Genomic DNA, 72,089 nt, shown 5'->3' with positions numbered 1-72,089 from the left:
GTATGTGGTAGTTTGGGGATGCTCACTAAGCTTCGTGCTTACAGTTTCAGTTTTGGTTTCAGGTACTTCAGCTAGTAAAGGGAAGGTTTCAAGCTAATAGCATGGCACACACCACCATTTATTAGCCTGGGAGTTACTCTGATATTGTTATGAGATTGTTATTTGTGTATCATATTTTATGAGTTTGAGACACTTGTTTTTATGGTTTTACTCTATGGAAATGAGATTTATGTTGATAAATGATTTTGAAAACGAAATTTTTTGCTTGTATTTTTGGGATGTTTCAAGTTGGTATCAAAGCCTTGGTTTGAGGGATTCGGGCACACTCCCGAGTGTGTCTGAACTCAAACTAAGGAAGTGGTATAAAGTTTTTAAAAGAGAAGAGTTTTAGAAAAGCAAAAGGAATTTTTAGAATGAAAAGGACTTTGAAAAGAGAAAGGGCGTGGTGCATGCAATCAGCCGAGCTCAAGTGAGTACTCCCAAATTACCCATACAACTTTATGCTATGTTATCATTATCAACTTTATTAGAACAACATGCTAGATTAGGACTAAGGATATAGGAAGGATGCCTTATGTGCCTGTTATATGTGTTTCAGATTTATGAGAACTGCATGCTAGTACAGAATTGTCTGTATGATAGCCAGAGTAGTATATGCTTGATTATGGTACTCAATGCTCGAATGCTGCTTGCTTTGTGCTTTTAGGAGTTCTAGTTGTCTTTTACTAAATACTAAACGAATATGATAAATTATATATTTCAAGGACTAAATAAATTCATAAGGTTAGGTCTAGCTTTATTTCGCAACTCTCATTTGAGTCCAACTGTTGTAGAGTAGGATCTCTCATTCAAAGAATTATCTAGTCTGAGTAATATGTAATAGTATTCGCGAGCTAGTTAGCGAAAGAAAGCATGGACTTCTTATGCAGCTGATGGTGGAGAGTGGGAAGGTGACTACCCTAGGGCAAGCCTAGGATGAGATTAGCAGAGAGCAGTAGCAGTAGAAGGGAATTGGTGGAGTCAAAGCAGTTGTTGAGGAAAGTACGGATATATGTGGAAGGTAGTATGGGCCCGTACTACTGAAAGCAGATGATCCGTACTCGAATCAAGGAAGGTTGAGACAAGACTAGGGAAATTGTAGTAGAGGTGACCCCTCGAGTTATATTAGTATTCTAACATTTGTCATTACGTGTTTTCAGAATGGTGGTTTTGCACCCCAAACCAGCAGTTGGAAGTTCAGGTGCCGGAGAGGGATCAGGTTCAGGCTCTGGAGTTGAGCACTTGGATGAGCAGACTAGAGAGTTCATCTACTCAGAGATCACTTGTAGCATAATTGAGTAGACTCCTTTGATCTTCCGTTCAATCAAGGAGGGTATTTTGGAGCTTATGGATGAGAGGTTAACTGCGTTTCACATTGAGGTGGCAGCCATGATAGGGTCGCGCACGCTTACGTTCAGAGAGTTCAGGGCATCTGGGATTACGAGGGGGATCAAGACCCCATTGCTAGTACCAGATGGTTGGCGGATGTTGCCAATGCATTCCACACCAGCAGATGTCCCAAGGAGGACAAGGTTAGGCTCGCTTCTCGTCTTCTGAAGGGCAGGGCACGCAACTAGTGGGAGGAGGTCGGGAGAGCCATTGGAGATGACATTGTGTTTGATGCTATGATCTGGTGTGATTTTACAACTAGGTTCAGAGCCGAGTTCGCACTCGTTATCGAGGTGCAACCGCTAGCTAGGGAGTTTCAGGAGCTCCAGCAGATGTCAGAGACTGTGGTGGAGATTACCGCCAAGTTTAGGGAGAGGGCCCTCCTTGTTCCACAGTATGCGATAGACGAGGAGATGAAAAAGGTCGATATCATGAGATGCTATAGAGTGACATCCGCCAGTTTGTGAGCCAATCCAGCTGCAAAATGTTGGAAGATATGATAGCAAGGGCTCGAGAGAGGGAGTTGGATTTAGAGATGGAGGAAGAGGAAGCTAGAGGGAGTTCAGATAGGGAGTTTGGGCAAGAAGCCCAAGGTATCAGATCACAGATCTGGGAGCCAGCAAAGCCACCACCATTGTGGCAAGTGCGGCAGGATGCATGAGGGGCGTGCAAGGTAGTGAGTTTGGGCTGCTATAAGTGCATCCGAATTGGTCACATGAGCCAAGATTGTACCGCTACTACCACCACCACACCAGCATCAGATATGATTTGCTTCCAGTGCAATCAGAGGGGACACAAGCGGTCCCAGTGCCCGATTTTAGCAGCGACGGGGAAGGTGGTAGCACCTTCTCCTGCCACATTGAGGATTACAGACGGCCTCCAAGGCCGGGCTGAGGCGCCTAAGGCGCGAAGCAGGGCTTTTCAGTTTACTACAGAGGAGACACGAGCAACTCCTGATGTGGTAACAGGTATGTATTTTCCTCTTACCTCTGTATTTGATATTGTTTATTTCTCATGTTTATGTGTTTGTTTTTAGGGTCATTCTTAGTGAACGACATTTCAGATATGCAACTGTTTGATTCGGGGGCTACCCGATCGTTTGTGTCGCTCGCACTTAGCAAGTGATTTAGCAGAGTCCCAGGGGAGCTGGATTGTCCACTCAACATTGAGATAGATGATAACAGGACCGTCACGGTCATGAGAGTTCATAGAGGATGTACTTTGCGGTTATTTGGTGAATAGTTTTCAGTAGATTTGGTTCCTATTCCAATTCGAGGGAAAAAGATTATAGTAGGTATGGACTGGTTGAGCCTAGCGGGGCAGTGATAGATTATGAGCAGCTACTGGTTAGAGCTCACACTCCCAGTGGGGGAGGGTTACTGATTCAAGGTGAGAGGCCGCAATGTGGACCAATTTTCTGTTCCGCAGCGAGAGCGACACGTCATGTTCAGCAGGGTTGTGCGGGATATGTCGCGTATGTCATGGATACCTGAGATAAGAGTAAGGTGACAGCCGAGGAGGTCCCAGTAGTACGAGAGTATCCGAACGTATTCCTGAAGGATTTGCTTGGAATACCTCTGGAGCGACAGGTTGAGTTCCGGATTGACCTGGTCCCTGGTGCGGCTCCAATAGCCAAGGCACCATATCGACTGGCTCTTCTCGAGATGCAGGAGTTATCTACGCAGCTGCAGGAGCTGCTAGACAAGGGTTTTATTAGACCGAGCATTTCGCCATGCGGAGCCCTGATCCTGTTTGTGAAGAAGAAGGACGGGTTGCACCGTATGTGCATAGATTAACAGGAATTGAATAAGGTAACGATGAAGAACCGTTACCCACTCCCGAGGATAGATGATTTGTTCGACCAGCTTCAAGGAGCATCTTGGTTTTCCAAGATTGATTTACGGTCCAAATATCACCAGATGCGAGTCAGAGATGATGATGTGTAGAATACCGCTTTTAGGACCCACTATGGTCATTATGAGTTCGTGGTGATGCCGTTTGGGCTCACCAACACTACAGCCGCATTCATGGATCTCATGAACCACGTATGCAGACCGATGCTGGATCGGTCTGTGATAGTATTCATTGACGATATCTTGGTTTATTCCAAGACTCAGGAGCAGCACGACGAGTACCTGAGAGAGGTGCTAGAGACCTTGAGGAGGGAAAGACTTTTCGTAAAGTTCTCTAAGTGCAAGTTCTGGTTGCACGAGGTGCAGTTGCTGGGGCACCTAGTCAACGATAAGGGTATATTAGTCGATCCAGCCAAGATAGAGGCCGTGATGCAGTGGGAGGTCCCGGAGTCTCCATTCGAGATTTGGAGCTTCCTGGGTTTGGAAAGGTATTACAGGAGATTCATCTAGGATTTCTCCAAGATAGCAGTTCCGCTGACCCAACTGACCAAGAAGTCGATGGTGTTTTGCTGGGGTCCTAAGCAACAGACAACCTTTGAGATGCTCAGGCAACGACTGTGCGAGGCGTCAATTCTTACCCTACCAGAGGGAGTAGATGACTTTGTAGTCTACTAATACACTTCGATCACAGACTTGGGGGCAGTGCTGATGCAGAGGAGGCATGTGATAGCTTATGCCTCGAGACAGTTGAAGCCTCACGAGGCTAACTAGCAGACACATGACTTAGAGTTGGGGGGAGTAGTGTTCTCCCTCAAGATTTGGTGGCATTACATCTACGGGGTCTGGTGTACTATCTACACGGACCACAAGAGTTTGAGGTACCTCATGGATCAGCCGAGCTTAAACATGAGGCAGCTTCAGTGGTTAGATGTGGTAAAGGACTACGATTGTGAGATCCTTTACCTTCCGGGCAAGGCTAACGTAGTGGTCGACGCCCTTAGCCGCAAGGCGGTAGCGGCCCCAATCCAAGATATATGTCTGAGGATGACAGTGATTACTCCACTGCTGGAACATATTAGAGAGGCGCATGTCGAGGGCTTGAAGGAGGAGCGCCGGAAGTGTGAAAGGATAATAGGCCGAGTATCTTTGTTTGATTACGACATTCGAGGATTGTTGACCCTGCATGGGAGGGTCTGGTGTAACGCCCCGGTTTTTCTCGGTACGTTTGGTTATTTTAATTTAATTATCCTTGTAACTTTGGGTTAATTTATTTAACCAATGTCTGATTTCTTATGTTATTGGACTCTTTTGATCATCTTGTAAACTTCTTTTATTGAAGTCCATGGACTATGGGCCTATTTGCAAATTCCATCTAGTAAATAGTACTTAATGTGTTAATTGAGTCATTTGGAACACACACAAGAAAAACACTCTAAACCCTCCCCCTCTCTCTCTCTCTCTCTAAAATCGTCCTCTATCTCTTTGGGATCAAGAGCAGCCAAGGGGCTGTTGTTTGGAGCTTAAGTCTTGTTCATTTCCATCCTTGATTCATATTGGTATGAACCTCCTTATCATTTCTTACAACTTGATTCATAACCTTGTTCTAGTTTTATGATTTCATCTTCACTTCTTCTCCTCCTTATTTGATTTGTAATTGTATGTTATACATCATCTCAAGATCCTATCTTCACCCCATATATGGTGGATGATGGATCTAGGGGATTACATGTGGCAAAAGATCATGGAAACCCTAAAAGGGAGAATGGTGATTTTATGTGCTTTATGTTCATTTTCATGTTGATTGTTATTACAATCGTGTGGCAAAATGAAATCCTAATGATAACTAACCCTTTTTAGTACCACCATGATCATGGGGACTAAATTGGGATGATGAACACATCTTAAAATGTGTTTCAAAGGGAGAAGGATAGATAAGCCAAAAAGGAATCACGGGTGGCTACGATTCTGTTTTCCATCAGATCTGTAGTCATTTTGTAAAACTCATATCTTGAGCTCTAGAACTTAAACAGACCCCAAACCAGTTCCAAAAGTTCAAAAATTGAGTTGGCTAACTTTCTTAAGCAGGTCAACCTCACTGATAAGGACTTTATCTATGGGAAAGAATGGCATCTTTGCTGTTAGGTCTGATCCGGGTCTGTTCTAATATGTCATTTTGTTTTCATCATTTCTAAGGCATGGAAAAGGATCCATAGTGATTCCAAGTTTCTATATGTTCCTTATATTATGAATTTAATATATGGAGAATATGGGGTGTTATTTCCAATTATAAATTGGTTAGAATGGATCCACACTCCAGATCAGTGGGCAGTCACCAGCTTTTGCTTGTGCTGTGATTGTCCACAATGTTAATTTTATATCTAGAGTTTGGGAGATGCTTTTCATTCAATTCCAAATCTAAGACTTTAGTTTGTATGTCCTTTACTTCTCTTAATTTTGGTTTGGACGAATTCTACTCAAAAGTTAGGTAGAATTGGCCAACATCACTTGACTATATTGTTGGAGACAAAAGTGATACACCATTTTGTAAAATTCATATTTAATTCATCTTTTGGAGTTAGAATTAGTTCTTTATAGTTGTGGAATCCTGAGCAATCATAGTTTCCTATAAAATTTAGTTAAAGCTATGTTTCTGTTTTAGATTTTGGAGTAAATCCGTTTTAAACAGCAGGTTTGTTTTAGAGACCTTGCTGTGATTACTCTTTTCTCAACTCATAGCTTCATTACTTCTCCTTTCTAATCTTTAGTCCTTCTTAGGTGAGGTTTTGAAGTTTGCTCAAGCTTGGTAGCATTATTTGATTGTTAGCTATCCTTAGTCCTTACTACTCACTCAAGGTGAGTTCTCTCACACCGTTGTATTGATGATTGTGTTTACTAGTTAGCTAGTGTGTGATTATTTGAATTTATTATAGAAGCATGCTATATAAGTATTGTTTTAATTCATACATGTGCACTGTATGTAACTAATCATGGATATGGGGAAACCACCAAAGGATACAGATTTACTGGTGTGGTGGGTAGGTAAGATCACCAACGTAATACTCATCGTGAGGTGCGGTGATTAGGGCCAAGTGATACGGGATCTTCCCGGTGTGGCTCAAACCTACAAGTCCTTATATTATTGGCGTTGATTCGTTCTTTGCCCTTATTATAAAACTATAATTGGAAAATGGATTAGGGTTAGTAAATATGAATGTTAGTACAATGTCTGTGTTTGAATTCACTAAGCTTTGTACTTACGGTTTCCCTTATAACATTTTCAGGTGTTAAGATTAAAGAGGCTAGGGCTTGACATGGAGCATCGGGACATCACTACTAGTTATTTTTGTTGGGACCTTATTATTATTATTACTTTCGCACTTATTTTATAAGATTATTAAATAGATGGATTATGTTATGACTATTTCAGTTGTTTTAATTTAATTTAAGATGAGTTTTAAAAGTTTAAAATTTTTGCAAAAATTTGGGTGTCACATCTGGGTACCGTACTGGGGCGGAGTATAGCAAGTGTTGATGGATGAAGCCCACAAGTCCCGGTTCTCCATCCATCTAGGGGCGACGAAGATGTACATAGATCTTCGACCCGATTATTGGTGGCCCTACATGAAGCGGGACGTAGCTTGGTATGTGGAGAGGTTCCTAACCTACAGAAAGGTCAAGGTAGAGCACCAAAGGACCCACAAAAAGATGCAGCCGTTAGACATTCCCGTGTGGAAATGGGAAGATATCACTATGGATTTCATTACTAAGCTTCCCAGGACTTCACGTGGGGTTGATTCGATATGGGTCATCGTGGATCGATTCACCAAGAGTTCCCATTTTATACCAATTCAGGAGAGCATTTCCGCCAAAAAGTTGGCCGAAACTTATGTACGAGAGATAGTGGCACATCATGGAGTTCCTGTCTCGGTGGTTTTAGACCAAGATGTTTGGTTTACTTACAGGTTCTAGAATCGGTTTCACGACGAGATGGGCACTCGTCTCCATTTCAGCACTGCTTTCTACCCTCAGATGGATGGGCAGAGCGAGAGGACGATTCAGACTCTCGAGGACATGCTTCGGGCATGTATGTTAGATTTTGGTGGCAATTGGGATACGTATATTTTGTTAGTGGAATTTTCGTATAACAATAGCTACCACTCCAGTATAGACCGGCCTTCCTTCGAGATGCTCTACTGGAGGAAGTGTATGACCCCAATCAATTGGGGTGAGGTCGGTCTGAGGGTAATGGGGAGTAAGGAGGTAGTACTCAAGACCATGGAGCAGATTCAGCAAGTTCGGAGCAGGCTTCAAACTGCTCAGAGCCGGCAAAAGAGCTACGCCAACAAGCGGCGTCTGGATTTGGAGTTTCAGGTGGGCGATATGGTCCTCCTAAAAGTGTCGCACTGGAAGGGTGTCAAGATTTCGGAAGTGGGGCAAGCTGGTTGTAACATCCGGATTCTCAGGTATATTATTTGATTCATTTATTTTGGAGTTTGTGGAGGGACTCGGCGAGTTGGTACTTAGACTCGCCGAGTAGGGTCGCAGATTCTTATCCGAGTTCATGACTGGACTCGGCAAGTCCATGAGTGGACTCGACGAGTCCACGCTATTTAATGAAACCCTAAATTCCCAAGTTTGAGACCTATTTAAAGGCCCTTAGGGCCGTCATTTGCAGCTACCAAACCCTAGAGAGAAACCCTAAGAGATCTAGAGCGTTTGTGAGGAAGGAGAGGCCACTTTTGATCATTTTGTTGGTGTGATTGCAAGAAGGAGGTGACCAAGGCAAGAAGAGGCTGAAGGAGGAGCAATTCAGGTGATTTCAGAGTTCATAGACTTCATCTTGAGGTATTTTTTCGGACCTTCTTCAGATTTGGTGTTGATTCTTAGAGTTAGGGTTTTCTAACCCCTTTAGAGAATGAATATGTGGAGCAATTGGTCCCTTCTCAAGTTTATGCTTTGGATCTAGACTCAAAGAGGTCCAGAGACCTTAACCCTTGGAGCTTTATGGGTTATTTTGGGAGCCATGAACTTAGGAAGTTATTTTTGGGGCTAAATCACCAAGTGAGACCATCTAGATGCTATATGAGTGTCAAGGTTTGAACTTTACATGATTATCATGCTTGGGAAGGTCAGATCTATGGACCAAAGAAACAGATCTGACCTTAGGAGGTCAATTGAGTTTGTGCATGGCATGAACTCGCTGAGTCCAAGGGCAGACTCGGCGAATAGGATTAGGGTTTCCCATAAATCACTCAGTGAGTAGACCCGCCGAGTTGGGGGAATAACTCTGTGAGTCAAAGAGGGATTTATGGAGTGGAGTTCAAGATGGAACTCGCTGAGTTGATCTTGAGACTCGGCGAGTTGAGTCGGGGTAGCCCCGTGATTCATGCCAGGTGTGACTCATCGAGCAAGGGGAAGGACTCGACATGCCAAACGAGACTAGGGAGTTAGTGGATATGTGTAGACTCGCCGAGTTGCCCAAGTGCACTCGACGAGTCGAGTCAAAGTTTGACCGTTGACTTTTGTTGACTTTTAGGGATTGGTCAACAATGGGGCCGTTGAGCCAAGAGAGGGGTAAAATGGTCTTTTACCCTTCTGAGGATGCCAAGAGAGAGTTGAGTCTAGTCTCGAGAGTTATATTTATGAGAGTGTTTACCTTATGTGATCAGGCGGATGCTAGACCATATTTCTACCGAGCCAGAGATTTACCGAGATATCCGAGGTGAGTCTTCTTACTATACTTTACCTTGAGTAGGTAATTAGAGTTATGTGATAGAGTTATTGTATGCTATCTATGTGATGTGTTGCACTTCATTATTTCTATGTGATTTATGCCGTGTGTATATCAGAGTTAGAACCGGGAGGTTCACAGAGCTAAGACCAGAGGGTCCACAGAGTTAGGGCCCGCAGAGTTATAGCCTCGAGTGGCTAGTATGTGATATGTGTGGTATTTTGGGGAACTCACTAAGCTTCGTGCTTACAGTGTTTTGTGTTATGTGTTTCAGGTTTTCTCAAGATCACGGGACGGCACCGGCTCGATTGTACACACCAGAGGAAAAGTTTGTTTTGAGGATCTTGGTTATTAAGTGATTGAACAAAAGAGTCATGTATTGTAATTAAAACAAAAAGGAGATTTTTATGAAAAGTGTTAAAGAGATAAACTATTTTAATCGAAAATTTTGTTTTGAAAATTTCGGTGTTACACTGGTCCCCAGGTTTATTGGTTCGTTTAGGGTTTTGGCCCGAGTGGGTCGGTTTGTTTATCGATTAGATCTTCCAGCAGAGCTCAGTTAAATCCACAGCACGTTCCATGTTTCTCAGCTTCGGAAGTGCCTAGTAGATGAGTTAGAGATAGTACCTTTGGAAGACATTCAGGTGGATGACAGCCTGAATTACATCGAGAAGCCAGTGGCGATTCTGGATTGCAAGACAATGGAGCTAAGGAACAAGAAGGTTGAACTAGTGAATGTACAATGTCAACACAGAAAGGGTTCAGAGTGGACATGGGAGCCTAAGGAGGAGATGAGGGAGCACTACCCAGAGTTATTCCCGGAAGCAGCAACAACAAAATTCAAGGATGAAGTCTAATTCAAGTGGGGGTGAATTGTAACGTCTGAATTTGAGGTATCAATTACTAATTATTTCCAATTTTCTTATCGGGTCAAAAATAGATAAAAAGGACTATCGGATTGGATTTAAGCAAAAGGGGCCAAGGATTTGGGCCTCCCATAAGACGTACGCAGGGCGTAGTCTTGGCGTACGCGGGGCGTAGAGACATGCATCAGATGCGGGGGGAACGCGCAAGTACGCGCAGCGTACGTGAACAGATACCAAACCCTAATTTTTAGGGTTTAAGTTATATCAATACCCCATTATAGCCACCCATAGCCTTCTTACCAGCCCTATCACCCCCAGAAAACCCTAATATGTCTCATTCTCCATTATTGTGTGTGTTTGATCTTTTGAGCTCATTTTGGTGAAGAAAAGCTTGGAAGAAAAGAAGGAGAAGTTGGAGGAGGAAGCCTTTAGTACCTTGAGCTTAGGGATCTGGATTAAGCTCATCATTTTGCATCAATAGGAGGTATAAAGCTCTTAACTTTCCTTCTTAGAGTATAGATCTTGAGTTTTGGAAGATTTAGACCTTTTCAGGTCCAAAGATTTGATCTTGATCATGCAACTTCGATTTTGAGCTTAGGGTTGCCACCCTTGAAGCTCATGATGGGTCTAATACAAACAATCCTATGTGTTCATGCAACCCCAGATTTGGATCTATGTCTTCACTATTAGATACACAACATTATGAACACATAATAAAACCCTAATGATGATTGCTAATTTCGAAATTAACCAAGAAGTTTAGATTACATACCTCTTGTTGTTATATTGTAATAACAACTTGAATCTTCAAACCCTAAGTCTTGAAAGCAAGCACCACAAGTGTAGTGCCTCTAATGGCTCACAAACACCAAGAGCAAATGGAGAGGCTATAGAGAGAGAAGGAGAGGTATAAAATTCGTCCCTAAGAAGCCTTGGGAAGGTATGGACGAAATCATGAGCCAAAGGGGTGTTTATATAGGTGTAGAGATAGGGTTTCAGTCCTTATCCCTATCTAGTTGCTTGCCCACCAAGCAACCTATAAGATAAGCCTTGAATCCTTATCATGGATGAATTCTAAGGCCTTATCACCTTAAATTCGTCCAACCTATCCTTAGGATAATCCTTACCCTATTTTGTAACTATCACATAATTACAATTCAGCCCCTCTAGTTTAATTAATTACATTTGATCACAAAATTAATTCTTAATTAATTATTAACCAATATTAATTAAACAAATATGATTTCTCCTTTAATATATTATTCTTATAACATATTAATAAATCATAATAACCTCTTTCTCTATTATTTCTCCAGTCAAGTTGCTTTGGTGAAGGCAACCCAAAAGGACCATGCATAATCGGGTTAAGTATTTACCAAATATGGTTACTGGCTTAGACACTAATCCAACAGTCTCCCACATGGATAAATCTAGTAACTACAAATGTAAGTACACCTCGATTTGCAATCGTATCTCTCAAAGACGCTGTCAAACTTTGATCTTATCAGTAACCTGTCCTTCAGATAAGGGATCATATATTCCTCCATTCTAATATCGTATAGACACGAGACATGGATAAAAATCATTCTCTCAGTCTATGTGTTGTTTCTCGATTTCCAATTTACGATGACCGACTAATTGAACGAATCAAATTAGCCCTAGCCCGGCCGAGCATTTACGTTTGTCATCACTAAATCATCGAGGGGCCCACAAATATCGCTTTTATCCCACTCTGGGTAAAAGGAACGGATAAACGTCGACTCAATGTTTTCTTGCACTCACTCACCAAATCACACACAACAATAAGTTTTATAACACCGAGTTACTGGTGCGTTTACATATTATCAATGTGCAACCGATTCGCAAGATACAACTCACACATCTCGGTTTCAAGAATACAAGATATTATCATCTCACTTATCGTTCGTGATAAAATCCATGAAGCGATCTAAGTGAACGTGGGTTTAATCCAATGCTCAAAATCATATTCATAAGCACTCATGAACGTTGTAGCAAACCTTTGCTATGTCTAATACGCTTTAGACAATCTACAACCAATTCATGATAGTCTTCATTCATACCTACTTCCAATGTATGATTAACTGTGGTCCGTTTGAATAATTCGATTATTCTTAATAAACTCAATTATTCTGGAAGTCAAAACATGCAAAGTGAAACACAAAGGTAATACTAATCCTATATGGTCCCAAACCCTTGAGTATAAATAAAACACCTTTATGCAAAGTGAAACTGATTATCCCTTGTTTAACGTTTCAGATAATCAACTTTATAACTCGAATTATAACCACAATTGTCCCATGCTCCAAGCATGCACACTTTGGTTTTCTATGGTTTATCACTTCGTGAAATAGATCAAGTGAACACATTTTCAATCATTCTCATTTCACAGATCCCAATTCTTTATCATAAGCACAAGAATATCAAATTCTTGTCACTTATAATATATGTCAAATTCTAATATTTTATGCAATGATCCTCTTGTGAAGTTACGACACAAAATCACAAAGACGCGGCCATCGAAATCACAAGGCACTCTATCAAAATAGTTACAAAACTATTCTATAGATGTGATGTCTCTCACTCAAAGTACATTCTTTGAACATCCTTTTGCATAAAATTTTCTAATTTAGACATAAATTCTTAATTTCCAACTCCCATCTATGGAAACATTTCCATATTTACTATATGACAACTCATTCTTAATAGAATCTTATCTATTCATAATGATGTCGATATGGTCCATTCAATGCCATACTTCCAACTACTCACAAGCGACCAATCCTCAGCGAGCTTTGGATCGGCCTTTGATAGTTGTTTAATTATCTTTAGTCAAAACCAATTCTTGTCCTTTTTCTCTTAATGCGCTAGACATTTGGAAAATTTTAGAATGGTAAAATATTATAGCATTTGCAATCGATCTTATACCTGAAGCGTATGGGACACGATGCATAATGTCTTACATGAAGATACGATACTCTATCAATCTTCTGCCATAACATTTTATGTGTCACGTTCTTACAATTCGAACTATGAAGAGGGATACCATAATCATAATCAAAATTTAAGAACACACTATGTATCCTTTGACTAAATTTATTAAAATTTCTCAATCTAAGCTTTATATTATGAAACGAAGTACAATATTCTCTCCCTTAATTATAGCAAAACAACTTTTCAACTCTTACGACATTGCAAAGTACAACTCTTGTTTTCTATAATTAATATTGCTAACTTGCAATACTTACCATAATAATCATGCTCCCACTTACATGATTATTATTTCTTTACCAGCATAACACTTATGCTCCCACTAGCTTTGACATGTATTTAGAAATCAGATGAACTTCTATAAAACAATTTCTTAAGTTCATATTTCTAGATGCTTCGATAAGACTCTATCTAAGCTTCTTAAACTCATACACCTTTCCTTGGACAGCTCATATGTATATGTCTAAACGATTCTAGGACTCATATCAATAAGTCTAAGATGTTCAAACCTATTTTCCATTTCCCACAATTCGAAGTATGAAGAGGTATGCCGTAATCAAAGTTGAATTTGAGAAACCCAAATCATATAATGCTATCTTCAAAATCTCTCTTAGTGAAAGCGTTTCCTTACAATCATTCTTATGAATGAAAGAAACCTTATGACACTTCGATTTTGTGGTGTAATCGTTCTCATCCATGTGAATTTGTCACAACCATAATCACAAGATAATGTTAGTGACAAATCCAAACTCTTATGGATAGAACTTTCTCTTCTTAATTTCTTGCCATGAAGGGTCCCACCATTACTTCCAAGTTATTTAGCATCTCACCCCTTCATTTCAATGTACTTTCCATTGAACAAAGTGCCTTGCCCCTATACAATCCATTGAGAACTCGTAGAACTCACTTGCATAATTAACTCAATTCGGAATGACACATAAACAAAATAGTGTCAACACGATAGGTCGTAAACCTCAAGTCGTGTGCAAGTGTTGTATTATAAGGTCTATTCTTGATTTGTTCTTGAAACCTTTCAAGACCATTAAGACTCCCACTGACTCCTTGACATATAAGATTCCCTTGTTAAGAAAAATTTCCCGACAAACAAATATTCAAGAGTTAGTGCAGCCTTTATCAAGACAAAACTCTTCACATAATTGGTCCTAGTTGGTCTTTGTCTTATCCAAAACATCACAACTTACCAATTTCAAATGTGCAAGAACAAGAAAAACCCTTTCTCCAAACTTCACATTTGACGAATGTTATAAACCTTCTTAAGACTTATCACCTAATTCACAATCTTGGAGTATAACTCTAAGACTTGACATTGGAACGAAGCATGATTGTAACGCCCCATCTCTGGTATGTTGTTCCCGTGGAATTTATTTAGAAGTTTTATAGAGGGACCCGACGAGTCTATGGATTGACTCGTCGAGTAGGTCGAGTTTTCGTGCACGTGTTAGTCGGCAGTTCGACGAGTCCATATTCGGGACTTGGCTAGTCTGCCTGCCAGGATGAAACCCTAAATCCTCGGGTTGCTCGCTATTTAAGCAATGTTATGTGCCCTAAACTCACCTCCTTCACCCTCAGAGAGAGTTGTGAGAACCCTAATCCATTCCTTGGTTGATTTAAGTATTTTTGTGTGGATTCTTGAAGGCTTGAAGAAGAAGAAGGAGAAAGGAACAAGGAGAAGTGGTGTAGAGCAAAGATCAAAGGTCAAAATCAGAGTTCATTGAGGTATTTCTCGGAATCCCTCTGTTTTATGCTTAAAAACTTCCATTAGATCATTTCTAAGGCTAGTTTGATGCTTTTTCCAACCTTATAGTTGTATGGATGCCTTATTAGGTCGAGATATCCATAGATCTGTTCATTTAGGAGTTGTAGAGCCTGTATCTATTGCCTTTTTGAAGTTGCTTTGCATAAGAACCTTAGATCTAGCCTTTATCATGCTTTTTGAGCCTTATAATCTTCATTGATGCTTTTGGACACGTAAAGATAGAATCTTTACGTGATAATCGGACTAAGGAAGCTCAGATCTATAAAGTGTATGCGGTCGTTTTGATCAGAATCGAGTTTTTAGGATCTGCATGCATGTGACTCGGCGAGTCGTTCTTCGGACTCGGTGAGTCCGGTCGCAAGTCCCCGATCTTTACCCTTTGAATGATTCCGAGTGGAGGCCAGTGAGCGGTAGGGTGGACTCAGTGAGTCGAAGGGTAGACTCAGTTATGGTGGGACTCGACGAGTTGTTCATACAACTCGGCGAGTCCAAGGCAATCTTCATAGATTGAAGAACAACTCGTCAAGTTGTTCATATGGCTCGGCGAGTCGGATGCAGATTGTCTGAGTTTTTGAATCGAGAGGGTACTCGTCGAGTCGATGCCATGCTCGACGAGTAGTCACGAGTAGGGTTGAGAAGTGAGATTAGGGACTCGATGAGTTGGCGGCCCAACTCGGCGAGTCGGGTCAACTGTAGGTTGACTTGACCAGGAGAGTTGACTTTGATTAGGGGTATAAGAGTCATTTTACCCAATGCATTGTTTAGTATCTGATTATGTGTGTTATGGAACTGTAGCCGGGGAGATACCGGAGTAGCAGTAGTTAATTTCCAGAGCCGTGCACACAGCAGCCAGTTCACGAGGTGAGTTTCCTTCCAGTAGGAACCGGTCTAAGGCCACAATGCCAACCCATTCAGTTAGCCGTAGTTTCTGGACTTCGGTCCAATGCAGTAGTTAGTGTGTTTGACGCCTCCGTGGCTCAGACAGGATTTGTGTGCTTATGCTAGTTGATAGGTTATGATATGTTGTGTTCAGTCAGTCAACTTCGGACTTCGGTTCGATGTAGGGGACAAGGTCCCAGTCAGTCAGCTTCGGACTTCGGTCCAATGTAGGGGACAAGGTCCCAGTCAGTCAGCTTCGGACTTCGGTTCAATGTAAGGGACAAGGTCCTGGCCAGTCAGCTTCGGTCTTCGGTCCGATGTAGGGGACAAGGTCCTAGTCAGTCAGCTTCGGACTTCGGTTCGATGGAGGGGGCAAGGCCCCAGTATATGCTTTATATGTTTATATGGTATGTGGTAGTTTGGGGGAGCTCACTAAGCTTTGTGCTTACAGTTTCAGTTTTGGTTTCAGGTACTTCCGCATGCAAAGGGAAGAGCTCAGGTTGATGGCACACACCATAGCTTTAGCTTTATCCTGGGAGTTGATTCAGTTTCGTGATATGTTTGGATACAGTTGTGATACAGTTATTCTCACAGTATTTTATTATGGTTTTTATTATGTGATACTCAGTTTCGTGGTTTTTGATATAATAAAAGTCAAAATTTTTGGGTCGTTTCAATGATTGACTTCTTGATTTAACCATTTTCACAATTCTCGTCTCCTCTTCTTAGACATACAAATTGTACTAAGAATCACTTAGAGGATCAATTTAGATATGGTTCTTAATCATTAAGTCCTATCACAATAAAAGGTACTCTCCCTTTCTTCTTAGAATGGAGAAACTTTTATCTTTCTGCCTACTTGATTCTTCTTATTCGTTCTACTATTGATTGAAACTCTTTTAATCAATTCAGAATTATACTCAATCTTATTATAGCCATATTTACTAAACTTTAGTAGATCATGACAAATATCTTGTCACTCTTGTGGTGGACTTGATCAACACACAACTTTGTGTACTTGATCTCATAGTCCTTCACTTGACACTTTGTCAAAGACTAGTCTAAATTTCCCAAATTTGATAGTTTTTCATTCATCATGCAATACTTGTTCCACGATTCCAAGTTCCTAACCACTTGAAACTTGGGTGATGAGAAACTCTCCTTATTTAGTAAACTTTTGACGCTTCCATAAGTAATCTAATTAAGAATCAAATCCATATTGCTAATAGTAGAAGTACACAAACATCAATTTTCATATATGCCATTGCAAGGATAATCAAATAAGATAAAATCTAAAATTTATTTTATTCATCAAAGCAGCGGAAAACATGTCCTTACAACGCAAAATTCAAATGAAAAACTATGTATTCAAATACTCCTAACAAATCTATCATAACTTCCTAAGCTCAAAATCTGATATTCGAATCCATGCGATCGTAATCCATTTCTTCGTGATCAGACTCATCTTGTTGTTCCATCAACTTTCCTTTCTTTTCTTTGATCCTGCAAAACATGCAAATGTAATCTTATCACATTATGTATAAAGAATAGGAATTTAATGGAGTTAGATAGTGGATTTTGTACCTGAAGCAGAGCCACACTTCTTGACTCTTCCATTTCTTAGACTATTTGGTTCCTTTGGGCAGTTTCGTATCCATTTCCCTTTCCCTTGGAAACAGAAACATGTGGCCTCTCCTAGAGCATCCACGGAAGCATGGTTGGTTGAATTTCCCAACAAATATGCTCCATTGCTTTGCCAAATCATTCCTGATTCAGCAACAATGAGCATGTAAGTTAGGTCAATGAGGTTTTCGTCATGATCCATCATATAATACTTTCTTTTGAACTCATTATATAATTCAGGAAGTGACTGTAGAACCCAGTTCACAGCCAACTTATCCGGGAATGACACACCCAACATTATCAACCTATCGATGTGTGATTTCATTCCTAGAATGTGAGCACACACGGGTTTACCATCTTCATGTTTCATTTCCAATAGGGCTTTAGTGACATTGAACCTTTCAATTCTTCGATCTTGTGGGTTAGGGAGAATAACTGGAGGAGGTGGAGGAAGTGAAGCATGATTTCTTGTTCCTCGATCGAATCGTGGAATATCATCTTCATGTGGAAAGCTTGTTCCACGGAATTTGGGAAGACCATAGTTGTCGTACTTTGACATCTACAAAACGGGAGAAAACAAATTCAAGTTAGTTGATTGATTGAGTCCTTAATAAATCACCCAAATGAGATATTAAGGGTAGGACCCAACACAATACGCCACAACCTAGAAAAGGGATGCCGTAATTTTCCACCATGAAAAACGAAAAAGAAAGTTAAGTTTTAAATTTATGAAAACTCCTAGATTCTTTGAGATTCATTGAACATTTCAATGGCATGTTTAAATCTCAATATGCCCCTCTAGTTTGTGATTGGGATGCCGAGGATCACAAAGCGGGTGTGAATAACCATGCAAACTTACATGGTGCCCCCACATGTTACAGTCATCTATTCACACGCTCCACCGAACTATGACAAACATTGAGTCACCCTTTACTACCTTTGCTTAGAACCATTTAGTGTGCCGGTAAACCACACACGCTCCACTAACGTCTTCGCAAGGGTACAAAGTGTAATTTAATGGAATTGCATCAATTCAGTTTTGCCTAAGTAACTAAGATTGGGAATTTGTAAAACATTTAGTTACTTTTGTACTTCATTATACTTATAATGGAAAGTTTTGTCCTATCCTACCCGTTCGGCTAACGACCCTCCACTAGTCAAGAGTGCGGTGGGTAAGAGTGGATACCCATTCAATCTCCATTTTATACTAATTTCCTTAAACACCCCTTATAGACTAGCTTCGTGAATGAGGCCTACTAACGGTAAGACTGACTTTTACTCATACATATATATAATGTTAGACTTTTAATGATATATATATATATATATATATATATATATATATATATAGTATAGGGTGTATTTTACACTTTTAAAATGTTAGGTGGTCAAATATAACAATTATACTTTTAATTGTAAACCAAAACTTTTATGGATTTATTATACACCTTAATTAATTAATAAAACCATAAGGGTGTGATTTGAACTTTTCAAAACAATACTAGGGTTTTAGAATTTAACATTCCTAAATTAAACTTTTAATCAACTTTTAAATTCCAAAACTTGAGGGCAAGTTTTGAAACAGTTCAAAACATTAGGGTTTAGAATTTAAATATGCATCAAAATTAAACTTTTAATCAAAATTTAAATTCCAAAACTTGAGGACAAGTTTTGAAACTTTTCAAAACAATTTAGTTTTAATTTCTCTTAAAAAATTTTCGAATTTATGACATGTAAATTAAAATTTTAAATATTAAAACTCTTGATTTAATAATTATCTTGAACTAGACTATTAATTTAATTATTAAATCATAAGGGATTATCTAAATCATGAGGATAATTACCATTTATACATTTAAGATATCCTAATCCCTTAATTATCTCTCTAGATTTCGAAATTATGGTTAGGATAATGCAAAATCTATAATTACCATATATAACAATTAGAAGATAATTACAAGATATGGGATAATCCAAATCCCTAAGATTTAGGATCTTATCTTGGGGAGGAGGCTAATTTCGAAAATCAAGGGATTAAAACAAACCCTAGATTTCGAAATTTAAGGATTTAAGGAAAGGATTTGAAGATCTTATTCAAACTCTTGCAAATTAGGGTTTGCAAACCCTAATCTCGAAAAACCCTAGCCTCCTAGGGTTTATTGGCAATAAACCCTAAAATGTCAAGTTCATACAATTGAATAAACTAATTGAAAACAAGTTAACCAAAGGCTCTGATACCACTGATGGGTCTAATACAAACAATCCTATGTGTGCATGCAACCCTAGATTTGGATCTATGTCTTCACTATTAGATACACAACATTATGAACACATAATAAAACCCTAATGATGATTGCTAATTTCGAAATTAACCAAGAAGGTTAGATTACATACCTCTCTTTGTTATATTGTAATAACAACTTGAATCTTCAAACCCTAAGTCTTGAAAGCTAGCACCACAAGTGTAGTGCCTCTAATGGCTCACAAACACCAAGAGCAAATGGAGAGGCTATAGAGAGAGAAGGAGAGGTATAAAATTCGTCCCTAAGAAGCCTTGGGAAGGTATGGACGAAATCATGAGCCAAAGGGGTGTTTATATAGGTGTAGAGATAGGGTTTCAGTCCTTATCCCTATCTAGTTGCTTGTCCACCAAGCAACCCATAAGATAAGCCTTGAATCCTTATCATGGACGAATTCTAAGGCCTTATCACCTTAAATTCGTCCAACCTATCCTTAGGATAATCCTTACCCTATTTTGTAACTATCACATAATTACAATTCAGCCCCTCTAGTTTAATTAACATTTGATCACAAAATTAATTCTTAATTAATTATTGACCAATATTAATTAAAAAAATATGATTTCTCCTTTAATATATTATTCTTATAACATATTAATAAATCATAATAACCTCTTTCTCTATTATTTCTCCAGTCAAGTTGCTTTGGTGAAGGCAACCCAAAAGGACCATGCACAATCGGGTCAAGTATTTACCAAATATGGTTACTGGCTTAGACACTAATCCAACAACTCAATGAGTCCCTTTAGCAATAAAGTTGCAAGATTTGAGGCTTTTAAGGATCCATGAAAGAGATCTAGCCATTTCCTTGGAAGTTCATTATCATTTCTAGTGTTGGGTTGCAAACCATCAAGTGATCGACTTTATGGGCTAAGACGAAGTTTCAGACTCATATTTGTAGTTTGGACACAATGTCTTAAAGGATTAAGCAGTTTTGGGGGAAAGAGCTTAACTGGAGGATACGCTGGGTGTACACGTCAGTACGTGCAACGTACCAATCCTTTTAGTTGTACGCGCAGCGTACGAGAGGTACGCGCAATGTACGTTCAGACCATGGACTTGATGATATTGTGCTCGGGTTGGGCCAAGATTTGGATTTAGTAGTCGTGGGCGGTGTTGGGCTTACAAAAATCAGTTAAGGGCCTAATATTTAGTAGGGTTGGAAAGGAAAGCCCAATTTGAAGAGTTGGGCCCAATTTAGAAAATTGGGCCATTTGGGAATTTGTGGACCTTGATGAGTTTGGAAGGACTAGAAAGGATTGAGCATGAGTTATGGCCCAAATTGGATTAGAAGAGTAAAACAGTTATTTTGCCCATAGAAGAAACCTCACTTCTAATTAAGTGTTCATTTGGTCATGATAGCCGGAGAGCAGCCGAAACAGTAGTCAGAGATTTCTCACTCAGGTTTTCAGCAGTCAGACATACGAGGTGAGTTTTTCCCAAGTAGGAACGAGTCTAAGGCACCAAGGCCAACCTGTTTAAGTAGTAGAGTATGCCGAGGTAAGCCCAATGTCGTGGTTAGCCCGATGTAGTTTATATGTTTAGTTTATTCTGGACTTCGGTCCGATGCCGGGGCGGTCCTGAGAAGTAGTTATATATGCTTGATGTCTTTGTGATTCATGCATGTTATGTGTTATGTGTTCCGGACTCCGGTCCGATGCCGGGCAAGCCCGATGCAGTATATGGGATTAGGTTATATGTTATGAGTACCAGGGTAAGCCCGATGCAGTTTATGTGATTATGTTATGTGTTACGATATATGTTATGCTGTGTATGTGTCGGGGTAAGCCCGATGCCGGGGTGAGCCCGATGCCTGATGTGGTCGGAGGCCGGGGTGAACCCGATGCTGGACAGGAGTCCGATACCGGGATTCGTCCCGATGCAGTTGGGAAGAGTCCCAAAGTTGTGTTATTTGCTATATATGCTTTGTATGGCATGTGGTAGTTTGGGGGAGCTCACTAAGCTTCGTGCTTACAGTTTCAGTTTTGGTTTCAGGTGCTTCAGCTAGTCAAGGGAAGGGCTCGAGCTGATGACATGACACGCACCACCGTTGATTAGCTTGCGAGTTACTCTAATTTTGTTATGAGACTGTTATTTGTTTATTAGATTTTATGAGTTTGAGACACTTGTTTTTATGGTTTTACTCTATGGCAATGAGATTTATGTTGATAAATGATTTTGAAAACAAATTTTTTGGCTTGTATTTTTGGGATGTTTCACTAATGGTAGTGTAAACATGAAAACAAAATACCCCATATTATATGAACTTGAAAAAAAGAAGTTATGTAAGGTTTTAAAAAGAAAAAATGAAGATGGGAACATATGGAATTGGAGATCCTGTCCTACTGATGGTTGCTCCTCTGAACTAGAATGTCTAGTCAGTGACATGGATTCGATACTATTACAACCTGGTGTCGATCAGGTTTCATGTCTACTATCGGCGGATGGAAAATATAGGGTGAACATCCTCCAAAAAAGATTGATAAGGGCTCCACAACAAATGTCCAAAAATTTCAAATAAGTTGGTGTAAACTCATTCTAATTAAAGTCACTACATTCATATGGCGTGCTATGATGGGGAAAATACTGTCAGCTGTAGCCTTCTCCCATTGTAGGGTTACTCTAGACACTTGTAGTTGTAACTCATGTATTGATGGAATTGAATATACAAATCATATTCTGGTGGAATGTTCTTATGCGAAGTCAATCACAGAGTCCATAATTAACTGGTGCGGAATCGATCAAATCAATTTCCATAATGTAGAAGAGATTACTTGTTTTGCAGCCAACTGGGGGAAATACCCTAAGAAAAAGGAACGGTTAACAACCACATGCTACAGGATGCTTTGGAGTATATGGAGAGCTAGAAATGATTGGATATTCCAAACAAAATTCATTACTCCAAATGGTGAGGTGGATAACATCAAAGCTTTAGTTTATTTGTGGGTAAAATGTAGAGGCAAATGTGGTATATGTAACCGGGAAGAGTGGCTCTCTTGTCCTTTTTCGTCGTAGTCTTAATTTTTTTTTTTTTTAAATATGTAATATGTAACTGTTAAAATTTCCCCTATAGTTTCTTATTATTTGGGTGCGTTTTTATAATATTGGCCCTTTCGAAAAAAAAATGATATTTCAAAACTTTTTGGATCAAGCTAACAATCCGCAATGGCAATTTTTATCTATATAATAACCATAAGAGTAAATTACACAAATGGTCCCTATGGTTTGAGGTAATTTGCGCTTGGTCCCGAACTTGTTTTTTTAACTCGGAAGGTTTCTATTTTTGGTTTTTTTATTACGTGTTTGGTCCATACTGTTTTCTTTTGTTACGTGTTTTGTTTGGTCACTGTCTTACCTCAAAAAACTGTTATTTAAATAAAAAAAAATTGTGAGTAAGTAATGTAAAGTGAGGGGATGAGGTTAAGGGTGTGTTTATTTAAATAAATTAAAAAATAAAGGAAAAAAATAGTATTTTTAGGTAAGATAGGGACCAAACGCGTAACAAAAAAACAATAAAGACCATTTGAGTTAAAAAAATAAATTAAGAACCAAACACGAAAATTACTCTAAACCATAGGGACCATTAGTGTAATTTACTGTAATTATAATTATACAACTGTTTTTTCTTGGAAAGAAGAACGCCCCAAATTTTGGTCCATTATCTATCTACTACGATTGTGTTGTGTATATTTCTACTCTCTACTATCGTTCGCGTTATCGGTGCAAAGAGACTACTAATTGCTTCACAAACCTGATTGAATTGAAATTGGATCGATTGGTATTAGAAATGGCGATGAGGGAGTTGGTCACGGGTGGGGCCGCGTGTGCGGTGCCTGGTTCTTCTTCTTCATCAAACCCTCTCGGTGCTCTCGCCAACGCCCTTATCGGCTCTTCCTCTCAAAAGGTACTTCCATCATCTCATAATTCTTTAACTTCTTGTAGTTAGTTTTGAACTACCGGTGTTTATATTGCTGATCCCAGTCTGGAACTCCTTAAGAACGCCAAGTACAAATCAAGAAATTGTATATTTTCCGTCGATCAAGTTAGAATATCCATGGGAGATGGATATTTGGAGTCCATCTCCTTCAGAAATAAACCTATGGAGTCCAACATGACTGTTAGTAACCATAAAGATCACTGCTAAAGCATATTTGACTTGTATTTGGTGATTTCTGTGCTTAGCTAAACCCTTATCATGAAACTCAAATGTTTTGACCCCAATCTTAACAAGGATTCACCAAGAAAACCCCATAGAAAGACAAGAACTTATCTGTTATTCGATTAAAATGAAGCTTTTGTTTCTACTATATTCTTGGATGACTAAGAAGTTATCCAAGTTTGAGATTGAAATAGGAATTTCATTTTCTAAAATTGTAAACCCTTCAATCTGTATTGGGATCAGTGAGATAGTTGAAGTGGTGCTACTGCTTTGTGCAAATCTTTGGCAAGCACCAAACTTATCACAATTCCTTTTCATGGTTAATGTGTAAGGTCATAAGAAAAGATAGAAAGGAAAGGGTGATGAAGTTTGGTGGTTGTTATTGATTCATCCTAAATCTGAATATATTATTCTTATTATCAAAGAATTGTACTAAATACATGAAGTGAAAGCCAGTATGCATTTCTAGTATTCTTGTTTATAACCTTACAATGATTTGCACAAACCCTTTATTGAAGTTAGATATGGACAGTGGACTTGCTTTTTCAGTTATTGGCAATCCTATTGTATTCCTTTAGGTTGGTGGCTTTCTTCCACTCGCTCTTCTCCTTGTTATACCATCCAAAATGATATGCTATGCTTGTCAGTTCCTTGTTGCAGTATGGTGTGGTCACTAATTCTTTTAGGTGAGGTAAAGATGCTTGAGAATTGAAATGGATTCCATTGAGATAGTTTGGTTAGCAATATTGGTTTGAGATGATGCACTAGTGCAATCTGAGCTCATAACTTTGATAATTATTAGGAAGTCGCATTGACATACTGTGTGTGTTAGAAATTGGTATTAAATAACCAGAATGTGTTTCTGCAAGCAGGAAAGGTTGCAGGAGATTCCTACATCAACACTGAATACGTCTGGGTCTGGCAGCAGTATCTACTCAGGAGGGGGAGAGGCCTTGTCAGCTCTTCCTGGATCGGAGTTGGAACATCCTCTGCAGCGTGATGGCTCAGGAGGGTTCATCAATGGTTTCCATGCTGCAAATGACCAGACCCAGAGGCTTGGTGAGATTTGGGATGGAATACAAAATCCTCATTTCCCTGGAATACAAGGTCAAGGTCAAGGTCAAACCAACTTCCCTCTACGCCAACTTCAACCAGAATTAACTGGTAAAGTTCCTCATTGATGTCATGATTCATCAAGTAGCCATACTCTAATGAATTTGTTGTGAATGATAATACATTATACAGGTCCACCTCAAAGAGTACTGTCAAGCTTTTTGCATTCATTTGTTAATAGCAGTCATGGCGGCGTTCCTTTTGGTCCCACTCAACTGCCGGTGTTGGGGTTGTCTGAAGGGGACAAACGCTGCATACGTGACCGCAGCAGCATAATGGCCCGCCATATCTTTGCTGACAAGACTGAGGATTTCATCAATGGCCAGGTTTGTTTCTTGCATATTTAACTGAGTTACTTCTTTTGCCATCATAACCATAAGAAATGTGAGTAAAAGCTGATTACTTCAATCCAGCAATTTGCATACAGATATGTCTACAAGAGATCTAACATAGGAAAGTTAGCTATATTAACTAGTTCTTCAAGATCATCATCATCATCTGTTAATAACATAGTATAGTCTGCTTATAGATTTTTCCAGATCGTTCAAATCATGCATGCATGCTCTTCTAAATTCTTTAAAGACGTCTTTTATCTTGGCCACCAAGCTTTTCAAATCCTGGTGGTGGACACATAAACACCTCCTCTTCCTGATTGCCCTTGAGAATAAGTAATTGGTGCAAAAGTTAACTAACTAACTAACTGCAAGGGACAATAGAACAGAAATAAGGTTAGATCTTCAAATGTTTATTGGTAAACCCTTTAGGCTTAGCCACGTGTGAGTCTCACTTTGTATCTTTCTAGACTTCCATTGGTCTTTGCATTTCATTTACCCCCCATTTGCATCCGTGTCCCATTCTTCCTTAGAGCACTCACATTGATCCATTATTGCTACTTACTTCTCATTTTGGATCCTCTGGTGCTTCTGAAATTTTCTTGGAGATTTTTGATGTAATTGTTTAATGACTTTGAGAGAGATATAAATGGATGATTAATGCAAGAGCAAGTTCCTTTTCTGATAGCAATGGGAATATCAAGATAAAAGTTTCAGTAAATTCAAGAGGAATAGGGAAAGGAACATTATAAGGATGCCTGAAGTGGTGTTACCATGTTCATTGGATTGCCTTGGTGCCAAGGGAATAATTAGCTCTCTACTCTTTTGGCTGCCCCTCGTTAGTTAAGTGGTACTGTACAACCAAACCAAAGACCTTTTGAGGCAAATGTGAAAAAAAGAAAAAAAAAATAGTATGAGCACTGGGAACTGCAATTTTAAGACTGTCAGATGGAGTAATATAGTCCAGAAACTGAGTTATTAACAAGATGCTGGCAATTTTAAGCAGCCAAGTAACCCACTTTTTCTAGAAAAAATATTAGAAAAAAGATCTTTGATCGCTATATGAGTTAAGATGTAACGGCCTTAAAGGGGTTGATATGGTCTTGAGTCTTGACCAATAAAAAGATTTGAGATTTTGCTTCACGTTCCATGTTATGATTCAGAGAGGGAACAACCTTATTAGATAAGCGAAAGTAGGATGCCCTAGTCTATCCTTTATTTGTTTCTTAAATCTTAATACTTAATAGGAATAGAACCAATTGCAGGTCCCAAATGAATTAGCTTATTCAAAAAAGGCCTGTTCTGTCGAAGGTTTATCTTGTGTCAGATATTTGGTTTCTTCATCATAAATGTCCTTGTAGTCTTTATAATTAGAATCAAGTTTTGTTACATGAAGAAATGAATAGATTAAGGGATAACACAGTTGGCTTTTTGATAAGGGATGAAGTTGGATATTATGCTCAAGGTCGAGGGACTCAGAAATGTGAGCAGAAAGAAGTTGATGAAGATTTTACATATAAACAAGAGACTTAAACTAGGAATCAGGAAAGCTAGCTGAAAATCAAATATTCTTCTTTCCAACAACAACCAATTCTATTGTAATTAGCTAAGGCCTAAGGCCTCGTTTGGTGTTGTTGTCGTTTTCTATAATGTGAAAGGTTGCTTGGTAATTAAGTATTGAGATCAAAATATTTGGCAGGGGCAGGGCTATTAAAGATGAAATTACAAATGAACCTCGAGCACTTGTTATATAAACCAAGAAAATAAGTTAACAAATAGTTTAGTTTGAGGAGGCTAAGTGTTCAGTATTATCTTGATTTGTAAACAATCAAGCACATCCACATGGTTGGTGCGAAACTGAAGACATTTGTTAGTTTCATTTTGGTAGGATTAGCTACTGAGCTACCTAAGATACAATCTTGATAGATGAAGTGAATAGATTAATACTTGTTCAGGTGAATGCTCTGTTATCTTCTTTAGAGATCGATAGTTATGGGGGGTTGGTTAGGGAGCACATGCCTGGTAGATATGCAGAGCTGGATCAGTATTGGGGGGAGTCGCAAGTCATGGGGCCCGTGCCCAGGCCCCATGCAGATGGCTGGGCTGATGAATTTTCCCAACAACATGGTGGGGACCCGAATGCTTGGGCTTTATCCTTTGAACGACAACATGGTGCTGGGGGTTGGGCTTCTGAATTCCAGCATGTCAGTCACCTCTTTCACTTCAATAATTAAAATAATTAGTTGGATGCTGACTTACTATTAATATTAATTATTATGTTATTGATTTCAGGAGCAAACGCAGATGACGTCTGTGGACCGGATGGCAGCTGCAAACATTCCATCTTTGGCTGCTATGGAGCAGACCCGAATGCTAGCACATACTTTAGCTCAGAACACCAATCCAAAGTTTCAGGTTACTTTACTTTGAATTAAATTTAAAAAAAAAAAATCAGGATATTATTTATTTGGTTTGGCAAATAATATGCAGAACTCCAAGTTCCTTCAGTTTGTTTCAAAGATGAGTCGTGGGGAATTGACTATTGAGGATAATCAGGTCAGGCCTGCAAGCGGGGACTGGGCAAATGAATATCAACAGCAATATAATGCAGGCCCTTCCTCTACCTCTTGGGCAGATCAGTATGCACGTGAAGAGGCAAGTAAAACTAAACTTTTCTCCTCTTAATCTTATCAACAGGCATCCGATAATCAATCAATGTGTATGAATGTGTTCAGGTTTCTAGGGCTCCTGATAGGTGGGCGGATGAGTTTGCTAACGAACGTGTGCATCATGGCCCAGTAGATGAGCAGTGGGTCAATGAATTTTCAAAGTTGGAAGTCAACGACTGGGCAGATGAATTTGGTCGCCAGGTTGGTGAAGGGATTCTGGGAGATGATTCTGCTGATAATTGGGCATCTGCATATGACGAGTAACTTCTATCCTCTTTTCTCCACATAAAACAATCTGCTGTTTTAATAATCATTTCAACAAAACCTGCTTCCCTTGTATATAAGTAACCTTAGAATTCCTCCTTTTTTAATAATCATTTCAACAAAACCTTCCAAGGCATACTTTTTTTTTTTTTTGCAATAAGCACTAAATAGATGTCTAAAGTCTGATTGGGCCAGACATTGGATAGATAAACATGTTAGTTACTGCTACACATCCAATTATAGAGAAGGGTAGTATGGGAAAATAAATAACATCTTATTAGTGGAGGGGCATTTTAGGTATTTTCTTTAGAATGCTTATAAAGGATTAGTAGATGGAAGGAGTGTTATCTTTTGTCAAGTTCTAGTTCTGGTCTTGGAACCTTTGGGAGAATCTCTAGCAAGTTATTAGGGGTTTAGCTTTGTTGATTTGAGTGTTTAATCAATTCTTCGAAATAATAAGTTTTGTTATCTGTTCCTTCCTGAGTATTGATTTCTTTTTCTAAGCTGTAAGTGAGTTGGTAGCAGTTAGCTTTCTTGTTCATTAAGTTGTCATTTTATCCGAAAAACATCTTAATCACCTACCTAGACAGACTATAATAAAGTCCGATTGCCTCTCTCTTAACTTATTGGAAAAAAGATAATCGGAGGAGATGAAAAAAGAAGAAGAGGGACAAGACAACGAAATCACTTTAAGTTTTCAAAATTCATTAATACTTGCTGATTTTGACTTTTGAGTTAAGTTAGTGATGGTGAACTAGTGGGCTACCGCACCTATGTATGGGGCAATAGATAAGAGAAGTGAAAAGTAGTCTACACTTATGAAAATGAAATGTTGAAGCTTTATTGGTTTTTAAATAAGTTTGTTGTAAACATTCTAATCCATACAACATACCTGGACTAACACTACCTGCCGCCTTGCATTTATGGCTGCCTCAACACCCCCTTTCCTTTCGGTGTAGAAGTAGAACTAACTTGTATTCCTTCCCCAACCCGTTACTGACCCCGTCTTCCTTCTTAAGCTATCAGTATCCTATTAATTCGTAGCCACGTAGCCTGAAAGAAGTGGGATGTTTTAGCTGCTGCATAAAAAATAAGATACAAATTCAAGGGGAAGAGGTCTAGAAAAAGTACAAGAGAAGTCTTACTACAATAATATAAACAGCCTGATGATACGAGTAAAAGTGAATAAGAAAATGAAATTCATCATCATCATCATCATCATCTGGTGGTTGACGTTGAATAATTTATGCTTTCCAAAATGTATTTGAAGTCCTTGAGAGTTGAGTGAGTTGGAGCATAGAAGCATTGGAAGAAGAATTATATTTATTATATTATTGGCGAATGGATTGGGTAAATTGGTATTGTTGTTGTAGGTACTTAAACGAACAAGCTGTTATGAAGCAGAAATCTGAGAGTTCAAGGGGGGTGTATGTATTTTCCGATTTAAATCCTTATGTTGGGCATCCTGATCCTTTGAGGGAAGGCCAGGAGCTGTTCCGTAAAGGTCTGTTAAGTGAAGCAGTTCTTGCTTTAGAGGCTGAAGTTTTGAAGAACCCTGAGAATGCTGAAGGTTGGAGGTTGCTTGGTGTAGCACATGCTGAGAATGATGATGATCAACAGGTAGGTTGGATTTGGTTACTTTTTGCTGATATATAAATAAATATCAATGTTATGTTATCCCAGGCAATTGCATCAATGATGCGTGCACATGAAGCCGACCCCACCAATCTGGAGGTTCTTCTTGCACTAGGAGTCAGCCATACAAATGGTATGTATATCTACACACACACACACACACACACTAACCAACCAGTAGCTTGACTTGTTTGAATTATTTATTATTATTATTATTTTGTTTAATTTAATTAATGTCCTCAGAATTGGAACAACAAGCTGCATTGAAATATTTGTATAGTTGGCTGCGCCAGCATCCAGAGTATGGGAAAATCGCCCCTCCTCAACTCTCCGATTCACTCTACTACGCTGATGTGAGTTTGTGAAAGTTTTTTTTATTTTTTATTTTTACATGACATGACATGGCATGACAGGTTGCTCGGACTTTCAACGAGGCAGCTCAAATGTCACCTGAGGATGCAGATGTACACATAGTACTCGGTGTCTTGTATAACCTTTCAAGAGAATATGACAAAGCCATTGAATCCTTCCAGACAGCTTTAAAGCTCAAGCCAAGAGATTACTCATTATGGAACAAACTTGGGGCAACACAGGCAAACAGTGTTCAGAGTGCTGATGCAATATACGCATATCAAATGGTAATAACCTCTCTCTAGGCTCTAGGCTCTTGGCTCTTGGCTCGTTATTATACAAAAATGTGACTACTGCTTCTTGTGTTAGGCATTGGATTTGAAGCCGAATTATGTTCGCGCATGGGCAAACATGGGTATTAGTTATGCAAACCAGGGCATGTATGAGGACTCTATTCGCTACTATGTGCGTGCACTGGCAATGAATCCAAAGGCAGATAATGCCTGGCAGTACTTGAGAATTTCTCTAAGGTGAGTGACTCAAACATTTATTTATTTATTGGAGTATTATAACCAACCAAACCAACCTCTCTTCTTTTTGCTTTTCAGCTGTGCTTCCAGGAACGATATGATGGAAGCTTGCGACTCCCGGAATCTTGATGTTCTTCAGAAGGAATTCCCGTTATAAACTTTCTTATGTGCAATCATTTTCTCATGCTTTATATAAATATACTACTATATTGCTATAACCTTTTACACTCTCTTTTCATATCAACCTATAAACAAGGTAACCCAATTGATCCTTGTACGCAACAATAAAACTAGAAAACCGTTAAATATCATTTACTCTACTCTTGCTTCAATTGCTTGCTTGCTTGCTTGTCTTTATCAAATCATTCAACTTTTTTACATTTCATCTAATCAAATCAAATCCCAATGTAGAATTGCAACTACCCTCCTCTCTTCTTATGTGCAATCATTTTCTCATGCTTTATATAAATATACTACTATATTGCTATAACCTTTTACACTCTCTTTTCATACATGAGTGACTAAATGTGCAAAGTGGCCAAACTTTGTCACGCTATAGTGTCAAAAACCCTTCTTTATATGCTTAAACTTTTAATGTTAAGACATTCAAGTTCTTGTAGGTTTTAGAGTGGAAATCTCCAATTCAAGTATAATAAGTAGGGATGGTCATAGGGCCCAAAACCCCTTTCTTTTATTTTTATAAAGAGTAAATTACTGAAATCATCCGTATGGTTTGGTTAAAATTACACGTATAGTCCATAACTTTTCTTTTGCACTCGGATCGTCCCTATGGTTTGATTTTATTGCATTTTTCGTCCCCATGGCTTGATTTTGTTGCATTTTTCGTCCATTACATACATAAAGTTAGGGATCAAACAGCCAATTTTGACCAAACCATAGGGACGAAAAATACAACAAAATCAAACCACAGGGACGATCCGAGTGCAAAATTAAAGTTAGGGATCAATTATGCAGTTTTAACCAAACCACAGGGACGATTTCAGTAATTTACTCTTTTATAAAACATATATATATATATATATATATATATATATATATATATATATATATATATATATATATATATATATATATATTCTTGGAAAAAAGGAAACCCCTTGGCAAATTTTAATAAAAAAAGAAGGAATTACAAAAAAAGGGCAAATGCCCAACGAAAAAAAACAAGCCTAAGCTAAGGGTCATGCCCCAAAGACAAAACAAATAAAAAAACTAACTAAACAAAGACCAAACCGTTATCCCTGATCAAAAGGAGAAGAGATGAAACAAACAAAAAAAACTGACTAAACAAAAATCAAAACGTCATCTCTGATAAAAATGATATGTTATAATCACATACACATACGTGTTTGTGAGTGTGCAGGTATGTAGGTGTGGACGTGTGTGTGGATATGCATGTGCATATATGTGAAATTGTGAATACTGATTCAAATTTCAATGCATATTCAATGTGGAGATCAACAATAATTTAGATACATATAAACAAGATTCACATGTATAAGTCAATAGACTCGTATTAAAAAGAAAAATTCACTAGTTCAAATTCATATAAGAATGTCAACAAACTAAATGTTTTGAAAAAAAGTTGTTTATATATCAATGTGGATAAGTCTTTCTATTTATAAAGTATAAAAGTTATGAAGTTTGATAATTTTTTTTTTGATTAAAAATAATTTTAAAAGATAAAGAAATACAAATAAATATGAGTTTGTTTTGCCATGTGTTCTTGAGGTTACATGAGTTTAATTATGTTTTGGAGTGAGGTTACCATTCAAAGTTCAAATCATATAACTGGGATCAAAAAGGAACTAATCTTGAAGAAATACATGTGGATGTTCTAGAAAAAGGCTTGAACATTCATATCTCCAAATTATATCATAATTTCTCTTTATCTCAAGAACACATCAAGCAAGTATTCTGTGTTTTCAATTCGAATTAGGCCTATAATTCAGATTGATTTATTCTTGGATTATCCCACTTTTGAATTCGTGTACCCCAGGCTCTAGGGACGAATTACAGATGTCGAAAAGTGTTCATAACACGATCCTTGAATTTATCAAAGTTTGTATTTATTGTTATTTTGATCTCTTATTTTCTAACAAAAACGTCCAAACGAAAGAGAGGAAAAGGTTGGGGTTTAAATCTTCAAAACTCTCACCAATTGGCAACTTAGGTCCCTTAATTTCCTAAACTTCTACTTGGTTCTAAAATGACACCAAATAAAACATTTCTAACTTAATGATTCTTAACTTAACCCTAGATATTTAATAATATCACAATTCAGGTCCAAAATCTAGTTAACTAAGGTGTTGTTTGTTTTTGAAGAGGTAAACGTCTACAGTTTACAAACCGCATCTGTAGAAGAAGATGCTGACTAAACATCTGTAGTCTGCAAAAAAAAAAAAACTATTTGTTTTTAAAAAAACAACCATATGTACAAACACACATTGACCACATTGATCATAAATATATGATAAAACAAACAAACCATATGTACAAACACACATTAACCACATTGATTTATATATATATATATATATATATATATATATATATATATATATATATATATATATATATATATAGTTAAACACAGTGATAGTGACAAACACAATCTGTAACATCCCAAAATTCAAAGCAAAAAATTTCATATTTAATTAAGTAACTTATAAAATTGTTTACTGAAAAACATCATCAATATCATATCAACCCATAATCTAATAAATCAAATATCATAAACATGTCGTGGAATAATAATAATGCTGAAATTATATGTGTGTGATGCACTGCTACCATGCCCATGGATCTCAAAATGCTGAAATTATATGTGTGTGATGCACTGCTACCATGCCAACTCCTTCCCCTTCGATGTAGAGGTACTTCTAAACAAAACTGAGAACTGTAAGCACGAAACTTAGTGAGTTCCCCCATCATACCACATACCATACATAACACATACTGAATAACATAACTGGGTATTAACTACCCCTTCGGTCCTATCGACTGGTACTTTGCCTAGCATATCAGGGTGTTGGCCTCCCCTTCGGTCCTGTTGACCGGTATCTTACCTATCATATCTGGGTGCTGGCCTCCCCTTCGGTCCCGTCGATCGGTATCCGGGGACTATTTCACCACTACTACTACCATATAATATCATAGCATATATATCATAAGCTGTCTAGCATTACCGGGTATTACCAACCCTTTCGGTCCTTTCGGTCAGTACTGGGGTCTAACCTACCCCCTATCACTTAACACATAACAACATAGCTTACTAGCACATAATCATAACAGACAGTAACATACCAAATAATTACCACAAAGACAATTATCTCTACTATAACTCTTACTAGTTGGCCGGCCTTGGTGCCTTCGACCCACTTCTATTGGAAGGTAACTCACCTCGTAAAGCTAAGTGTCGAATCTCACAGGAAGTAATCTCTAACAGCTACACCAATGACTCCCGACTATTATAATCATAATAACACTCAATTAGAATCTATAACACTACTTAGGATAAAATGACCATTTTACCCCTTTGGCATAACTTAAACCATTCCTAAGGCCCAATTCTAACTTATTAAATCCAATGCACCCATGGCCCATTAAAGGCTCCCTAAGGGCCCAATAATGGCCTAATTTTCTAAATTAGGCCCAACCCTTTAAATGGGCCTTTAAACAATTCTACTAAGTCCTTAGCCTAAAATGAAATAATCTCAAGTGGCCCAATATGGCCCAAAAGGACCAATATTTCTGATTCCAAATTCCCAGGCCCAAAACTATGCTCCACAGTAGGCTACGAGGCCCAATAGTCCAGACCCAATCCCCTAAGGACCAAAAAGTCCAATATAACCACTCTGCATCCGTACATGCGGCGTACCTGGCACGTATGCCCAACATACGCTGGCCTTGACCAAAACGGGGAGTTAACCCAGTATGCGCAGCGTACCCGGGTGTACGCTTAGCATACTGCCAGCTTTTTTGGGACTTCATTTGTGACTTAATCCATTAAGTATTTATGTCCAAAATGTAGATCCAGGTCCTTTAAGACCTCCTAATCTATAAAGTCACAAACTTTATGTGCTTGCATGCATGGTTGGGGTCAAAACATGACTCGGTACTTTTAACAAGCTTTATGACCATCAAACACTTGCATGGTTGTGGCTTAACTATCAAGGTCCAATTTTTATGACTCTTAGTGCCTCTAAGAGCCCAAAAGGACAACTCTTATGGTCTTAAATAATTAAGATGCAAGAAGCCTCAACAATGGAGTCCAAAAGTGGCCCTAAACACTCTTATAAACAAATCTAAGCATGCAATGGTCAAGTTTGGAACTTGATACCTCAAAAGAGTCAGAAATGATGTCAATATCCTGGATCAAATAAGCTCTTTGTGAATCCTTGCTTCTTCTTCAAGATCCTTTCTCTTCCAAAGCACCAAAAGTACACCAAGATACTCTCAAATGGCTTCCAAATCACAAGGACACACAACATGGGTTAGGGTTTTCGTGGTGGCTGCCTAGAGGTGAAAGGGTGGATGGACCAAATGCATAAGGTCCTTTATATAGGGATCAAACCCTAAAAGTTAGGGTTTTAGACTCTGCGCGCATACGCTACGTGTACCCTTTGGTACGCTGGGTATACGTGAATGGCCTTCCCGTCCAATCCTCTTGAGTACGCTGCGCCTACCTGGCATGGTACACCCAACATAACGTCCTTCACAACCCAAATCTTAAAGCCCAACTATCCTGGCCCAAACCAAAAACAACCCATTATTCAATAAATTAAATAATATTAATACCTGCAAATCCCGGATGTTACACAATCGTGGTGGTAGCGGTGATAACGACGAAGGTGGTGGTGGAGGTGGAAGAGAATAGTTGAAGAAGAAAGCGTGAAAAAAATATGATTGTTTTTTAGAAGGTTTGCAAGATTTGAAATGCTTTTTCCACGTCTTCTACAAGAAGATAAGATACATACCTTTTTACACTTTCAATCTGCTAAACTTCTTTTTAGTAAAAATGTTTGATTAATCCTAGGCAGAAGAGATCAATATGAGCTTCTAAGGAAAAAAAGAAACACCGTCTAAATTAAACTAAAGTTAGTACATTAATTTCCATAATTGGAGATGTCACACCTCCAAACCAAGGATGGCGGAAACGTCCGGGGGTGGCGGACTTCATGTATAGTATCACAACAACGAGTATAATAGTGCTCAAAGTAATTACAACCATCATAAATATAATTGAAAAAGTTACACCAAAGTATATGTTTACATGATTTAAATCAATTACATTATGATGAAAAAATGAACTGTTTGACGATTTATCGTCCCATCCTCAAAACACTGTTGATTTTCTGTTTCACTGAATTTCTGAGAATACAAGTTGTTTGAAAAAGTGTCAACACAAAGGTTGGTGAGTTCATAAGCTTTTTAGATAAAGAGTTTGGAAACCGTGTTACCAAGAAAAATCCAATATTTTCCTTATAAAAGTTATGTGGTCCGAAATGTCGGAACCGAAAATGAACAAGTATTTGTCATACTTAAGGATATAAAAGTGGCTTTAAATTGGCGTAAAACCCTTTCTGATTTGAGAAAAATCCCATAATGAATGGTGTGTAGTCTTAAATACCAAGACTGAAAGTATACAATAATATCTGTAATTATTGATATGAAAAGTGATTTTAAATCGACATAAAACCCCTTTTTGATTTATGAAAATCCCCGTAAACTTTATGTGTTGTTAACTTCCTATGTGAGCCGCTATAACCATACTATGACTGAATGAACCTGCCACGACGTTTCTCAGGCGTCACGAAACTGAAATGACATTTGTCACCCGTAGACCTGCAGGTCATACTGTAGCTAGCAGTAAGGTGTGGGGTGTCAAACTGTAACGACACGTCTCTGGTATGTTGTTTCCATGTTATTTATTTAGAAGTTTTCAAGAGGGACTCGACGAGTCTATAGCCCAAATCATCGAGTAGAGACGGGATTTTGTGCACGTGTAGGATAGCGACTCGACGAGTTCATATTCGGGACTCGGCGAGTCCGCCTGCCAGGAAGAGATCCTAAATCCCCGGGTTTGCTCATTATTTAAGCAATGTTTTGTGCCTCAACTCGCCTCCTTCACCCCCAGAGAGCTTGTGAGAAACCCTAAACCATTCCTTGTATGATTAACGTGTTTTGTGTGGATTTTTTTGAAGGATTGAAGAAGAAGAAGAAAGGATCAAAAAGAGGAAGTGTAGAGCAAAGATCCAAGGCCAAAGTCAGAGTTCATTGAGGTATATCTCGGATTTATTCTGTTTTGTGCTTAAAACCTCCATTAGAGCATCTCTAAGGCTAGTTTAATGTATTTTCCAAGCTTTATAGTTGTATGGATGCCTTGTTGGGTCGAGATATCCCTAGATCTGTTCATTTAGGAGTTTTAGAGATCTGATCTATTTCCTTTTTCGAGTTGCCTTGCATGAGAACCCTAGATCTAGCCTTTATTATGCCTTTTGAGCCTTTTAATCTTCATGGATGCTTGTGGGCACGTAAAGATAGAATCTTTACGTGTTAATCGAGCATAAGAAGCCCAGATCTACAAGTTATATGCCCTGGATTCAAGTAGAATCGAGTTTTTAGTAACTGCATGCATGTGACTCGGTGAGTCGAGCCGCGAGTCCCTGATTTTTTTCCCCTTTGAGTGATTCCGAGTGGGGACCAGTGAGTAGTAGAATGGACTCAGTGAGCCGGAGGTCAGACTCAGTAATGGAGGGGCTCGACGATTTGTTCTTACAACTCGGCGAGTCTAAGGCAATCTTCATAGATTCAAGAACAACTCGTCGAGTTGTTCATACAACTCGGCGAGTCGGATGCAGATAGCTTGAGTTCTAGAATCAAAAGGGAACTCGTCGAGTTGATGCCATACTCGACGAGTAGCAGCGAACAGGGTTGAGAAGTGAGAGTAGGGACTCAACGAGTTGGCAGCCCAACTCGGCGAGTCAGGTCAACTGTAAGTTGACTTTGACCGGGGGAGTTGACCTTATCCAGGGGTAAAAGTGTCATTTTATCCCAATGCAGTTATTAGTATTTTATTGAGTGTGTTTGTGGAATTGTAGCAGGGGAGATACCGGAGCAGCAACAGATAGCTTCCAGAGCCTTACACTCAGTAGCCAGTTCACGAGGTGAGTTTCCTTCCAGTAGGAACGGGTCTAAGGCCACAATGCTGGCTCGTTTAGCTAGCAGTAGTTTCTGGACCTCGATCCAATGCAGTAGTTAGTATGTTTGACGCCTTCGTGGCTCAGACAGGTTTGCGTGTTACGTGTTCCGGGTTATAGCCCGAAGCAGTATGCAGTATGTGTTGTTGTGTTAGTTGATATGTTAATGCTATGCTATGTTCAGTAGTTCCGGACTTCTGTCCGATGCAGTCAGTTCCGGAGTTCGGTCCAATGCAGTTAGTTTCGGACTTTGGTCCGATGCAGTTAGTTTCGGATTTCGGTCCGATGCAGGAGGCAAGGCCTCAGTAGTTCCGGACTTCGGTCCGATGCAGAGGGCAAGGCCCTGGTTAGTTCCGGACTTCGGTTCGATGCAGTTTCCGGACTTCAGTCCGATGCAGTGGGCAAGGCCCAGTAGTTGTTTTATGTTTGTATGGTATGTGGTAATTTGGGGGAGCTCACTAAGCTTCGTGCTTACAGTTTCAGTTTTGGTTTGAGGTACTTCTGCAAGCAAAGGGAAGAGCTCGGGTTGATGACATCGCACACACCACAACTTCAGTTTTTGTCCTGGGAGATTGTTTTGATACTTAGTTTGATTTGATACAGTTGGATCACGACATTTTATTGCGGTTTGAGATATTTGGCGTATGGATTTATGCTATGACGTTCAACATATGATTTTATTATATATATATATATATATAAATATTTTTTTTGAGTTGTATTTTGGGATGTTTCAAGTTGGTATCAGAGCCTTGGTTTGAGGGATTCGGATACACTTCCGGGTGTATCTGAACTCAAACTAAGGGAAAGATAAAAAGATTTAAAAAAAAAATAAATATATATATTTTCGGAAGAGATTTTGAAAAGTACTTAGAAAGAAAAGAATTTTTAAACGAGATAAGGGTGTGGTGCATGCGATCAACCGAGCTCAAGTAAGTACTCCCAAATTACCCATACAAGTTATGTTATGATTGACAGTTTTAGTTTCAGTAAGGCAACATGCTAGAATAGGACTAAGGATCTAGGAGGATGCCTTATGTGCCTGCCATATGTGTTTCAGCTTTACAAGATTTGCATGCTAGTATTGAGTAGACAATAGTAGGATAGTCTGTTTAGGTTATGCCTGATAGTATGAGCTTAGCATTGTATGCTAGTATAATTTCTCGTTATGAGAATAGATTTTATTGAGTAGTTTCCCGTGTCCGGATGCTGCTTACTTTGTGTTTTGTAGAACTCTTGGTGATGGGAGTTAGCCGTTAGGTGAATACATCACGTCACATGTGATCAGAGTTGAATAATCTCAGAGTGTTGGATTTGGCCCTATTGCGCAGCTCTTGTTTGAGTCTAACCGTTGTAGGGACGAGTCTTTTACTCGAAGGATTATTTGAGCCTCATCACATGTGATGGTATTCAGGTGATGGCTAATTAGCATTACAAGGAGGCCTTCAGTAGCTGAGGACTGGTTTGAGTGGAGTCAGAGATTTCCCTAGGGCAAGCCTAGGATGAGAGTAGCAGAGATCAGTAGTAGTAGAAATGACTTGGTGGAGTCAAGGCAGTTTTTGAGGAAAGTACAGATAGATGTGGAAGGTAGTATGGGCTTGTACTACTGAAAGCACAAGATCCGTACTCGAATCAAGGAAGGCTGAGACAAGACCAGGAAGCTAGTATTAGTATCAATGATCCCTCGAGATATATCAGTGTTCCTGACATTTATTATGATTGTGTTTCAGAATGGTGGAATTACGCCCTAGACCAGCAGTCGGCAGTTCAGGTGCCAGAGGGGGATCAGGATCAGGCCCGGAGGCCGGGCAGTTAGATGAGAAGACCAGGGAGTTTCTCTCTTCAGAGATTACTCGCACCATACTTGAGCAGACGCCTGTGATCTTCGGTTTGATCAAGGAGGGTATCTTAGAGATGATGGACGAGAGGCTGAGTACTTTCCGTGCTGAGGTAGCGGCCATGATGGGGTCGCGCACGCTTACGTTCAGGGAGTTCAGGGCATGTGGAGCTCCAGATTTCCACGGGGCGCAGCACCCTATAGTGAGTACTAGATTGTTGGCAGATGTGGCCAACACTTTCCGCACGAGCAGGTGTCCCGAGGGGGACAAGGTTAGATTGGCGTCCTGTCTTCTGAAGGTAAGGGCACATGATTGGTGGGAAGAGGTTGGACATACCATTGGAGATGATGCAGCGCTAGATGCCATGACATGGGCTGATTTCTCTACCAAGTTCAAGGCGGAGTTTGCACCGGTTATTGAGGTGCAGCAGTTAGCTAGAGAGTTTCAGGACCTCACCCAGACTACAGCGACCGTGGTGGAGATCACCGCCAAATTCAAGGAGAGGGCTCTTCTCGTTCCTCAGTATGCAGCCGATGAGGAAATGAAGAAGGCCCGTTATCATGAGATGTTGCAGAGCGATATCCGCCAGTTTGTGAGCCGGTCCAACTGTAAAACGCTGGATGACATGATTGCTAGGGCTCGGGAGAGGGAGATTGACCTTGAGATGGAGAAGAAGAGGAAACTGGAGGCGGTTTCGGGTACAGGTAGTTCGGGCAAAAAGCCCAAGGTTTCAGATCATAGATCCAGGAGTCAGCAGATCCACGGTCGATGTGGCAAGTGTGGGAGATTGCACGATGGGGTGTGCAAGGCAGGGAGTTCCGGCTGCTACAAGTGCGGTCGGACTGGGCATTTGAGCAGGGATTGTACAGCCCCTGCTACCGCCATTGCAGCATCAGATCTGATTTGCTTTCAGTGCAATTAGAGGGGACATAAAAAGTCCCAGTGTCCGAGTTTAGTTGCAATAGGGAAGGTGGTTGCACTTGCCCCTGTTACTTTGAGGATTACAGATGGCCGGTAGGGCCGAGCCAAGGCGCAAGTGGCAAAGAGTAGAGCTTTTCAGATGACAACAGAGGAGGCACGAGCAACTCCTGATGTGGTGACGGGTATGTATTTTCCCTTCATCTCTATATTATTATTGATTATTGCTTATGGTTATATGTTTTGTATAGGGTCGTTCTCTGTGAACGACATTCCTGCTACAATATTATTTGATTCGGGGGCTACCCGATCGTTTGTATCGCTAGCGCTTAACAAGAGATTTAGTAGAGCTCCAAGGGAGCTGGATTGTTCACTAGAGGTCGAGATAGCAGATGACAGGACCGTGAGGGTCGCCAGAGTGCATAGAGGACGTTCTCTTCAGTTGTTCGACGAGCAGTTTCCGGTGGACTTGGTCCTTATTCCTCTACGAGGGAATAAGGTTATAGTGGGAATGGATTGGTTGAGTCCCAACGGGGCGGTGATTGATTGCGAGTTGCAGCTAGTGAGGGTTTGCACTCCCAGTGGGGGAGAGTTAGTGATTCAGGGCGAGAGGCCACAGCGCGGACCAATTCTTTGTTCAGCCGCGAGAGCGAGGTGGTATTTTCAGCAGGGTTGCGCTGGTTATGTAGCTTATGTCTTGGAAGCCTGGGAGAAGGGCAAGACGACAGTTGACGATGTTCCGGTAGTGCGAGACTTCCCGGATGTATTTCCAGAGGATTTACCGGGAATACCTCTTGAGAGGCAAGTCGAGTTTGGGATTGACCTAATTCCTGGTGCGGCTCCGATAGCTAAGGCACCGTACCGGTTAGCTCCCCCTGAGATGCAGGAGTTGTCTACGCAGCTGCAGGAGCTACTAGACAAGGCTTTTATTCGTACGAGTAGTTCACCTTGGGGAGCGCCGATCCTGTTTGTGAAGAAGAAGGATGGGTCGCACCGTATGTGTATAGACTACCGGGAGTTGAATAAGGTAACGGTGAAGAACCGTTATCCCCTCCCGAGGATAGACGATCCGTTTGATCAGCTTCAGGGGGCATCTTGGTTCTCCAAGATCGATTTACGCTCCGGATATCACCAGATGCGGGTCAGAGGCGAAGATGTGCAGAAGACTGCTTTCAGGACCCGCTATGGTCATTTCGAGTTCGTGGTGATGCCTTTTGGGCTCACTAATGCTCCAACCGCATTCATGGATCTCATGAATCACGTATGCAGACCGATGCTGGATAAGTCTGTGATAGTATTCATAGATGATATCTTGGTATATTCCAAGACTCAGGAGCAGCATGTGGAGCACCTGAGGGAGGTGCTAGAAGTTTTGAGAAGGGAGAGACCTTTCGCAAAGTTCTCCAAGTGGGAGTTCTGGTTGCGTGAGGTGCAGTTCCTTGGTCACCTCGTCAACCAGAAGGGTATTTTGGTAGATTCGGCCAAGATTGAGGCCGTGATGCAGTGGGAGGTCCCGAAGTCTCCATCCGAGATTCGGACCTTCCTAGGTTTGGCAGGGTATTACAGAAGATTCATTCAGGATTTCTCCAAGATAGCAGTACCGCTCACCCGACTGACCAAGAAGTCGGTGGTGTTTCGTTGGGGGCCTGAGCAGTAGGCAGCGTTTGAAACCCTCAGGCAGAGATTGTGCGAGCCTCCGATCCTTACCCTGCCAGAGGGAATAGACGATTTTTTAGTCTATTGTGATGCCTCAATCACAGGTATGGGAGCAGTATTGATGCAGCGAGGGCATGCGATATCTTACGCCTCGAGACAGTTGAAGCCTCACGAGGTTAACTATCCTAGCCACGATTTACAGCTGGGGGCGGTGGTGTTTGCCCTCAAGATTTGGAGACATTACCTTTATGGGGTCCGTTGTACCATCTACACGGATCACAAGAGTTTGAGGTACCTTATGGATCAGCCGAGTCTAAACTTGAGACAGAGGAGGTGGTTTGATGTGCTGAAGGATTATGATTGTGAAATCCTTTACCATGCAGGGAAGGCCAACGTAGTGGCCGACGCCCTAAGCCGCAAGGTGAAAACAACCCCTATCAGAGACTTATGTATGAGGATGACAGTGATTACTCCGTTGTTGGAACGGATTAGGGAGGCTCAGGTTGAGGGCCTCAAGGAGGAGAGGCAGAAGTGTGAGAGGATAGTGGGCCGAGTAGCTTCGTTTGATTATGATAGTCGGGGGTTGTTGACCCTTCATGGGAGAGTGTGGGTACCGTACGGGGGCGGAGTACGATAGGTTTTGATGGACGAGGCTCAGAAGTCTCGGTTTTCTATCCACCCAGGGGCGACGAAGATGTATAGAGATCTTCGACCCGATTACTGGTGGCCCTGCATGAAGCGGGATGTCGCCTGGTATGTAGAGAGGTGCCTGACCTGCAGGAAGGTCAAGGCAGAACACCAGAGGCCTCACCAAAAGATGCAGCCGTTAGACATTCCCATGTGGAAATGGGAGGACATCACCATGGATTTTATCACCAAGCTTCCCAAGACCGCACGTCGGGTGGATTCGATTTGGGTAATAGTGGATCGGTTGACGAAGAGTGCTCATTTCATACCGATCCAGGGGAGCATATCAGCGGAAAAGTTAGCCGATATCTATGTGCGGGAGGTAGTGGCACGTCATGGAGTGCCGGTATCGGTGGTGTCAGACCGAGACGTCCGTTTTACATCCAGATTCTGGAAGCGGTTTCACGATGAGATGGGTACTCGTCTCCATTTCAGTATCGCTTTCCATCCTCAGACGGACGGGCAGAGCGAGAGGATGATTCAGACTCTTGAGGACATGCTCCGGGTATGTGTCCTAGACTTCGGTGGCAGTTGGGATACGTATCTTCCGTTAGCGGAATTTTCGTATAACAACAGTTATCATGCGAGCATTGATCAACCTCCCTTTGAGATGCTTTATGGGAGGAAGTGCAAGACCCCGATTTGTGGGGTGAGGTCGGTCAGTGAGCCATTGGGAGCTCGGAGGTGGTGCTCAAGACGACCGAGATGATTCAGCAGGTTTGTAGTAGACTACAGACTACGCAGAGTCGGCAGAAGAGCTACGCCGACAGGAGGCGTTCAGACTTGGAGTTCCGGGTAAGCGATATGGTCCTTATGAAGGTCTCACCTTGGAAGGGTGTCATCAGGTTTCGGAAGAGGGGCAAGCTGGGCCCCAGGTTCATTGGTCCTTTCAGGGTTTTGGCCCGAGTGGCTCGGGTTGCTTATCGGTTCGATCTTCTGGTAGAGCTTAGCCAGATCCACAACACTTTCCATGTGTCTCAGTTGAGGAAGTGTTTGGTGGATGAGTTAGCAGTTGTTCCCTTAGAAGATATTCAGGTTGATAGCAACCTAAATTATATTGAGAGGCCGATCGTGATTCTGGACCGAAAGACAAAGACCTTGAGGAACAAGGTAATTCAGCTAGTGAAGGTGTAGTGGCAGCACCGGAAGGGGTCTGAGTGGACGTGGTAGGCTAAGAATGAGATGAGAGAGCACTACCCGGAGTTATTTGTAGATTCAGCTGTAGCAGACTTCGAGGATGAAGTTTGAGTCAATTAGGGGAGAATTGTAACGACCCATCTCTGGTATGTTGTTTCCATGTTATTTATTTAGAAGTTTTCAAGAGGGACTCAGTGAGTCTATAGCCCGAATCGTCGAGTAGAGATGGGATTTCGTGCACGTGTAAGATGGCGACTCGTCGAGTCCATATTCGGGACTCGGCGAGTCCGCCTGCCAGGAAGAAACCCTAAATCCCCGGGTTTGCTCACTATTAAAGCAATGTTTTGTGCCCCAACTCGCCTCCTTCACCGTCAGAGAGCTTGTGAGAAACCCTAAACCATTCCTTGTATGATTAAAGTGTTTTGTGTGGATTTTTTTGAAGGATTGAAGAAGAAGAAGAAGAAGAAAGGATCAAAAAGAGGAAGTGTAGAGCAAAGATCCAAGGCCAAAGTCAGAGTTCATTGAGGTATATCTCAGAATTATTTTGTTTTGTGCTTAAAACCTCCATTAGAGCACCTCTAAGGCTAGTTTAATGTATTTTCCAAGCTTTATAGTTGTATGGATGCCTTGTTGGGTCGAGATATCCCTAGATCTGTTCATTTAGGAGTTTTAGAGCCCTGATCTATTTCCTTTTTCGAGTTGCCTTGAATGAGAACCCTAGATCTAGCCTTTATGATGCCGTTTGAGCCTTTTAATCTTCATGGATGCTTATGGGCACGTAAAGATAGAATCTTTACGTGTTAATCGAGCATAAGAAGCCCAGATCTACAAGTTATATGCGCTGGATTCAAGCAGAATTGAGTTTTTAGTAACTGCATGCATGTGACTCGGCGAGTCGTTCTTCAGACTTGGCGAGTCGAGCTGCGAGTCCTCGATTTTTTCCCCTTTGAGTGATTCCGAGTGGGGACCAGTGAGTAGTAGAATGGACTCAGTGAGCCGGAGGTCAGACTCAGTAATGGAGGGACTCAACGAGTTGTTCTTACAACTCGGTGAGTCTAAGGCAATCTTCATAGATTCAAGAACAACTCGTCGAGTTGTTCATACAACTCGGCGAGTCGGATTCAGATAGCCTGAGTTCTAGAATCGAAAGGGAACTCGTCGAGTTGATGCCATACTCGACGAGTAGCAACAAACAGGGTTGAGAAGTGAGAGTAGGGACTCGGCGAGTTGGCGACCCAACTCGGCGAGTCAGGTCAACTGTTAGTTAACCTTGACCGGGAGAGTTGACCTTAGCCATGGGTAAAAGAGTCATTTTACCCCAATGTAGTTATTAGTATTTGATTGAGTGTGTTTGTGGAATTGTAGCCGGGGAGATACCGGAGCAGCAACAGATAGCTTCCAGAGCCTTACACTCAGCAGCCATTTCACGAGGTGAGTTTCCTTCCAGTAGGAACGGGTCTAAGGCCACAATGCCGACCCGTTTAGCTAGCAGTAGTTTCCGGACCTCAGTCCGATGCAGTAGTTAGTATGTTTGACGCCTTCGTGGATCAGATAGGTTTGCGTGTTATGTGTTCCGGGTTATAGCCCGAAGCAGTATGCAGTATGTGTTGTTGTGTTAGTTGATATGTTTATGCTATGCTATGTTCAGTAGTTCCGGACTTCTGTCTGATGTAGTCAGTTCCGGACTTCGGTCCGATGCAGTTAGTTCCGGACTTCGGTCCGATGCAGTTAGTTCCGGATTTCGGTCCGATGCAGGAGGCAAGGCCTCAGTAGTTCCGGACTTCGGTCCGATGCAGAGGGCAAGGCCCTGGTTAGTTCCGGACTTCGGTTCGATGCAGTTTCCGGACTTCAGTCCGATGCAGTGGGCAAGGCCCAGTAGTTGTTTTATGTTTGTATGGTATGTGGTAATTTGGGGGAGCTCACTAAGCTTCGTGCTTACAGTTTCAGTTTTGGTTTGAGGTACTTCTGCAAGCAAAGGGAAGAGCTCGGGTTGATGGCATCACACACACCACATCTTCAGTTTTTGTCATGGGAGATTGTTTTGATACTTAGTTTGATTTGATACAGTTGTATCACGACATTTTATTATTGTTTGAGATATTTGACGTATGGATTTATGCTATGACGTTTAGCATATGATTTTATTATATATATATATATATATATATATATATATATATATATATATATATATATATATAAATTTGAGTTGTATTTTGGGATGTTTCACAAACCCAATATAGATCTACACACAACTATCACATTCTCCCTACAAGAGACTCTGGTTATAACTACCAGGAATTTAGATCCCGCACTCGGACGTACGGAAAGAGAATGTCTCACAATTTAAGTAACAAGTTTACGTGTGGTGTGCGCGAGTGTAAAACCTTTTTATGTAGGAATAGAACCTTCCGAAATGTGTTTGATGTGTTAATGGAAACATAAACCATACCTATTATAGTTTATCAAAACGTTTAAATGTAATAGTTATAACTTTGTTTATTGTGGTTAACTACTATATTTGTGAAGGTAAAACCCCTTTTGTTCACCGATATGTATATGTACTTTTTATTAAAGTGAAGCAACATGCATTATAACAATAAATTAATTACCACTCTTTTGTAGGTAAAAATCCATTTGTTTTCTGATGTATGACTATATACTAAGATAAAATGTCATCTATTTGCAAAAACATATATTCACATAAAGATATACACCTTGCTCAACATGTTACAAGGTGACATGGAATTTTATAGTATTTTTCTGTCATTAACATTTTCTTTGATTATTCTTATAAAATTTATAGAAAAATCATCAAAGCTCCAAATCAGAATCCGTAAATTCTGAGAGTTTGGGAAATGAGTATAGTTTGTTACTAATTTTTATTATGAATTTTAATGACCTATATCTTGTATGAAAATGTCCATAATCACAGACTGGTGCGGATTGATGTTTGAAATGATAGGCAGTTTTGTAAAAATCACCATAAATTGTCGAAAAATCGTATGGAGATGTGCAAGTAGTCAATTTAAAGCTAAGAACTTGAACTATTTGAACCTAATACAGTTTTGAAAACTAAAATGTTTAAGTTATCCAAAACAATCCTTGAATGGAGTCCAACGTTTCTGATGAAAGATGTTAGCAAAGCTTAGTTATGTTCTTGGTGTTTTAACTTGTATTCCCCCCTTAAAACTTAAGAAAACATGAAAATACAGGGCTATGAACTCATCTTGAGTGATTTCAGTAGATGGATGATGGAGAAAAGAAGTGTTCAACTCAAGAACACTTGGGAGATGCTTGAAGATTTGAGGATCTAACAACAAATATGACGATATTTGTGTAAGCAATCTATGATTTGGATGAAGGATAGTAGAATATCTAAGTGTAGGAGGAGGATACTTACCAAATGTGGAGGAAAAAAATCTAGGATCAGCCCTTGAATCTCGAATTTTTAGAGAGAGGAAGTGAGAGAGAAAATATGTTTGATCTTTGGTGGAAGAATGAGAAAATGAGAGAAGTGTGAGGAGAGAGGAGAGTTTTCTAACCTTTGACCAATTGTGTGGTTGGAAAAAGGTGGGAAAAGTACAATGAAGTGACTAGGTATGGGCTGATGGGGAATAGTGACATGGAGTGGGTATGGGAGGTTGCTTGTGTCATAGATTAAAGCAAAGTCAACACTCCACATCTTGTACTTCACCCACTCTTCTTGGATAAGGTTTATCCCCCAAAACGTGGTTAATTAGTTAATATGGGGCCTTATATGTTAAAATAAAGTTTTGGGTGAAAATCCCGCGTTAAAACAATTAAAAACGGGCCTAAAACGCAAAACTAGTCGAATACCGGTAAGAAAAGGGCTTCTAGCGAGACCTCTCGGTCCTGGCCAGAGGTTCGGTGCCTTCTGGTGCTGGCCGAAAGAGAAATGAAGCGAAGAGGGTAAGGCGCGAAATGGAGCGAAATGGACCGAAGGTTCGGTCCGAAGGGAAGGGTTCGGTCCTTATGCGAGGTTCGGTTCTGACTAGTTCGTTTCTGATAGGTTCGCTTCTGATGCCTTCGCTTCCTAAGAGGGGTTTTGGGTCCTTAAGAGGGTTCGGCTCCTTAAGAGGGGTTTCGGGTCCTTAAGCCTAGTTTACTCGTTTTATCCTGTTTTAAGTTGTTTTTGACCCGGTTAAGGGTCGGGATGGCCCGAAAGACTATAAAAAGTTTAAGGAACTTTTGAGAGAGATTTGGGAGAGATTTCACATTCTTGGAGAGATTTCTCATACAAAGAGAGATTTGGGAGAGATTTGACATACTTAGAGAGATTTCTCATACAAAGAGAGATTTGGGAGATATTTCACATTCTTGGAGAGATTTCTCATACAAAGAGAGATTTGGGAGAGATTTTACACGCTTGGAGAGATTTGGGAGAGATTATAGATAAAGTGAGATAGAGTGAAAACGATTGAGAGAGGTTTCGTGTGTGACATTTTTGAGTGTACGGCTTCGCAATGCAAGGTCTGTAAACCCTGTTAAGCCATGTTTAAGGACCTTACACACTCCCGATGAGTATGCAACATTGTTTTATCGGTTTGGTTCGTTACTTACCGCAGTTTTAGGTTAAAGAAATCTAGATGTACGAACTTTTCAATTTATGACTTCTCATTAGAATAACGAGTTGTATAGTATTTACCTAACATGAGCCCTAGTGCACAAGGGTTAGTTGGGTTGACCGGTCTGACTTGTTGACTTTATTTGACTTTGACTTGAAAAGAATTTGACGGTTGTCACATCATCCCCCCGTTAGAGGGAATTTCGTCCCGAAATTTGCATTTTGAATGGGGATCCAAGAATTCGGAGGAAAGATGGGGGAAACTTTTCGTAGTACAAGAAATTGACAAGTCCAAAATAGTTTAGGGTAATGATTCTAATCCATTTCCAGCAGCAAAACTCGAAAAACTGGTCACAGGGGCCTCTACTCTTTGAGTGCATGAACAAACTCGACAAGTAGCATGCATTTCTTCATGGACTCGGCAAGTTCATACGTGTCATGATAGAAAAAAAATTAGATTTTCAAGCCTTTTGCATCAAGTATCAAGTAAACAAGCCTAGGCTCTGATACCACTATTGAGTTTTGAGCATTCTAACACTCCTAAGGTGTATATGCAACCCTAGAAACCTTGGATCTATGCTTTATCTATGATACATGCAAAATTGTTTTTCCAAGGTTCTTAACCTATCTAGCATACATGAGAACTTTTAATCATAAAAGATAGTAAGAAAACATACCTTGTAGTACTTTGGAGTCCTTGAGAACCTTGTGAGCCTAGCACCCAAGTGTGATGTCTCAAATGTCTCACACAACACCAAATACACTTGGAATAACCTTGAGAGAAAATGGAACACTTCAAAACTCGGCTATGCCCTCTTGCTCTCACACTAGTGCCGATTTTGGTCTACAACATGTTGCTTATATAGTGTGTCATAATTAGGGTTACACCATGTAAACCCTAATTTGACATGGCTCTTCATTTCCATGATCCATGGGTTCAAAGACACCATGGAGCATCCTATGGGTTTTAGCCTAACTTTATAATCCATGGAGTATTAGCCCGCTATACAAGTATGAGTGATTTACACAATCAACCCATGTATTTAATTAGTCTTCTTTTGATCACTTAATTTATATCAAATTAATTCTTGATCAATACTAATTAAATAATATTGTTAATATATTAGAACTTATAATATATTAATAAACTTTAAGTGTTATTTCTCTCATTTTGGTCTGTCCAAATGCATGATGCCATGCAACCCAAATCAACCATGCTAATCGGGTCAAGTACATTCTAGAAATAGTTATGAACTTAGACACCTAATCCAACAACTGTTGCATGACTAAGGCCATCCACATCAGTGCAATGCCACTAATATTTCAATTATGCCACATCACGTTTGCAATGACTACTCACATCAGTGCAATAACACTCATCTTTCAGAAGTGGTCCCCACCACCACATCAACAATTACTTTATATATATATATATATATATATATATATATATATATATATATATATATATATATATTAACACAATATCTTAATTTTAACAAAAAAAATAATATACATTCAATTGGGCTTTAAATTCTTAATTGTTTTTTTTCGTAAACTAATTTATATATAAGACGTAATACAAATTAAAATATAAATTTGTAATAACAATTGAAAACCAAATCGATGGATTAGTGAAATATCAAATATATACATTAATATTATAATTGTAACACCATAAATTTTGAAATAAAATTTTCATTTTAAAATCACATAATTCTCATTAACACATTTCACAAAAATGCCAAAGTATCAATTTATCAAAAACATATATCCATAATTGTTTGAATAAAAATCCAGGATCCTGAAAAACATAACTCCATCTCGTGTGTACAATCAAGCCGGCGACTTCCGTGATCCTGAGATGTCACACCCCCAAACCAGAACGGCGGAATTGTTTGAAGGTGGATGACTTCATGTAGTATCGTAACAATTGAATACATAGTAAAGAAAAGTAATACAACCATCACATATATAATTTAAAAGTTTACATTGTTGAAAGTTACTTGTTTCAAAAGAAATTACAATATGATGATTTAAAATGAAATTAAACTAACGCCGCAACGTCCCTTCTTCAAAACTTGCAGTTTACCTGTATTACTGAATCCTTGAGAAATACAAGTGGTTTTGAAAGAGTAGATCAACATTTAAACTGGTGAGTTCATAAGTATTTAGTGATAATGTTTATATGAAAAAGAATGAAAATGGTTTGTTCACGTTAAATGTTCCAAGAAAATCCCATATTTTCTACATATTAGATGGTAGTTTGATTGTTCCAAAACTGTAATGCAATAGTGCTTTTCATGCCTAAAATAGTAGTTTTATGTGCAAATTGTTAAGGCATTTGAAAAACCCCGTAAATCAATGTGTTTTTAATACTCCATGTGAGTCTTATAACCATGCTATTTGACCAAGATGCCTATATCAACGTTCTTCAGGCGTTGGAAAGTTATGACATTTGTCACCCCAGGCTTACCGGCCTAGCTGTAGCTAACAGCTTAGGTGTGGGATTGTTAATCCCGTATAGATCTATAGACAAGTATCAAACTCCCTCTACAAGGGATTATGGTATATAATACATGACATAAAATGCATACTCAAAAGTACGTGAAATGTCTCACAAAATTTAGTATAAAACATATTTACGTATGAAAATGTCCATTTGTTCTTATATATGAGAATATCTCTTTGATGTATTCCTAATATGTAAATGTTCATGATTTCCTCATAAACTATACCTATTATAGTTTTTCAAAATGTGTTTCATTCATATAGTAAAACCTAGTGTAATGCTCACTCATTATGTAAAGTATAACACGTAAAGTTACTTGACTGATCACATATACCTAATATAAACACGTTTTATTTCCACAAGACAAGGTGTTATTGAAAATATATATTTCATACGAGAATACTCATGTAGTAGTTTATGAATCACATATGATTACTCAGATAAAAAGTTTATATAGTGAATCGTTAAGTTATACACGATAATAACCACATGTTTTACTTGCATTTCCCCCCATTAATATTGTATAAAAAGCATTTATCTAACATTTAAAAGCGTAGTTTATAGGGGTATGAACTCACTTGAAAGATCGAAGAAGGCGAGATGAAAACCGAGCAGAACTTTGACTCGAGAAAGCAGATTTTTTCGGGATTCTCGGGAGCACAAACGACCTTTGGGGCTTGAGTATGGAAGTCGGGGCTTCAAGATATCATGTACACGAAAAACAAGGTAAAAACGCAAGAAAGATGAGAGGAAATGAGCATTTTACCCGGAACCCTCACATCCCTTTTATAGGGGCTGGGAACCGCCTCGGTACACTGGGCGTACGCGGTTACGCTGGGCATACGCGTGCGTCATGCGTGACCGCATCCTCGTCTGCCTCGGAGCTCATATGGGACGGGGCATAGCCTCACATAGGGGGCGATGTGGACAATCCGAGGCTTAGTCCTTGAGTACGCTCGGCGTACGCTGTTACGCCGGGCGTAACTTGGATTGGGCCGGTGACTCCCCCTTCAGATAATACTAAATTTGATTTAAATTTTATATTTTTATTATTTAGTAAACTTCAAAAATTCATATCTTCTTCGTACGGACTCCGTTTTCGACGTTCTTTATATCCACACGTAGGTGAGACTACGCTCTACAACTTTCGTTTAGACTCTGTCAGCAAATTTTGAAATTATTTTTATTATTTATTTTTAAAAGGTCGGGGTAAGAAAAGTTCGTTAGAAATCCATAACTTCTTTATCCGATGTCTGTTTTTTCCAGAATTTTTACCATTGAAATACCATTGTCGAGACCTTCGATTCTCATTTAGGTCATTCCGGCCAAAAGTCGCTCGCTCTCTGTTTCGAGTTTTTAGCTGTCTACTGCTATACCGAACTTGGAAATCTCATAACTTCCTCATACGAAGTCAGATTTGGACGTTCTTTTTATGTATGCTCACGGTTTAGTAATATCTAACATAGTAGGTAACCAAAATAGAGACTTTTGAACACTTTACTTTTAAAGTTAATTTCATTATTTTCAAAAGTGGTTACAATACTAGGTTTTTTAAGTCATTACATAAAATCGAAATATCAGGTTGTCACATGAGAGGTATCTGAAACATATATCACATAACACTATAAGAACGATGTGACATCCTCATTTTTACGGCCGGAAAAGACCGATTTTGTTTATGCTTTATAAAAATCAGAGTACCTCTTTTAATAAAAATGTTGCGGAATTTGTTCCCAGTAAAACATGATAAATACGTTATCAAAACATTTCTAAAGAAAAGTATTTTTATTCATTTTAAAACATTTGGGATGTCATTGTCAATACAAAAACATAATCATAAACATAACTTATATTCATTATCAATAGTGATTTATATCTCCTTAATCTCTCAGTGTAATGTGACTTCGTACCAACACCTGTGATACAAATAAACTGAGTGGGTCAGGTTGGGAAACCTGGTGAGTACATAGGGTTTTCAACCCATAATAAATAAGTTTATTAAGTTTATCAAACCAAACAAACCTGATTACCCGTTCTCGCCATCCTCAATTTATGTCCCTAAAACATCTAACACAAGGGACCTAGTCTAAGGGCTTTCATCGGGGTGATTCAAACAATGTTGGATCATCAGATGGATGAAACTAGATGGTTGCTTCAATAGAATCGTGAAGAACTGTCAATTCGTGTGGAAGAGCCTGAATTAAATGAAGGGCACTCGGAAGGTGGAAACTTCAGTGGGTCTGTTGGTCAAGCCAACCCACCGATAGTTAGGCGAGACAACCATGATGGAAGAAATGATGGAATGGGATGAAAGTACAAGGACTTTCTAACTTGAAAACCATCGACCTTCAATGGAAAGGAGGATCCGATTGGAGTTATGGATTGGATCTCAGAAATGGAATTGGCCTTCATGACTTGTGGTTGCAAAGGCAAGTTGCAGACTATCTATGCAGTGTGTCAATTCCGAGGTGGAGCCGTTCGTTGGTGGAACACTCTAGGGAAGACTTTAAGCCTTAATGAGCCACTGCAATTGACATGGGCAGAATTCTTGGTGCAGTTCAAGCACAAGTTTTGCTCGGCTCAAAATCTGTTGGAATTGGAGAACAAGTTTCTGACATTGACGAAAGGCAGCATGTCAGTTGATGAATACACCAATAACTTCACCGATAAGATGGAGTTTGCCTTGCGTATCGTTCCAGACGAGCTGACAAAGGTGGACCGATATGCGAAGGGACTCCCATGGGAGTACGAGGTGCCAATACGTCAGGCACATACTCTAGAGGCAACTATCTGGGCTGCCAAGTCTGTTGAGAACATGATTAAGGGGAGAACCATCGACAAGGTTGAAGTTGGTGAGAAGAGAAAGTTTGAGGGAACATCTGGTTCCGGTAAGAAAGGCAAATTTTCGAAATCTGATTCGAAAAAGTTTGGAGGAAAAAGAGGCGAAGCGAAGTGGTGTGATAAGTGTAAGAAAAAGCACTTTGGGAAATGTAGCGAGGATATAACCTACTACAAGTGTGGAAAGGTTGGACATTTTGCCAATGAATGTTCGAACAACAAAAGGATGTGTTTTGGTTGTAATGAAGAGGGGCACATTTTGAAAGACTGTTTGAAGAAGAAGGAGGCAGCTAAGCCCAACATTCCATCAAAGCCGAAGGCGAGAGCCTTCCAAATGACACTTGAGGCTGCTAAAGATGAAGCCGATGTCGCTTCAGGTACCTTTCTCGTAAATGAATTACCTGCTCAAATTTTGTTTGATTCTGGAGCCAACTACTCCTTTATTTCGCATGAGTTTGGTAGAAAACTAGCCTTGCCTATTGATAGACTATATAATGCTTTATTAGTCGAAGTTGCTAGTGGTAAGTTTGTACCTGTTAACCATCATATGAAAAACATCTTAATCGACCTTAATGGGAATAAGTTTCACAAAGAATTATTACCTATCGAACTTAATGGTTTCGACGTCGTTCTGGGAATGGATTGGCTTAGCGCCAATGACGCCGAAATTTTATGCAAGAAGAAGATAGTTAAAGTGAACCCGCCTGGGAAAGATTCGTTTATGGTGTATGGGGACAAACGCCGAGTGAATTCTGGAATCATTTCCCTAATGAAAGCCAGAAAGTGTTTGACCAAGGGATGTACATCATATTTAGAATTCATGATTGATGCTAAGAAGGAAAAGAAGGTGATGCAGAGTATTCCAGTTGTGTGTGATTATCCGGAAGTATTTCCCAAAGATCTTCCTGGATTACCGCCTGATCGACAAGTGGAATTCCGTATTAACTTGTTACCAGGAACAACGCCAATTGCAAAAGCACCTTATCGATTAGCACCGATGGAGATGAAGGAATTGATGATGCAACTTCAAGAGTTATTAGACAAAGGTTTCATTAGACCTAGTTTATCACCCTGGGGAGCTCCGGTGTTATTCGTGAAGAAGAAAGATGGAAGCATGAGGATGTGCATCGATTACCGAGAGCTGAATAAGGCAACAATAAAGAATAGATATTCGTTGCCGAGGATTGATGACCTATTTGATCAATTACAAGGTTCAAGCTATTTCTCGAAGATCGACCGAAGGTCAGGATATCATCAACTGAAAGTAGGAGAGCAGGATATAGAGAAGACTGCATTTAGAACCCGATATGGACACTACGAGTTTTTGGTTATGTCGTTTGGACTAACCAATGATCCAGCAACATTCATGGATTTAATGAACAAAGTTTGTAATCCGTTCCTTGATAAATCTGTAATAGTGTTCATAGATGAGATTCTGATTTATTCAAAAAGCCAAGAGGAGCATGGCAGACACTTGCGAGAAGTTTTGGAAGTCTTGAAGAAGGAGAAGTTGTATGCGAAATTCTACAAATATGATTTTTGGATTCGTGAAGTCCAATTCTTGGGTCACGTGGTCAACCAAGAAGGGATAATGGTTGATCCAGCAAAGATCGAAGCTGTGATGAAGTGGGAACAACCGAAATGTCCCACAGAGATCGGAATCTTTTTAGGATTAGCCGGATATTACCGAAGGTTTATCCAAGGCTTTTCTTCGATTGCTACTCCATTGACATCTTTGACCCACAAAGGAGCTACTTATGCTTGGAGTGAGAAGCATAAAGATGCATTCGAGAAGCTAAAGAAGAAACTATGCGAGGCACCGATACTTTCTCTACCCTATGGAGTTGAAGACTTCGCTGTTTATAGCGATGTGTCTGGGGTTGGATTGGGTTGTGTTTTAACCCAAAAAGAAAAGGTGATAGCATATGCGTCTCGACAGATGAAGGAGCATGAAAAGAATTACCCGACTCATGATTTGGAGTTGGCAGCGGTAGTTTTCGCTCTAAAAATATGGAGGCATTACCTTTATGGCACGAAGTGCAAACTTTTCACTGATCATAAGAGTCTCCAATATCTATTTAATCAGAAGGAATTGAATATGAGGCAACGATGCTGGCTAGAATTACTTAAGGACTACGACTGTGGGATACTTTACCATCCCGGTAAAGTTAATGTAGTTGTTGATGCTCTCAGTCGGAAAGTAAATCTTGAAAGGAAAAGGCCAAGAGCGTTGAGAATTGAAGTTGTCTCGACCATTGTGGAAAGTATAGAAAAAAGCTCAAGAGGAAGCTTCTGAAAAGAATGACCGAAAGGAGGAACGTTTGGGCAAAACGTTGGTGTTCGGTGTAAACAGTCATGGACTGAAGGTGTTCCAAGATAGGATTTGGATACCTAAGACATGAGGAATCAGAGATCTTCTGATGGAAGAAGCTCACAAAACCATGTACTCGATTCATCCCGGTAGCACTAAAATGTATAGGGACCTGAAACCCTACTACTGGTGGCCGACGATGAAACTTGATGTTGCAAAGTATGTGGCTGAGTGTGTGACTTGTGCAAGAGTCAAGACACAACATCAGAAACCATATGGGAGTTTAGAACCATTGCCTGTGCCTATGGGTAAGTAGGAAGGCATTGCTATGGATTTTGTCACTAAACTACCCAGAACAAAGAATGGTCACGACATGATTTGGGTGGTCGTTGATCGATTCACTAAGAGTGCGCATTTCATAGCAGCCAAGGAGAAATGGTCTATGGAAAAGCTTGTAAATTCTTACGTGAAAGAAATTGTGAGGCTTGACGGTGTTCCGTTAATGATTGTATCGGATCGTGATAGCCGTTTCACCTCAAGGTTTTGAAAAAGTCTACAAGAGGAAATGGGTACCAAGTTATGTTTAAGTATAACTTACCATCCGCAGACTGATGGTCAGAGTGAAAGAACGATACAAACACTTGAAGATATGCTGAGAGCATGTACCTTGGAATTCCTAAGTAATTGGGATGAACATTTACCATTGGTAGAATTTTCCTATAATAATAGTTTTCACTCGAGCATTAAGATGGCACCTTACCAAGCTTTATATGGACAAAAGTGTCGTACGCCGTCTTGTTGGCTTGAGGATGGGGAAAAGCAGTTTATGGGACCAGAGTTGGTTCATCAAACTGTTGAAAAGTTGAAAATAATTAGGGAAAGAATGTTAGCAGCTCAGGATCGTCAAAAGAGCTATGCTGACAAAAAGCGAAGACCGATGAATTTTGAAGTTGGGGATTCGGTTTTGCTTAAAGTCTCGCCGTGGAAGGGGCTTATAAGATTTGGAAAAAGGGGAAAATTAAGTCCAAGGTTTATTGGACGGTTTAAAGTTCTTCAGAGGATTGGGAACCAAGCTTACAAGCTCGAACTACCAGAAGAACTGAATGGAATTCATAACACTTTTCATGTGTGTTATTTATGGAAGTTCACGGGGGAAGTTCCCGACATGATTCCACTTTTGGAGTTGAGAATCGATGAGAACAAAAGGTTGATTGAAGAACCAGAGGCAATTGTTGACCGAAAGACTAAGAAGTTGCGATGCAAGATGGTCGAGCTAGTGCTTGTCCGATGGAAACACGCGAATGGGCCGAATCTCACCTGGGAGATGGAGAGTGACATGATGGGTCGCTATCCGCATTTGTTTGTTGATGTGTGAATCCGGGGACGGAATCATTTCAAGGTGGAGAGAATTGTAACGAAATTTTTTGTCCTGGCCTATTAAAAATAAATAATAAAAATAAAATCAAAATTAGCCGACGGAGTCTAAACGAAAGTTGTAGAGCGTAGTCTCACCTTCGCGTGGATATAAAGAACGTCGAAAACGGATTTCGTATGAAGAAAATATGAATTTTTGAAGTTTATTAAATAATTAATAATTAAATTTAATTATTAAATCCGACATTATCCGAAGAGGAGTCACCGAACTCATCCGAAGTACGCCCCACATACCCATGGTATGTCAACACTCGCACTCGAGTTCTTCGGATGACGCATGCACTTACGAACCAAGGCGTATGCCCCGCGTACTGAGAGGCCTCAGCCTCCTATAAATAGGATGCGAGGGCAGCCGACTCTTTTGCTATTTTTCTCCCTTCTCTCTCCCGTTTTGCATCGATTTGCCTGCCAAAAGTACCCCGAAGCCCCGATAATATTCCTGAGTCCCAAAGAAAATCCCGAGATCCCTAAGTTCCCAAGAAGTTCGGTTCCCGAGCCGAAGCTCTGCCCGCGAGAAGTTCGATTTTTGTAGAGATCTTCCAGATCTGCTGAGGATTACTACTTCTACGAGCCGTAGTGCTGTCCGATCATCTTCTGATCATGTGAGTGTGTAGTTACTTTCTTCTAACGCATAATTATGAAGTATTTTATACGAAATACGTGTTATGTGTATATTTTGTTGTTATGTGTGTGAATGTATATTCACTTTCTTCTATCTTATAGATCTGATTATTTCTCTATGAAATACGTGTTATGTGGGTGTGCCTCATCTGTTATGTGGAAAATGTATTGATTGAGCATGCTATACAGGTTTCGAAACTATGTATAAAAATGTATGTTTTATCTATTAATATGTTGGGTAGAACATGGGTAGATAGTTGGTGTGTAATAAACAGATGAGAGGCCTCGATGTTGTTTTGATTCAGTCATCTAGCGGAATTTAGATGACGACCACAAACTTTTCTAGACAGTCCCGTGGAACGCTAGCAGGCTCATAACCTGTAGGTGTTAATGAACTTGGGTGTTCATTCGCTGTATTCGATCCCCCTCATGGTTGCCTTATTTGACTTATATTGCTGAGGAACCCCCGAAGCATGTGTTGTCATCCCGATGAAATATTCTTAGACTAGGTCCCTTGTGTTAGTTATTTTAGGGACATAAAGTGAGAATAACGGGAATGGGTAATTGGGTTATTGTTGGTTGATGAAAATTAATTTAATTATTTATTGTGGGTTGAAAACCCTATATGCTCACCAGGCTCCCAAGCCTGACCCACTCAATTTTATTTGTATTACAGGAAGTGGCGCGAGGGCATAAGATGGATGAACCATCAAGTTGTTTTGTTTACAAGTCTGTATATGTATATATTTGTTGAATGACTTGTAATGTTATCGTTTATGCTTATTGGTCTCTATCGAAACATGACACCCCGAGTTTTGATTATATAATGAAAATACATTTCTTTTATGAAATGCTTTGGTAAACATTGTTTTATCATGTTTTGTTTTTTGGAACAAATTCCGCAACTCTTTCAAATCAAAAGGATTTACTCTGAAATTATTTTAAAAGCATAAAATGAAAATCGGTCTTTTCTGACCGAGATTTTGGGGATGTCGCATAAGGTCCTTTAAATAGGACACAAACAAGGAAAATGAGGTTATCCCCATACAACTCCTACTCGTCGAGTCAAGGTCCTACGAGTCGTTGAGTAGATTCTAAAAATACTGCGACCATAATAGTCCCTACTCGGCGAGTTGGTGCTTCCAACTCGTCGAGTTCCCCTCTGAAAATGAATAAAATAATTTAAATGTCATACCTGGGATTCGGGATTTTAAAATAATCAAGAATTGGACCCATAAAACAATTTGCAAGGCTTTCAACCTGTGAAAGACATTGGGTGACATGACATGATTTTAAGCATACGTGGCATTTCAAAAGTCATTTGCATATAGCGATGCAGATGTTCTAATGGGTTGCAGTTTACAAAGATTAAATTGTCCTTAAATGGGAGAAAAATGGTAACATTCACAAATTTAAGGCTAACAATCTTTAACATTAAAATTTTTTTAATTAATATTTTGGATTTAATTTAAATAGTATTCCACATATATAATATAAATAAAAAGAATATATATATATATATATATATATATATATATATATATATATATATATATATATATATAATACTATATTATAAAGCATATTAGTCATATCTTGAATTCTAAGAAGTATAAATTACAAAGCTTTGTGTACAAATCAATTATGCATAGATAGACCGTTAATACTTACCAAAAGTTTGAATATATAAATTAAGGAAAGTAATTAAGAAACTCAATTTGGAGAAAATGAAAAATTTAAAATATTAAATTCATGTATATAAATTTATTTACATTTCTTAAACTAGACACAAATATTAATTAATTTAAATCACTAGTATAAATAGAAAATATAAATATAAGATATCAACATAAATATTTTATTAATTATTACATAATAACTAATAATAACATCAAATGTAATAATTATTTAACCATAAGAAACTATTCACAAAAAAAAATATTTATTGTTGCCGCTTTATGCGGGTCGACATCTAGTGTGTGTGTGTGTGTATATATATATATATATATATATATATATATATATATATATATATATATATATATATATATATATATAGGCTTAGGTTATTTTGTTTAGAGTATCTATTCTGTTATTGTATGCATATATGTGAGCCAATCAAATTTACATATTTTAAGAAAGTGATTAATATATATTATTAAATTAAATATAATTGAAAAATATCATATTAATTAATTATAAAGGTAATTCAGTCAATTAATATAGACTTAATAAAGGAAAATTGCATTTTTTAAGGGATCATAGATTTTATTAATTTTTAAAATCCGATTTTAAGAATTATAATTATTTTAATTCGGGCATTCTGACAGAATATGTTTATGAGTATATTCAAAATTAAAAATATTCTTGAACCATAAATAATAAAAATATTCTTGAACCTATTTCTTAATCACGAATTTAAAAACGTCTTGTAGAATAACAAATTCTTGAACAATCACTAGAAGAATAAAAACAAAAAATACATTATTTCTTATAGAATACAGGTAAAGATTGTTAATAATTACATTTACTGTTAAAGAATAAAACTAAAAAACAATCAAAACCGGAAAGAATACATCAAAATCTAACAACGAATAATACATTCTAAAAGAATAATGTGGTCCGTTTCAATTTTGTTGTCCATTCTTCAAGCATCAACTTCTGTGATTCCAACAGAATTGGAATTCGTCATTCCATTTCAACAGAATTGGAATTGTTTATTTCAACATCATTTTTCTGGCTCTGTAAGTAATCAACATCTCCAACATATTCAATGATTATTGTCCATTCTTTAATACATTTATCTTGCCTATATCTACAATCATATAACAAAACAAATCTTACCAATCTTTTTCTCTAATCAAGCAATAAAACATATTCACTTGGACTATATGGTAACAATCTCCTTTTCTTCTTTGATGTAATTAAGCAACTTTTTCGCCTCCTTTTCTTGGCTATATCTACAATCATATAACAAAACAAATCTTACCAATCTTTTTCTTTAATCAAGCAATAAAACATAAACAATATAAATAAATGATCTCTCTTATCTACCTTGACGAAATTCTTCACCTGATGTAGAGGACCTTTGGATGCGGAAAAAAACAATGATTTTTGTTTGAACCAACGAGAATCCTAGGTACAGAACAAGAAATGACATTGTTAAAGGTGAACCAATCAGTACTAGACTAAACATGATTTACACAGACAGCAATGCATATAATTCAAAGGCTTGTATCCTAGAAATTAGGGGTTGTTCCTAGTCAAGAATTTACCATGAGAGTTTACCCTATCGGCTACCTGGATTATCATTCACATAATCAAGCGAATCAATTGCCTCGGTGTATGAGAAGAATTCCACGGAATGTAATTACATTTATTACTGTAAAGTATTTGAATCAGAAAACTGGGGTAAAGTCCTTAGATCTAGGGTTTAATTGGGGATCTTCGCATTTCAACTTAAATTGAAAAAGAAAAAAGACATACTTGAAATGGTCTTCCGATTGGTGGAACAAGAACGACAGAACCAGGAGTCGATCGGAACAGAAGCAAGAATATGTCTGAGCCAGAATAAGTGAAACCCTCAGTCAAAAAAGGATTGATCGGAATGGAAGCAAGAATATGTCTAGCACTTCAAGTAAGATCATTACAGAGAGTATCCATGAGTTGTTGTAAAAAAGGGTTGATTAGGGTTACGGTTTTAAAAGACGATGGGTGGAGAAACTAAGTTAATTGTTACCTTAATTATAGTATATTATCCGTGGAAAGTAATTATCAAATTACCTATTTACCCTTATTTATTTATTTAATTATTTATTTTTATTTTAAAATTTGATTGACCCACATTTATGTATACGATAACACAATACTTAATTTAAACAAATGAACCTAACTCTCTCTCTCTCTCTCTCTATATATATATATATATATATATATATATATATATATATATATATATATATATACATTTGTAGATGAGCACAAAGAGATTGTTATTTTATCTTGTCATGACTTTCTAGTTTTTGCATCTAAGGTTCTTTACATTATGATAAAGGAAACCTTCACCTAAAAATAGGAACCAACAAATTGATTTAGCTATAATCATCTTGGGATTTTTTAGTCTCTTTTGAGAGGATTAAAAACATAGGAAAAAGATGTTTATTTAGATGTGTGCATGTTTGATTAGGAAATTAAAATGATCTAATGTACAATGTTTCTATACTACTCGTGTATTTAACTTCTTCTTATAATCTAATAAGTCCTTAATATGGATACTATGCATTAGGTTTATTGCTAAAATGTTGTGTGTATATTTTTCCTTACTCTATTATGTTTTTGTTGGAGTTTTATTAAAAAAAATAGTTTCAAAACCTCAATATTTTAAAAGCAGAAGACTTCAAAATTTAAAAAACATAACTAGTTTATTCCCATCAAGAATCATCTTGTAAGAAGTTGGAAAGAAAAACAATAACCATAGCGGAGTTAGAAGTATAATAACCTTTGGTGTTCTTTGGTTCTAACAGATGTTATTTTATGCATCTTTTAGGACAATTTTTATTAGCATTTTACATCATATTTTATGTTATTTCATGTGCATTAGTTTAAATAATATTCAACTCATGTTTATTGTCAGAATCCCATACTGCTCATGTTTTTATGTATTTTTTCAGATATTTTGAGTGGAGACGAGTTTTGGAAGCAACTTGGATGCATGTTTGGAGCTTCATGACCTAAAGGAGCTAGAAGCTGGGTCATATTTGCTTAAACCGAAGAGTTCGCGTCTGTAACGCGTATTTTTGAGTTTACACGATCATGTTTTTCACCATGCGATTGTGCTTTTGATCGTGTTTCATCTTCACAACTTTCCCAAGACAAAAATTGAGTTTTAGGACGTCGAAGCACAAAAAATCGTGCTTTTCCATGAAACAAGATTGTGTTTTTGAGTTTTATATCCAATTTAGCAACGTACTTCATTAAATGGAGAATTTGAGACTACGGAGAAAAAAACACTATCAAAACGATCGTGTTTTTCCAAAAAACATGATCATATTTTCCATTTTTTTAACGTTTTTTTTGACATCCCAGCCGCCGGCGGAAACGCTGGGCGGTGAGATGGCATCATCAATCATAATATCAAGTATTTTAAATTACAACAATATAGTTTATGTTGATTACATGATTAAGAAAATCACAGTAAATTTGAACATGTTTTAATTATTGAATTTTATTTAGTTATTTTCACAGCTAATTTAGCTTAGTTATTAATCAGAAATCCTCCTTTTATATATATATATATATATATATATATATATATATATATATATATATATATATATATATATATATATATATATATATATATTTATGACTAGTGTGTGTCATACGCAAAGAGGTATTGACTTTTAGGCTGTATCCCTAAGGATTCGACACTACTTCCCTGTGCTATTCTTTAATGCATTCAAGCAGTGATAAAATTTAATTTGCTTAAGACTCTGGTACAATGTCTTAACAAATTGGCGTCCGTGCTGGGGACACTGTACTGCTAATAGTTTGTATGCCTAGATCTTTTCATAGAGGTATACCTCTAGTATTCGATCCAGAAATTGAGAAAACCACAGGGAAGCTAAAAAAGCAAACAAAACTTCAAAAGCAACAAATTAGATTCTTAAATCCATGATCATCCTTACCACCAGAAGTCACCATACCACAAGACAGTCCCATGTGGAACGAACCTGAAACCAATTTTTCATTATTTCCAAAAGCAGCTCTATCTTCATCTTCCCAAAGTCCATACCAATCCTGATGAATAAAGTGTCTAAGCTAATAAGTAAATTAGTGTAATCTTAAGTTATTAGCAAAGTTCTTTTCGGGTTCCCTCAAACCTAGTAATTGACTAGAATGCTTTTTGGAGGTAGACTAGTTTATTAATTTATTATATGTTTAATAAATTAATTAGAAATCAAAATAAATAATTTATTATTATATTATGAGAATAATATATTAGTTAGAAATATTATTGTTTAATTAAAAATTAATCAGAAATTAATTGAAATTAATTTTGGGATTAATTAAAAGTGGAAAGACTAAATGTGACAATGTTCAAAAGTTGAAAAATGACAAATTCTAGAACCTCCCATTGGGGGGACGGTTCTAGTGAAGTTCTAGAGACTTTTTAGAGCTTTTCCTAGGATCTAAGGAATCTTGGATGCCTTAGGGGTAAAGCAAAAGGATTAAGGTTATCTAAAAGGAAACTGCCGTATCCTTAGCCTTCCTATTACCTATATAAACCCCCTTGGGTTATGATTTTCAAAATTCACCTCATTCAAAAGATAATTTCGAAAATTCCTTTCCTCTTCCTCTCTTCTCTTTAGACTCCAATTTTCTAGGGTTTGAGTGTGAGCCAATAGAGGCACGATACTTTTGGTGCTTGCTTTCTAAAGACCAACAATGAAGGTTTACTAGTTTATTTTCTATAATAAACTAAGGTATGTATTTTTCTAATAACCATTTAGTAATTTCGAAAATAGAAATGTACTTTTAAGGTTGTTGATATTCAATAGTTGTTTGCAAATCATAGTGACAACATAGGTCCTTTAGGGTTCATGTGAACTTAGGGTTTATGTTTCTTGACAAAAATAGATTTTTTGAAACATATAAAACCCGTCAGTGATATCAGAGCCATTGTTACCATTGGTATTGCACAAAGTTGAATATATTAAAATTAGGGTTTATAGTAACTAAACCCTAAGGAGGCAATTTTCGAAAATCCTTAGGGTTCTTGAAACCCTGGCCTCCATCCTATATTTACAAAATTTGCATGGGTTTTAGAAACCCTAGCTCCCTTTACCTCATTTTCAATAATTGAGGAACCCTTTTATGGTTTCCCTTGTTTTCTTATTTGTTATTTTAAAATCCTTAAAATTTGAACAATTAAAACCTGACAAAACCCTAGCCTATTTTTCGAAAAGTAGAAGGCTTAGGACTAGGATTAAATTTGAATTATTTTATTAATTGGTTTATTGTAAATAATTATTTAATCCATAATTTAGTTAATATAGTTAATTGTTTAATTAAAAGATAAAGATTAAATCAAAATTGGTTTATTTTTAATTTAAATTAATTTTTATTAATTTCTAAAAAAATTAAACGTAAACCTAGCATTTTAGAAAAGTTTTAGAATACACCTTATACTATATAAAATTAAAAGAATAAAATATTAATGTATAAGAAAAGTCAGTCAGATCACTAGTACACCTCATTCGCGAAGCCATACTATAATGATAGTTTAAGGAAGCGACCTATAAAATGACCGCCATTATGTATCCACTCTTACCCACCGCTCTCTTGTATGGTAGGGTGTCGTTAGCCGAACAGATTTGATAGGACCTAATCTCATTAATACGTATAATGATATAAATATCTTTAAAAAATCCCACTCCATTTACTTTAGGAAAAATGTGAAAAGTATGCTAAGCCATGAAAACGCACATCATGCTTTATATGTCATTAGTGGAGTGAGTGTGGTTAACCAACATACTAATAGGGACTATAAAGAGATATGATGGACATATTTAAAATTTTCATTGTTGATGGAGCATATGTGGTTAATCAACATATCAATGAGAGATAATAAATGACATCGAGATTGTCAAGCAGGTTTGCATGGTTTTTCACATCTCGTTTGTGATCCTCGGCATTCCAATCACAAAAGTGAGAGCATAATCCGAGATTAAACATGCCGGTGATAAGATTCAATGAATATTAAAGGATCTAGGAGTTTCACAAGATTGGAATTGGTAAAATCCTTACCTACCTAAAACTTCAAATTTTATTACAACATCCCTCTTCAAAGTTTGAATAAAAAATATAGATCCTAGCTTTCATTTAAATTTTGGGTTAATAATTAAGGTTTAAAATCAACTAACTTGAATTCTATTTTCTCCTAATTTTAGATGTCTTATGAAGATAGAAATGGTATTCCTTGTTCTTTTGGAAATGGTTTTCCTCTTCGTTCTGAAGATGATTTTCCACATTCTGATCATGGTGAAAATATTTTCCCTTCTTCGGGAATTGGTGGAGCTGGACATCATGCATCTTCAACTCTTCCACCTCCTCCTTCCGTGACTTTCCCAACATCACATTTTCATCAAGTTGAAAGATATGAAAAAACTCAAGCCCTATTGGCATGTAGACATCAGGATGGAAATTCTGTGTGTGTGCATGTTCTACAAATGAAATCATACACTGACAAGTTGGATAGTGTTGAAACAAGAAAGTGACCCTCTTTAGCTAAGATGGACCTGAAGACCTCTAAGCCTTGTGAATCAAAGAATACTTACCCAGAGACTACTTTTATCATGTTGTGAACCCGAAGACATGGTGGAGACCCGAAGATGAATTGATCATGAAGTCAGTAAAAGTAACTTATAGCAGTCTTCATGATTAATTCATCTTCGGGACTCCACCAAGTCTTCGGGTTCACAAGATGAAAAAAGTAGTCTCCAGGTAAGTCTTCTTCGATTCATAAGGATTAGAGGTCTTTGATCCATCTTAGCTGAAGAGGGTCACTTTATTGTTTCAACAATTTCCCCCAAAGTGACCTCTCAGCTAAGTTCTTCATTTATTTATCTTAAGGAACTTGATGTTGTTCCACCAAAAGTTGAAGCAAAATTGGCTCTGAAAAATGAGATCAGATCCCGACGTGAAAAGCAGGAAGTTGATTCCAAGAACAAAACTTTCAAAAACCATCCCAAATTTTCAAAAAGAATTTCAAAAAACCCATCACCACAAAAAGAATTTCGAAAAACCTATCCTTCTAAGGACCAATTTGTATTCGGTCCTATTCGTCATCTTCCCATGTACATCCTTGAAACAACTTGACTTACCAACATTAAGCTAGTTAGCTACATTTTGGCTACGAGTGATATTTCCCCATATCAATCTTCCCTGCCAAGGCCCCATCAGCCTACCGAAGTCCAAGATCTGCAACCCAAACCCAAAAGAGTCAAATACCTAGCTATCTCAAAAGGAACACCCCCAAATGTTGTCACCAAGGGTGCTAGTCCTTCACATAAAAGGATAACCAAAACTGCAGAGCCTACTCCTCAGGTTCAACAGTCTCCATCCAAGGCTCATGACCCTCCAGTTAATGTCATCGATGATAGTCACAATGAGTCTTCGGAGTCCAGAGATTTTTTTAGAAAGAAAAAGTTGAAAGTTACCCCCAGTCAAAATTAAAACCAAACCGAGGCAAATGCCAGAGTCCCTCAAAAGACTCCCACATCTGTTCGAGTCCCCATTGACTCACCTGCAACAACCCAACCTAACCACTATGATACACTAAGTGTGTGATTCCGCCCTATCTTCTGTTCCTTGTTTAGTTGTGGACCTAGGGCAGAGTCACCCATCTGAACGTTTTGTGAAATCTAAATTATATATGACTTGTATACACGAGATGATGATGGATGAGCCAAGTATGAGTCTGATCATGAACTTAGGAGCAAAAGTCACCATCATGTATTCTACCAGGTATAATTCAACATGAGACCATGACAGTGGGTCGAGCTACTAAATGACTACGAATTTGAAATTCATTATTATCTCGACAAAGCCAATATAGTAGCTAACACCTTAAGTCGAAAAGAGTACCCAGGTCATAGTTCCAATCATTGACTATGATAACCCATTCAAATCTGTCCACGCAAAGTAAAGAGGCTCAACAGGAATCCGTGAGACCTAAAAATGTGGCTAGTAGAGAAAATAACTACAATGTGTGAGTGCACGGTATGCCAATATCTGTTATCTCCACTGAGATAATAGATCTAGCTCCCAGTTTAGGCCGTCACTCAAAAATCTCTAGGAACCAGAGTAGTCATGATTCTACGGGATCGATTATGGTAAAGAATGGGATACACATTTACCAATTAGTTGAGACCATTATCACACCAACATTCAAGTTGCTCCTATCTTCACTGGACTAAATTAGGTAATACGCAATTAGCTAGAGATCCAATTTCCACACAGCACCCTTGCTGATCTGGAATTCATCCGAGAAACCACCAAAAACAAAATACGAATCGGGAAGCACCATAAAGCTTCCAGAGTTAACTAGAGAAGCTACAACTTCGATAAAAGAAAACCCATGGAATTCCAGGGTTGATGACCTTGTCATACGAAGGTCTCACTCAAGAAAGATAAGATGCGCTTGATAAAGCGTGAAATACAAAACTCAAAGTACATAAGACCATTTGAGGTTATTACCATAACCGGTCTTGTACTTTTATACTTACACTACCACAAAAACTTAATAACATTCATACCATCTTTCACACATCTAATCTAAGGAGGTTTCTATCCGATAAAACACTTGTTATTTCACTTGATGAAATCAAGTTAAATAAAAATCTACAATATGTAGAAGAACCAATAAAAACCATGGATAGGGAAATCTAAAGAACCACGCAAAGTCTTATCCCGTTAGTGGAGGTTTGCTAGATTACAAACCAGGGACCTGAATTTACTAAGGAAAGGGAAGATTAGACCTAGTCCATGAGTATCACTTTAGAGGGAATTTCAGGACGAAATTCCCTCTAGGGGGGGGGGGGTTTAATGTGACACCAGTCAAATTAAGGTCAAAAATAAATTGATTAATAATCATGATTTGGATGAACCAAGTGGTAGATATTGTAACAAGGTTTCCAAAAATATAAAGAACACTAAAATCCAAGTTATAACGAAGAAATTATGACCAATCGAAAATCCGCGATAAAACCGGCAAAACACTGTTCAATGTAAAAATCAAATTTTTGATAAAAGGATTTTTATCCTTAACAATATAAATAAAAGTTGTAGAATATGTTAAACCGAGAATGTTCATAAAAAGAATGTCAAAATCTGACTTCGTATGAGAAAGTTATAATTTTTCGAAGTTTCGGTTTAACAGTAGACAACTAAAAATTTGAAATATAAATCGATCGATATTTAGCCTATGCAACTTAAACGAGAATAGAAGGTCTCGTCAAAATTAGCACAACGGTAAAAAGACAGACGAAAACGGACGTCGGATGAAAAAGTTATGAAATTTTTAATGGATTTTCCTGTCCCGGTCTGTTAAAAATAATAATATTAAAAATAAAATCAAAATGAGCTGACGAAGTTTATACGAAAGTTGTAGAGTATAATTTTACCTATGTGTGCATATAAAGAACGTCAAAAACGGAGTTTGTATGCAAAAGTTATGAATTTTAGAAGGTTTTGGCTCAAAAACCGATAAAAATTGCATAGTCACCCTTCTGCCACGTCACCCTCGCATGCGAGGTTGCCACGTGTCGTCTTTGGGTTGGACCGCAAATAGCCATGTCACCATCGGATTGGACTGCAACCGCAGTCTAGTAAGAAGCCTACACCTTTGCATCGGATACCCCCTTCGCATGCGTGACCTTCTCCTATTGGACCGAAGTCCGGTCCACTCATAAGCTGCCATGTCCGAAGCCTCGCCTCGTATACCACCCTCCTTCTGACGCGTGTGCTACTGACTCTTCCTTTGCCTCGCCACCTATCCTCATCGGCCGAACCCTCGCACCCATATATAAAGGGTGCGAGACTTCTCGGATTTGAGAGGTTTTTCACCCCAAATTTCACCATTTTCACCTTTTCACCCCCTCGACTTTCTCACGACTCCCGAAGTCCCCGATATCACATCTAAAGCCCAAAGCAAGCCCCGGAGCCCTGGAATTCTCAAGAATTCATCCTCTCGCCTGTCGAAACTCTGCCCGGTTTGAGCCGGTTTTTCATCAAACAAACTCTTTTCCGGGAAACGAAATGCTTCCCGAATCACCGCTTATCAAAGTGAGTTCATACCCCTATAATTTACCTTTTCAATGGTTTTTAGAGGCTTTTTAGGGGGGCGGGGGATACAAGTTTAACACAATATTAAGTTGTGTTAATAATTGTATGTGATAATAATCACATAAAGAGTTTCCGTATGCTTTTAAGAATTACCAAATACATCCAAAATGACTTAAAGCCATGTGAAATCTTTAAAGTCATGTAAACTCCGTAAAATTCTTTGAAAAATGTTTTATAAACTATTTCAACTTATAAATGTCAAAAATCATGTTTATATATGTATAAAGATATAAATAAGATTTGAAGGGCTTAGGACTAATGAATTATCTTATTTCCTTTTCCTTGTTTGGATGTGGAGTTAAGGTTGTGTTATTTGTCCGAAGGTTGTTTCCTTCTTAATTATATATATTATACATATATGAGTATAAAATAGGTTACTCCTTTTGGTATCATTACCTAAGTATCAGGCTGAGCAAAAGTGTTAACCCATGAGAAACCATGCTAATCAGATAGAACATATAAATTATAATAGGTATAATTTATGATTCAAAACTAAAGATACAAGTATGATTCACGACTGTATACTTTCAAAGGAAATTACCAAGATTCATTCACCTATACCAAGATATGTATAGTACTTTTAATATATGAACAACATATTAAAGAAGTAAAGATACATCATACCGATTTTGCATTAACAAAGGTACGATACAGAGTACCAAGGTTAGCAAACACGGGGTAATAATACATCATATCGAGTTTGCATTAACAAAGCTACGATACAGAGTACCAGGGTTAGCAATCATGGGGTAATAATACATTGTAAATCTCGTTGAAACAATAAATTTGTGAGACCCTTCATGGTGTACTTATGTAAGTACGACCTTAACTCCTGACTTATTAACCAGAATCTCCTGTAGGGAGGGTGTGAATTTGTGTATAGATCTATATGGGACTGACAATCCTGCACCTTCACTGTTCGCTACAGTTTGGCCGGTAGGCCTAGGGTGTAAAATATCATATCATTTCTGATGCCTGAAGAACGTCGCATCAAGCATATCAATCATATTAGTATTGTTAATAGAACTCACATGGATAAAACAACGAGTGAATTACTAAGTAATATACTAAGCTGTTTACTATAGAACAGATATAACTAAGAATACTTTTACAAATAAAACGGTTTATGGAATTAAACCACTCTTTCAAAAGAAACAGGTTATGGGATTTAACCACTTATACAAAGGAAACAGTTTATGGGATTTAACCACTTACACAAAGGAAACGGTTTATGGGATTAAACCACTTTTACAAATGTAATGGTTATGAGATTAAACCACTTTTACAAATGGAACGGTTATGGGATTAAACCTCTTTTACAAATGCAATGGTTTATGGAATTAAAATACTTATCAAATGGAACTTAGTCATTCAATCTTTGTAAACTAGTATAACATAAATGACCTTTAGTGGTTAATTCTATAAGTCCTTAGTTATTACATCAGATTTATATATAAGTAATATCCGATTGACAGTGAAATATGTGACTTCCGCCTTACTTCCTGTTCCTTGTTTGGTTGTGGGCTTAGGGAAGATACACCCATTTAACTGTCAGTTTGATATTAGGTTATACATAATTAGTATAAACTAAGTAATTACAGAGGGAAACTGTTGAGGTTATCAGTTTATCACCTCATGAAATATAGGATTTTTTGGAGGAACTAGTGAAGTTTTCCAAAGAAACTAAAATATACTTAACAGAACTAAAATACTTTTGAACTCACCAGCTTAAATGCTGATCTACTCTTTCCAAATAACTTGTATTCTTAGGAATCCTGTAGACAGGTACACTCTCGAAGCTCTTAAGAAGACTACCTAGTACCGTACTGCGACTCTTGTCTTCTATTGTACTTACTTTGGTGTTTGAATATGTAATGTTTAAACACTTATGTAAAACTTATAC

The 72,089-nt window shown here is 38.5% G+C and overlaps 1 protein-coding gene across 1 annotated transcript; it reads left to right on the top strand.

Annotated features, from left to right (window-relative positions):
- Window positions 1-23,110: 23,110 nt before the first annotated feature.
- PEX5 (peroxin 5) lies at window positions 23,111-30,851 on the top strand. Its single transcript, XM_078993339.1, has 13 exons — window positions 23,111-23,370; window positions 24,498-24,789; window positions 24,871-25,064; window positions 27,026-27,274; window positions 27,363-27,485; window positions 27,561-27,725; window positions 27,806-27,999; window positions 29,377-29,623; window positions 29,687-29,771; window positions 29,882-29,991; window positions 30,052-30,276; window positions 30,359-30,519; window positions 30,598-30,851. Exons 1-13 carry the CDS (start codon window positions 23,254-23,256, stop codon window positions 30,674-30,676), a joined length of 2,241 nt encoding a protein of 746 aa, XP_078849465.1. The 5' UTR covers window positions 23,111-23,253; the 3' UTR covers window positions 30,677-30,851.
- The last annotated feature ends 41,238 nt before the right edge of the window (window positions 30,852-72,089 follow it).

This window comes from Lactuca saligna, chromosome 5 (assembly GCF_052625555.1).
Source record: "Lactuca saligna cultivar CGN05327 chromosome 5, ASM5262555v1, whole genome shotgun sequence".
Lineage (NCBI taxonomy): Eukaryota > Viridiplantae > Streptophyta > Magnoliopsida > Asterales > Asteraceae > Lactuca > Lactuca saligna.
Note: the sequence above shows the minus strand (reverse complement) of the source record. Positions and strands in the feature narration are given on the sequence as shown.

What these genes read in the sequence shown, in the direction of transcription:
- PEX5 (XM_078993339.1), top strand. Translation starts at nt 23,254, where the DNA reads ATGGCGATGAGGGAGTTGGTCACGGGTGGGGCCGCGTGTGCGGTGCCT. An exon ending in AGGATTTCATCAATGGCCAG is followed by an intron (nt 25,065 to 27,025) that starts GTTTGTTTCTTG and finishes ATACTTGTTCAG; the next exon opens with GTGAATGCTCTGTTATCTTC. An exon ending in CAATATACGCATATCAAATG is followed by an intron (nt 30,277 to 30,358) that starts GTAATAACCTCT and finishes TTCTTGTGTTAG; the next exon opens with GCATTGGATTTGAAGCCGAA.